At 38.0% G+C, this 72,089-nt stretch overlaps 1 pseudogene; it reads left to right on the top strand.

The window, feature by feature from the left end:
- The first annotated feature begins 14,467 nt into the window (after positions 1-14,467).
- LOC112411154 (general transcription factor IIH subunit 3-like) lies at positions 14,468-71,181 on the top strand (annotated as a pseudogene).
- Positions 71,182-72,089: the final 908 nt, after the last annotated feature.

The following is a 72,089-nucleotide window of genomic DNA, read 5'->3' as shown; positions in this document are numbered from 1 at the left end:
CTTCCACAACCTGATAAAGGACAAGTACAAAAACCCCAAAGCTAACATAATACTTAACGGTGAAAAACTGCATGCTTTCCCTCTAAGATCAGGAATAAGATAAGAGTGTCTGCTCTTGCTACTTCCATTCAACATCATATTAGAAGTTCTAAAGAAAGCAATTAGGGAAGAAAAAGAAATAAAACTTGTCCAGATTGGAAGAGAAGTAAAACCATCTCTATTCACAGATAACATAATCTTGTCTGTGGATAATCCTAAGGAATCCACCAAAAAACCATCAAAACTAATGAGTTCAGCAAGCTTGCAAGATATAAAATCAATATACAAAAATCAATTATATTTCTATACACCTGCAATGAACAATCTAAAAATGAAATTTTTAAAACTTCATTTATAATAGCATCAAAAAAGAATAAAATGCTTAGGAATAAATTTAGCAAAGTGTAAAACTTATGCTCTGAAAACTATAAACATTAACCAAAGAAATTAAAGAAGATGAAAATCACCCCATCTTCATGAATTAGAAGACAATATTATTAAGACAGCAATATTCTTCAACTTGACCTACAGATTCAATGCAATCTTTACTAGAATTTCAGCTGATTCTAATATTCATATAAAATTGTCAGGGAACCAGAATAGCCAAAACAAGCTTAAAAAATAATAAAGTAGGAAAACTCACACTCCTCAATTTGAAATCTTAGTACAAAGTTACAGTAATCAAAGCAGTGTGCTCTGGCATAAGGATAGACATATAGACCAATGGAATAGAAGTTAGAGTCCAGAAATAAATCCATATGTCTATAGTCAACTGATTTTCAACAAAGGTACCAAAATCATTCAATGGGAAAAAAAAGTCTTTTCAACAAATGGTTTTGGTACAACTGGATAGCCACATGCAACAGAATAAGGTTGGATCCTTACCTCATACCACTTCCAGAAATTAACTCAAGATGGATCAAAGACCTAAATTTAAGCACTAAAACTATTAGAAGAAAACATAGGGGTAAAGCTTCATCACCTTGGATTTGACAATGATTTCTTAGATATGACACCAAAAGCACAAGCAATAAAGAACAGATAAGCTGAATTTCATCAAAATTTTAAAAACTTTTGTGGATCAAAGGATACTACTAAGAAAGTGAAAAGACATCCATAGAATGGGAGGAAATTTTTTCAAAACATATATGGAATAAGGGTTTAGTAGCCAGAATACATAAAGAGCTCTTGTAACTCAACAAACAACCTGATTAAAACATGGGTAAGGCACTTAAATGACATTTTTCCAAAAATGATAAGCTAATGACCAACAAGCATATGAAAAGATGCTCAACATCATTAGTAATTAGGAAAATGTTAATCAAAACCACAATGAGATACCATTTCACACCCACTAGGATGGCTATATTTTTGTAACATGGAAAATAGTAAAGTATTTACAAGAATATGGAGAAACTGGAACACTTGTACATTGCTGGTGTGAATGTAAAATGATGCAGCCAGTATGGAAACCAGTTTGGCAATTCCTGAAAAGTTAAACATAGAATTACCATACAATCCAGCAATTCCACTCATAGACATATGCTATAAATAATTAAAAATAGGTACTCAAATATGTGTGCATGAATGTTCACTCTAGCACTATTCACAACAGCTAAAAGAAGCAACCCAAATGTCATCTGTCAACAGATGACTGGATAAACAAAAGTTGATATATCCATACAATAGAATATTATTTGGCTATAAAAAAAAGAATGAAGTACTGACACATGCAAGAACATGCATGAACCTTAAAAACATTATGCTAAGTGAAAGAAGTCAGTCACAAAAGCTTAAATATTATATGATTCTACTTATATAAAACGTCCAGGGACTTCCCTGGTGGTCCAGTGGTTAAGACTCTGTGCTTCCAATGCAGCAGGCACGGGTTCGATCCCTGGTCAGGGAAACAAGATCCCACATGCTGCACAGCAAGGCCAAAAGAGAAAAAAAAAAAAATGTCCGGAATAGGTAAATCTATAGAGACAGAAAGTGGATTAGTGGTTGCTTAGTGCCAGGGCACTAGGCTGTAAGGGAAGTAGGGGATGAAAGGGTGATAAATAGTTTCTTGTTACAGTGATAAAAATATTCTAAAATTAATTGTGGTGATGGTTGCAGATATCTGTGACTATATTTAAAATCATTGAACTGTATGATTTAAATTGAACTGTATGATTTAAATTGGTTAATTATATAGTATGTGAATTATATTTCAACAAACCTGTTTAAGAAAAATACAAACAGAGAGAGAGACAACTGGAGGAATATACACCAAAATGTTAATGATAGTGAGATTGCGAGCATGGCCAGTGGCTCACCTTAAGAGTTTAAGCAAACTTCACATTCTCAGGACAATTGTTGATATGAGTGAGTGCTTAATAAATATTGGTTGCTACTAAAATATATATATATATATATATATACAAACTTCAAAGAAAAAAAACAACGAAAAATCACTCCAGGCCAAAATGTAGTAAAAGGGACCAAATTCACCCTCCTGCTTGGAGTAGCAAAAAAAAAAAAAAAAGAAAAAGACAAGAAGAAAGAAAAGAAAACAAAAACGTGTTAAAAAAACAAAACATTTTTGAGGCACTGGATGTCAGATAACAAAGGACAGTGATCCCTAAGAGACAGGAAACAAACAAGGAGAACTCACAAATTGCACCAGTTTACTGTCTTGAGTTTCCAACAGTGCAGCAGGGAGGGGAAAATCAAGGGGTGCCAGCAGACTCCCTGAGTTGAGAGGATCAAAGAAGCTAGAAATCTCAGGATAGAGCACCAGAGAGGAGAAAACTGCATAGAAAGGGAACTCCAGAGAAATGTAGATAGTTCCTCCCAAGTGTTCAGCTGATACTGGTCAACGCATGTTCTTAAGGAAAGTACTCAAGGCCACAGAAAGAACTACTCCAAAAAATTAGAAGTAACAATGCCTGGTTTCCACACAGGTCTGGGACTAGGGCCTGTTCCCACCAACCAGACTGGGGAACCTTATGATTCACAGGGCATTTGGTAGAGAACATAGAAGGGTCTTACCTCAATATTGGGTGATAATTAGCCCTAGACTGAGCACTGCTGTGGTCACAACTAAAAAGTCTTAAAAGTAACAACATCCACAGTATGTAAAGAATCATGTATTCTCAAAACTCAATAAGAGACCAAACAATCCAATTAAAAATAGGAAAAAAAAATCTGAACAGACACTTCAAGAAAGAAGATATACAGAGGCCAAATAAGCACATGAAAAGATATTCAATATCACATATCAATAGGGAAATGCAAATTAAAACCACCATGTGATAACACCTCACATTCACTAGGACGGCTAAAATGTAAACAACTGACCATACCAGTTGTTGGTGAGGATGTGGAAGAACTGGAACTCTCATCACTACTGGTGGGGATGTAAAATGGTACAATCACTTTGGAAAAGGGTTTTGTGGTTTCTTAATAGACATCTGCCATATGAGCTACCCATTCCCGTCTCCCACCTAGGAGAAAGCATATGTCCATACAAAGACATGCAGGAATATGCATAGCAGCTTGTTACAGATAAAAACTGGAAACTGCAGGTATCTATCAACAAGGTGAATAAACTGTGACATTTTTACAATGTAATAATATTCAGCAATATAAATAATTAAACTACTGACACATGCAAAAATACAACTGAATCTGAAAATAATTATGCTGAGTAACAGAATTGCCAGACCAAAAAAAGGTGCACATACTATATGATCTCATTTATTATAAAATTCTAATTAAACTATAGCAATAGAAAGCAGATCAATGGTTGCCTGGATATGGGGCAGGAGAAGGACGAGGAGAGAAAGAGAGGGACTATACAAAAGGCATGAGGAAATGTATGGTGATGATTTCACAGATGCATACAAATGTCAGAACTTTTCCAACTATACACTTTATTTGAAAAACAAAAGTTCATGCCACAACAAAGTTTATGATTTCCTGTTATACAATGAAATTCATATTTTATACATTTTACCTACTTTTTTCCTAAATGAAAAATAACTTATAAAAAGAGAATCATGACAATTTATAACAAAGGAAACCTTAGAGATTATTTAATATATTTCCCTCTTTTTCAGAAGAGGAAATTGGCCTCCAGAGAGGTAGATCTGCCCAAGGTCATCACATCATTGGTAATGACTAGGAAAGAGCTGCTGGCAGTACTCTTTTTATACTACTTGGTTCTTTGAGTGTTTTAGACCTTAAGAATAAAATGTCTTCTGTGAACATACAGACTATATATGTTATTACAACTATTCCTGCAGCTCATTCTAAGTTTTCATTTGGTAGGTAAGAATATTTGTAAGTGTACAAATTTTATCTGAATTATTTGCATACCGTAACAGTATTTACTCAGAGACTTCAAGTTTTGAAATGAAATACATTTTTCATATGACTGAGTTTGACATATCTGTCTGGTAACAGGAAGCTTATAAAATAGGTCTTATAATATTTGAATTCCTTCTTACTACAGTTTATGTAAAAAACCGTAGACCATATCTTTGGACTGGGAATATACTTAAGTATTTATATAGAATGTATATTCAAAACAGAATCTAGGTTTATTGCGGACTGTGGCCAGTTGAACTAAAAATAATTTAGTGCCAGTAATATGAAAATGTATCAAGATTGCAAATAGTCTTCAAAAGCAAGGTAAGGTCTTTTGAAACAATGCTTCACTATAGAAATCCAATAACTAGGATTTTCTTTGGAACACTAAAGTGGCTGTTATTTATCATAGCAATGTAGGAGACACATTCAGAGATCTATTTTTATTTAATTTTTTTTGTTGTGCCACACGGCATGCGGGATCTTAGTTCCCCAACCAGGGATAGAACCCGTGCCCCCTGCATTGGAAGCGTGGAGCCACTGGACCACCAGGGAAGTCCTGGAGATCTATTTTTAAGTAATAGGCAAGAGGACTTATGTTTTCTGCTGTAATTGGTAAATATTACAAATCTACACACTACTGAATTTTTCACTCCCCATCTCCACCTCCTCTTGTTCTCTCATTTTTCCAAAAAAAACAAAACAAAGAAACAAACAAAAGCAAAACAGCATAAAATAGTCTCTCCATGTTTCCTCAACGCCCCCTTTGCTTGGTGACGTATATTCTAGCAGGACAGCGGAGAGAAGACTCTGACTTGAAAAACTGAAAGGCTCCATATTCATGAGCCAATCTATGGCTTACCCAAACTCAACGGTTTTATAATACATACAATAAATATGTATATTTTAGACATACTTGCAAATTCTAGGTACCTCAGAATTCATTCATAAAATATTCTGAAACATTTCCCAAATGTGCTGTGCTAAGCAAACATTAAGTAACAATAACCCTTTTGCTCACCCCTTGGGTGGAAATTTTCACACATTAAAAGAGAATTGAGGATAATGGCATTAGGCTGCTCAAGCCTTGACTCGATGGAGTGCGTCTGCAGCACTCAGTATTTACAATGTGCACAGGATAAATTCTCCCACCTAGCAAAAACCTCAGCCTCAGTACCTGCTAACATTTGACTCTATATAGTGTGATACAGGTTTTTAAATGCTGTCCTGACCCAGTTTTGAGGCCCTGGCTAGAGGCTGGTCATTTCTGCTTCTTGAGCAGTCAATCAAGCCCACACCCTGAACCACCTCCAATATCAGCTCTCACACTCTTGGCCCCTATACACCTGCTCTAAATTGCCCCAGGGCCAGGTACCAGACAACCGGGGACAGACCCTATGCCCCAGAGTCTACTGACACTGCTCACATTAGCCAATCCTAAACGTGCTTGCCCATTCTTTCCCTCAGAATCTGCAGTATAAAGGCACTTGCCCACAGTTCTCCTCTCTCCCTCTGCCCTGTGGCTGACCCTAGTTCTTCCCCGAGTGGCCCTGCACGGTGTGCTGTGTTCTCCCCAGGGAACTGTGAGGCCAACAAACTACAAAACCCTTTCTGGCTTCTCTCTATTGATCTGTTTTGGCCTCACCATACCTCACCCAAGGTAATATGGTGAAAAATAAGGGAGGGAGGGAAGGTGGGAGAGAGAGAGGAAGGGAGAAGGAAGAAAGGGAGGGAGGGAGGGAGGAAGGAAGGATTTTAATTGGCTCTTAAAAGCAACGTATTTAGTTTTGCTAAAATTTAACTCAAACCAATAATATCTGTACAGAGTGTAAGTTCCTTATGGAAGAAGTCTGAAATGCAGCCACAGTTTACAAAATCTGATAAGCTATGTCTATTTACATATTGAGAGCACCTAACATGTCAAGCCATGTGCTTATATCGCATTATCTCATGTAGTTCTGAAAAAGACCAGTGAGGCAGAGCTACTATTATATCTATATTAAATACATGAATCTGAGGCACAGAGAAAGATACAAAAATTGTCTAAAAGGACAGAGCTAGCAAATGGTGGAGCCGGGATTTGAACCCACATTTCTCTAAAACCAGAACCTAAGCTCTTAAGTCCTAAGTGATACTACCTTCAAATAGCTGCTCGTCCAACAAATATTTATTGAGCACCTATTTTATGACATTGTATTATATATTAGAGAAAAAGGCATCAAATTGATTCTCAGAATGCTTATTTTATAGTGACAGTGAGGTTATTTTACCTATAAGAACAAGATAGCTTGATAGGTATTGGATGGATTTTATCTAGGGTGCTACAGAAGTATAATCATTTACTTAACTAAGTAAATAGATTTGTACCACTACTATCCTTTGCCCCCTGACTCCATTTACACACACACACACACATACATTCCTTTAAATTGCTCTTTTGGCTATTCCACCTCTGCCAAAGGATGAAATCTCAGTAAAATCTCATAACTTTTTTCTGACTAGTCTCAAATATTAAAAAGTCCTCAGGTCAATTTTAGCCAAAAGAACTTTCTTTTTCAGTATCTGAAAAGTGTAATTTGGAGCAATAATCAAACCCTGCACATCCTTCAAAGTTAAACTGTCCCCAGCTCAAGCCTGCTGCAGCTCAGGAAGCCTACAGTGAGGGAGGCAAGCATGGTTGCTACCACCTGCTTCAACTCCTCGCCTGGCCTTCCACTCCTCTCTCTCACTCTGTGGCTTCAGAACCCCTGGGAGTGAGGGGAGGGCTGTTCTCCAGACTCGGTGGATGTTTACACTCACAAGGCGCTTCTGTGGATTTCTCAGAAATTCAGAATCCCCCACTGGAAGCCTCTCGTTGCATGTCCCAGGACAGATGTGGTACCTATAATTGCACTGCCTTTCCCCAACCTCTCTCAGCCCCAACATTCGGTGGCCCGCCCCACACAGACTCTTGGCGAAATGCTTTCAACAGCCAACCTCCACCACCACGATCTGCAGCCCCTTTGAAGACTTGTCCTTTTATTTGTCCACTTTTTTTTTTTTAGATTCTTTTCCCATTTGGCCATCACAGAGTATTGAGTAGAGTTCTCTGTGCAATACGGCAGGTTCTTATTAGTCTTCTATTTTATATACAGTAGTGTATATATGTCAATCCCAACCTCTCAATTTATTCCCCCCCATGCCCTGGTAACCATAAGTTTGTTTTCTACATGTGACTCTACTTCCATTTTTGTAAATACGTTCATATGTACCCTTTCTTTTAGATTCCACATATAAGCGATATCATACGATATTTGCCTTTCTGTGTCTGACACTTCACGTGGTATGACCATCTCTAGGCTCTAACTGACGTTTCCTTCCTCTGCATGGTCTTCAGAGGAAATGCCACCACCCTGCCATTGCGGAAGTGCAGTCTTCCCCCAACACAGCTCACCCTCAGAGCTCTGAAACCTGAGGAAGACATGTGTCCATTGGGCCCCCAGTTCTCCACTGTCAAGCTCTGCCTCCCACAAGCTTGAGGTGAGCAGGAAGCACCTGGCCATCCTCCTCCACGATGGGGGAAGGGAGCAGGGTACCTCAGACCCCAGCAATTGTGCTTCATCCACTCAGTGCTTTCATACCTACATGACCACATCCTTGGCATGTCTAACATAGGTGCCCCAACACCTCACTTTGAATGGGGATGTTTAGCAAATATTGTTTTGTTCTCAGTCTTTGAGGTTTCAGCCAAAACCTAGACAGAGTGTCATTTAATATTCTGTTTCAGAAACATAAAGAAGGATGCTCACCAGACTGAATAATGCATAGCACAGCAAAAACTGTCTGTCTCTATATGGTTGTTTTCTAATATCTTCTATTAAGGAAAATGGATTTGTCTTCTAATTCTCACTCTGCTCCTAGAAATGCTTTGTGAACCTGAGTAAATCATTAGTCCTCAGTGTTTTCACCTAAAATTATACGAAACTATAAAATTATTTAAAGTTTGTTGAAAAGTCTCTCCAAGAAAATATAGCTCTGTCATTTGAGGCTAATATACATCAATCTTCCTAGCTCAGAAAAGACAAAAAACTAAAAATTAGCCAGAGAGCAGCAGGAGAACTGCCTTTGAATAAACCCAAATTCCTGACATCGTGCTCTACATCTCCAGGAGGAATTAAAACTGTCACCTTCCCAATCTCAGAAGCAAGTTACTCATATCAAGCCTGACCTTATGCCCCAGTTCTGATCACTAAGCTTCTACATTGTTCTATTTGCCCCGTTCCTTACCTTGTTAACCTGACTAGTAGACAGGTTCACCCAGGACAATCCTCCTCCCAAAGACAAGGACCCACTCTGAATTTAAGCCAAGCACGAGGATGCCAGTGCCTGTTGGAAGACTTCTCAGAAGTAAGCACCCGTGATTCATAAATACCCCACACTCCTGGAACCACTGTCTTCCTAGGGACTCCACCTTCTCAGAATGAGCTCCCTGTTAGCTGCACCGTTACCCTAGGACAGGACACAGGTCCACTGCCTCTGCAATCACAGCACCTGCCCCACTCCAAGATCCTAAAGCATGCAAGGTATCGGCATAAATGCCAAATGGAGCTAACTGGGCTAAAAGCATGCATCTTTCCAAAAATGCATTGTTTACAGTATTTCCTCCTTTATCCTTTTACTTTTAAAGAATAAATCTTTCTCTAGTGTTTTCATGGCTGACATAGAGTAACTGCCTTATTTTGATTAAAATTAAAATTGAATCATTTTCTTCTCTGTCCTTAGAGCATAGGTTCCACAAACATAAAGTAGGTAATTGATCTTATTTAAGAAATTTGCAATGGAACAATAAAAACAATTAAGTGCAATGACTCTAGTACAGATGTTCTGAATCCAATATTTCTCAAAAGGCTTTGACAACATCCAAAGTTGTATGAAAATATTTGGCAGTGGTAACTCAAAATTTAAGTACTCTGTTCTTTTTTCAAGCATTAGCCAAGAATGGAAGAGTCTTCACGAACAATCTAATTGAGAGGTTCTGGAAAACAAATCTGTAGCACATGGTCATTTGTTCTCTGTTGATGGCTCAGCTGAGCCAGTGACATTTATGAGTCCATGGCTGAGGGCTCTATAGGTTCTGGATCAATACAATCTTTCCTAAAGTTATAGACTGAATGTTTGTGTCCCTCTGCCCCTAAATTCATATGTTGAAGCCCAAACCACTAGTGTAGCTGTATTTGGAGTAAAGTAATTAAGGTTAAATGAGGTCATAAGGGTGAGGCCTTGATCTGATAGGATTAGTGTCCTTCTAAGAAGAGACACTAAAAAGCATGGAAAATGAAAGGCGACATGAAGACATAACGAGAATGCGGCCATCTGCAAGTGAGAAAGAGAGATCACACCAGAAACTGAATTGCCAGAACCTTGATCTTGGACTTCTTGCATCCAGAACTGTGAGAAAATAAATTTCTGCTGTTTATGCCATTCAGTCTATAGTACTTTGTTATAGCATCCTCAACCAACTAATACACCCAGGAACTTATCAACAGAGGAGAGGACGAAAAGACATTTTCTTCCTCTTTCTCCAAGTGGGATCCCAGAAATTCCCCAGTGTATATTAAAATATTAATATCTTGCTTTCACACAGTTTATATGCATAGTCCTATTTATTCTTCACAATCTTGTAGTTAGGCAGAGCTAGCATTATTAATCCCGTTTTACAGATGAGATGGAATGTGGCTAAGCCAAGATTAGATGTAGAACTTTTGACTCCTAGCCCAAGCTTCTTATACTGCACCTCATGCCAGCTGACTGAGAGTAGCTTTAGAGATCTTTCCACTCCTGAGTCAGCTCACAGTTAGAACATCTCTGGGAATCATAGCACTGGTTCCAGGATAAGACACTAGACTTCAAAAGGGGTACCTCTTAACAGATAAGCAGAATTATCTGCCATTGGTCAGGAGAACCATGAGCTATTAATAAATAAAGTTGAAGAAAAAATTAAAATTAAAGCTGGAGTTGTGCTCAATTTCAATAATTTTAATTACTAATTTAGAGTGATAGTAATTTTGACCTTTTAACAAAACCTTCTTTATATACCATTTTTGAGTTTTGACTATCTGTGGACACAAAGGAATAAATCTTGGCCACTCTTTGTCCTGGAACACACCATCTACAGCTCCTCCTGGGAGAAAGAGCTCAGCTACAACTTAAAGTTCAGTACATTCACTCTTCTGATTAATTTGGAGCAGTGGAGCAATTAAAGAACAGATGCTATGGATTAATGTTCCACATCACATTGAGAAGCCCTTCTATAGGCCCTGGTGCTATTTTTAAAATATCTGAGCTCTGAAGGTCACTCCATTAATAAATATTTCAGCAGCTTAGTCATTAACACCAACAAGACCTTATCATTAGAACAACATATACTTTCAGGCTCATTTTTCTGTTGTGCAAATCAGTGATGGAAAACTTCAGAAACTGAACCAATGTTAGATTGTTTAGTATAACTCATTTGGGGCTTATATTCAAAACATTTATTTTATCCATACATAATATCTTAAAATATGTCTCTTTCCTAATAGGCAGCCCCAAACCCCTATTACTGACATTTGGTTTCAACTCGCCCTAATACAGAATGTCTCTCTTTGCTCCCTTTTCAACTGTTCCTGAGGATGACTGCCAAACCCTAAGGAAAAGGGAAAACTTGGTTGCCTTTAGCATGTAAGCCTCTCAGTGTCAGCAGTTACACCATTCTCTCCTTTAGGCTGAGTTTGCACTGTATTGGAAAATAGAGGCCTCTGAGTATTCATGCCTCTTCAGGTTGGCTGTCAAAAGCCCTTCACGTGCAATCTTCTTATTTGGCCCCAAAGAAGACAGTCTCTTCTAAATAGTGCTCAAATGGTTATCTCATTCAGAAAGAATGGAATATTTGTTTGATACAGAACATAAATTTATTCTAGTTAAAATAATATTTTGTTTGTAGAAATTTTTATGTGCATCCAGAGAAAAGGGAGATTTTAAAATCAGAAATCTCAAAAATTAACGGGAAGCATTTTTAAAATAATTTTAAGGAATTATAAACAACCTAAATATCCAGTAATAGGGATTTGGTATGGGGGTATCTATGTAGATGTAGATATAGATATAGATATAGATATGGAGAATGAGATTTCCATTCAATAAAGCACTCTGTATCTAACATAAATAATCCTGATGCTTCCAGTTCTACGTAATAGACTATTTACATAGATACTTACCTTCTCTTCCTCAAAAATGCCTGTAAAAATTACAATCAAGATATACAGAAGCTAGCAAGCACAGAGCAGCACTAAAAAGGGGAAAGAGAGCCATCAGCAGACCAGAGATTTATTAAAATCTTTAGAAAATGGCAAGTAGACGAATCATACTGTCAGATGAAACAAAAGCAAAGAAGTAAATGTTCCAGCACTGAAGAGACCTGGCTTCACTCTGAAAAAAGTGAATGCTGAGCAGAATGAAGAGAAAGATCAAAACCTAGAAATATCACCATGAAATTTCATAACACACCGAAGATAAAGAGGATATGCCAGAAACTTCCAGGAAAGAACTATGGAAGTTCCCTATTGTTTGATGTATTCATTATCTGAGTTCTTACAGCCATGAGATTGCATAGGGAAGCAGTCATGGCTCAAAAATATTCATTAATTGACTGGCCACTTGTAAAATTAGTCCTGATTCAAATACTCATCCCATATCACACTGACATCTGTCCTCACCAATCACATCAGAGTCTATTTTGGTCAATTTCATTGAATTTTTAATAAATATATGATTAAAATATGTAAGCCATAAATATTTAATAAATGTATAATAATAAATATATAGCATAAATTGACTTTAAAGTAAAATTGCAAACCTTGAAAAGATATTAGGTTTCATAGGGTTGATAAAAGTGTTGGTGACTTGAGTCACCAACAAAGCTACTGCTAAATGAGAATTTTAGCAGAGTTAGATCAGTTTAGGATGGATGAGGAGAAAACCAACCAGGAGAATGGTAAATAAGAAAGGGTTATCAAGGGAGATTCATTTAAAAATCAAAGAATTTAAGACAGGCCCTTGTAGGGAAGTCTTGAAATATTTTTGCTGAAATTACTATCTTTATGATTGTGCAGGAAAGTGAAATATGAACTTGGAAGATATCATATCATTCTACCATCTATTTTTAGCAGAAAATGGTACCCCCCAAAACAATCCAATTTAAATAGATTTATATTAAGAGGACTTTTCTAGTGCTACTTTCCCAAGAAACAGGAGACTTCCTATAGATAGAAAGGAAGCAGAAACAGGATGGCATTGTATTAGTCTCATTAGCAAGAATAAGTGCTGAAAATAGTGAAATAAAGCCTGTAAAATTCTAAAAAAAATGACTTTATATCAACAATTCTATACATAATCAAACTACTAATCAAATATGAAAGCAAAACAATGACATGCAAGAATTCTGAAGGTTTACCTGCCATGTACTCTTTTGAATAAAGTACTCCAGCCATATTTTAAAAGAGGAAGGAAGGAGGAAGAGAGGGAGGGAGAGTGGGAGAGAGGGAGGGAGGAAGAAAGAAAGGGAAAGGGAAACCAAGAATATGGAATGAAAGGTATGAGGTGATTTCTGCTTTAGGTAATGAAAGACTGAGTAGTTTAACCAAATATAACCACACTCTGGGAAAAAAAAAACCACAAAAGCTTGATTAAATATATTATTTTAAAATCTTCTTAAAAGCATCAAAGATATATCAAGACAATAAGGAATTACAGGACAAAAGTCCAACACTTGGGAAAAGGTTTGCCCTGTGATCACTGGCTGACCTGAAAGAGGTAGCTGATATGTGCTTTGATAGCCTCTTAGAGCTAAGGGGAAAAGTCAGAGTTCAGGGCTCACCCAATACTGGGAATTGGGGCCCCCAAAGGGCTACACCCTGAGAATAGTAATAAAACAAAAACAACTCAACCTTGTGCAGACGGTAGACTCACTTCTTTTTAAAATATCAATAGCCCATGAAATCTCAGGCTGTGAGACTGCCTGAGAACACTCTAGGTTGTCGGTACCCCTCTTGCGAGGAAGAGAATATCATCCTAAGTCTCAAATTATTTCAACAAATACTTTTTCAAACACAATGCCCAAAGCATACACCAAAGCATGAAGAGAAAAGATACAATGAGCAAGAACCAACAGTGATAAAAATAACCAAAATAGTCAGGCATTATCATATACAGTAAAACTATGTTTAACGTTTTCAAGAAGAAAAATAAGCTGTGAAAATTTCAGCGGGGAAGGAACTAACAACTATAAAAAGTGACTTCGCAGTTTTAAAAAAGAAACAAATTGAAATTCTACAATGGAAAAATCCATTTAAAAAATTAAGAATTCAGGGCTTCCCTGGTGGTGCAGTTGTTGAGAGCCCGCCTGCCAATGCAGGGGACACGGGTTCGTGCCCTGGTCCAGGAAGATCCCACATGCCGCGGAGCGGCTGGGCCCGTGAGCCATGGCCGCGGAGCCTGTGCTCCGCAATGGGAGAGGCCACAACAGTGAGAGGCCTGCGTACCGCAAAAAAATATATAAATAAATAAATAAAAATTAAGAATTCAATGGAATTTAACAATATATTGGACAGTGGAAGAGAGAGTTAGTGAACTGAAAACAGGTCAGAAGACACTCCCCAGCATACAGCATACAAGAAAAAGATGGAAAACATGGAAGAGAATGTAAAAGACTTAGAATTCCATGAGAAATCCTTAAGTTCTGGCATCCAGAAGAATAAGAATGGACACTGGTCATTTTTGTGGAGATTTTAGCCTAGAAATTTCCAAAACTCATGAAAAATATGTCTTCCAACTTAGGAATCCAAATAAATCCCAAACAAAATAAATAAAAGGAAAGCCATACCTAAACAGATCATAGTGAAACTGGATAAAAGCAAAAAGATCTTCAGTGCAGCCAGAGCAACTCGCCTTCATGAGAATAACAGTAGACTGACAGGTGACTTTTGAACAGCATCAATGCAAGTCAGAAAGAAACTGCTAACCTAGGATTTGTAACTAGCAAAAATAAAATCATTTTCAGATGAATAAAGAATTGAAAGAGTTCACCATTAGGAAACCTGCATCCAAAGGAATCTGCAAAGTATGTTTTCAGTTCACTAATTGTCTCTTTGTCCAATATGTTGTTAAATTCTTACTGACTTCTTCCAGAGAAAAGGGAAATGATGGCTGGAAATCAAGGGCTCAAAAATACAAAAAGAATAAAAAGAAAAGAAAGTTGTAAATGTGAGTAAATCTCAATAAACACTGATCCAGTAAAAAATAATAATATGTACATAAGGAACTATGTAAATGAAGTTAAGTGTTCTAAGCAGCTTGTATTACCCAGGAAGAGAGTAAAATTATCCATTAATATTAGACATTGATAAGTCAATGATACATTTTGTAATTTCTAGGATGAACACTAAAAGTATAGGGAAAGAGCATAATACAACTAAAAGAGAGCAAAAAAATCAATGATTAAAAAAAAATCAATTGGAAGTTAAGAAGGCCAGATTCCATAGGACTTGAGGATATCTGCTGGGCCTCAGATTTTCTATTAAGGATCTGGGGCCACCACGGTCTCCAGCTATTAGAGTAGATATCAAATCAATTTGTTGGGGAAAGCAAGCATTCAGAAATTCCTGTTTACTTTTTTCTATACATAGGTGCTATGATGACATGGGGAGTGTCCCAGTTATTCAGAATCATTTCAACAAACTTGCTATGATAAGCATATCACATTCAAGACAGTCACTTCTTATATCCTGGGAAAGAATGGCAGATATGGAGACTTTTTTAGGGAGACCCTGGCAATTCTCCTCCTGATTTTCATTCCTCAAGAGGTAAAGATGGCAAATACGAGCTAGTAGCAGCAGCAAATTAGCTTATTCCTGGAGATTAAAGATTTAATGACAAAGAGTGATGTAAACAGGCAACATGCAGAAAATCTGGTGGCAGGACTGTTCACCTAAGTGCTTTGTTACATTCATAGAGGACTCGAGGAAGTTAAAGGTAACCAGAGAATGAAATCAAGGATTCAGACTCTGATTTGAGCATCTTCCAACATTACAGAGGAATAGAGTCCTGTAAAGTGCCTCAGATATTTTCTATTCTGTCACATTTATTCTAGGTTTTCCTTTGTGATCATGATCAAAGATCTCAACCTTTCACCGCCAATTTATGTTGACTACAGGACTACTTGCTTCTGTCATCAAAAGCTCCTTGAAATTTGTTATGTCTGTTTCTGTGTACATCAATATTCTGCAATTTTGCTCTTTGCCACTACATGTGAGATGGCTTTAAAATTTCACTGCCTCTTTTTTTTGAAAGCAAAGTAGAAGAAACTAAAAGTGACTGAGTAATGATAAAATACTTATTCTTTCCAGGTCCCAGGTTATCAGTTGAAATTGTAATACAGGAATCGCATCAGAAAGTCTTTGACAAGAAATGATATAATAATATACACCATTATTTTTAATGTAGCTTGATTCTTAGAGGAAAAATTTCCAAAGCCCCACTTTTTGTGCACTTCTTAGAGAGTGATTTTTTTTAAAGAAAGTCATTCTATGTATTATATATATTTTTTCTGTTTCCTGACTAATTTTTTACCAGAAATGGAGAAGAAATAGCAAATGTGTCATTATTTTAATAGGATGATTGTCAAAGTGAGGTTTGGGGTTTAATTATAGTTTTAATGCATGTAGTTTAACTTCAAACTGAAGTCCCTTTTGTGAAAAGACAGGTATGTGAAATTTGAATACAATTTTAGAAAAACAATGAATACATTGCCAATTATTAACTTTAACAAGTTAAATAAATAAAACCATAATTCACTTATCTGAAACTATTTAGATACAAACAAATATTTATTCCTTTGTCTGGCATCTTTATATGTTTAGACAATGTGACCAAATTAAAATGGTTCATTGCTGAGTGACTACAAAACTGAACTTTGAATGAGCAAGGAAAGTGAGTAACAGTGGTCTAGCAGGGGAAATTTTTCTTCAGAACAGTGGTTTTAAGACCTTCTTTGTAAAAGCTAAAGCCTAAGTTCTTTTGGGAATTTCTCAGAGACTTAATTTTAGCAGTTAATAGTAATTCCCAGATACAATTATTTATAATTATTTACATTTCAATGAAAACAAATGTATAAATATTAGAGACTCTTCTCTAGAAGCTCTGGAATTTCTATAAATTCTATAAATTTCTATAAATTCATAAAAGAAAATTCTTTGTAATTTTAACATTAAAAGAAGTTTTGTGGATGATTGGTTCAAGATGGCGGAGTAGAAGGACGTGTGCTCACTCCCTCTTGAAAGAGCACAGGAATCACAACTAACTGCTGAGCAATCATCAGCAGGAAGACACTGGAACTCACCAAAAAAGACACTCCACTTCCAAAGACAAAGGAGAAGCCAAAATGAGATGGTAGGAGGGTCGCAATCACAATAAAATCAAATCCCACAACTGCTGGGTGGGTGACACACAAAACTGGAGAACAATTATACCACAGAAGTCCACCCACAGCAGTGAAGGTTCTGAGGCCCACGTCAGGCTTCCCAACTTGGGGGTCTGGCAACGGGGGGAGGAATTCCCAGAGAATTAGACTTTGAAGGCTGGTGGGATTTGATTGCAGGACTTCAACAGGACTGGGGGAAACAAAGACTCCACTATTGGAGGGCACACAAAAAGTAGTGTGCATATCAGGACAGGACACTGGGGAAGGAACAGTGACCCCACAGGAGACTGAACCGGACCTACCAGCTAGTGTTAGAGGGTCTCCTGAAGAGGCGGGGGATGGCTGTGGCTCACCACAGGAACAAGGACACTGGCATCAGAAGTTCTGGGAAGTACTGCTTGGCATAAGCCCTCCTGGAATCCGCCATTAGCCACACCAAAGAGCCTGTAGGGTCCAGTGCTGGGTCACGGTAGGCCAAACAACCAACAGGGAGGGAATTCAGCCCCACCCATCAGCAGACAAGGAGATTAAACTTTTAATGAGCTCTTCCCGCAAGAGCAACACCCAGCTCTACCCACCACCAGTCCCTCCCACCAGGAAGCTTACTCAAGCCTCTTAGATAGCCTCATCCACCAGAGGGCAGGCAGCAGAAGCAAGAACTACAGTCCTGTAGCTAATGGAATGAAAACCACATTCACAGAAAGATGGACAAAATGAAAAGGCAGAGGAATACGTACCAGATGAAGGAACAAGATAAAACCTCAGAAAAACAACTAAATGAACTGGAGATAGGCAACCTTCCATAAAAAGAATCAAGAATAAAGATACTGAAGATGATCCAGGACCTCAGAAAAAGAATGGAGGCAAAGATCAAGAAAATGCAAGAAATGTTTAAAAAAAACCTAGACAAATTAAAGAACAAACACCTAGAAGAATTAAAGAACAAACAGAGATGAACAACACAATAACTGAAATGAAAAACAAACTACAAGGAATCAATGGCAGAATAACTGAGGTAGAAGAACGGATAAGTGACCTGTAAGACAGAATGCTGGAATTCACTGCTGAAGAAGGGAATAAAGAAAAGAGAAAGAAAAGAAATGAAGACAGCCTAAGAGACCTCTGGTACAACATTAAATGTACCAACATTCACATCATAGGAGTCCCAGAAGGAGAAGAGAGAGAGAGAGGACCTGAGAAAATATTTGAAGAGATTATAGTTGAAAACTTCCCTAACATGGGAAAGGAAATAGCCACCCAAGTCCAGGAAGTGCAGAGAGTCACAGGCAGGATAAGCTCAAGGAGAAAAGACCAAGACACATAGTAATCAAATTGACAAAAATTAAAGACAAACCAAAACTATTAAAAGCAACAAGGGAAAAATGACAAATAACTTACTAGGGAACTTCCGTAAGGTTAACAGCTGATTTCTCACCAGAAACTCTACAAGCCAGAAGGGAGTGGCACAATATATTTAAAGTGATGAAAGGGAAGAACCGACAACTTAGATTACTCTACCCGGAAAAGATCTCCTTCAGATTTGATGGAGAAATCAAAAGTTTTAAAGACACGCAAAAGCTAAGACAATTCAGCACCATCAAACCAGCTTTACAACAAATGCTGAAGGAACTTCTCTAAGTGGGAAACACAAGAGAAGAAAAACACCTACAAAAACAAACTTGAAACAATTAAGAATATGGTAACAGGAACATACATATCAATAATGACCTTAAATATGAATGGATTAAATGCTCCAACTAAAAGACACAGGCTTGCTGAATGGATACCAAAAAAAGACCCATATATATGCTGTCCAAAAGAGACCCACTTCAGACCTAGGGACATGTACAGACTGAAAGCAAAGGGATGGAAAAAGATATTCCATGTAAACAGGAATCAAAAGAAAGCTGGAGTAGCAATACTCATATCAGATAAAATGGATTTTAAAGTAAAGAATATTACAAGAGACAAGGAAGGACACTACAAAATGATCATGGGATCAATCCAAGAAGAAGATATAACAATTATAAATATATATGCACCCAAGGGAACCAGGGGACGATGGCGGAAGAATAAGCTATGGAGATCACCTATCTCCCCACAGATACACCAGAAATACATCTACACGTGGAACAACTCCTACAAAACACCTACTGAACGCTGGCAGAAGACCTCAGACCTCCCAAAAGGCAAGAAACCCCCCACGTACCTGGGTAGGGCAAAAGAATAAACAGAGACAAAAGGATCGGGACGGGACCTGCACCAGTGGGAGAAGGCTGTGAAGGAGGAAAGGTTTCCACACACTATGAAGCCCCTTCTTAGTCGGAGACTGCGGGTGGTGGAGGAGGAAAGCTTCAGAGCTGCAGAGGAGAGCACAGCAACCGGGGTGCGGAGGGCAAAGCAGAAAGATTCCCACACAGAGGATCAGTGCTGACTGGCACTCACCAGCCTGAGAGGCTTGTCTGCTCACACGCTGGGGTGGGCGGGGCTGGGAGCTGAGGCTTGGTCTTCAGTCGCAGCACAGGGAGAGGACTGGGGTTGGCAGTGTGAACACAGTCTGCAGGGGGTTAGTGCACCACGGCTAGCCGGGCAGGAGTCCGGGAAAAAGTCTGGACATGCCAAAGAGGCAAGAGACTTTTCCTTCCCTCTTTGTTTCCTGGTGCGCAAGGAGAGGGGATTAAGAGCGCTGCTTAAAGGAGCTCCAGAGATGGGCATGAGCCGCGACTAACAGTGTGAACCCCAGAGACGGGCATAAGACGCTAAGGCTGCTGCTGCCGCCACTAAGAAGCCTGTGTGTGAGCACAGGTCACTGTCCACACCCCTCTTCAGGGGAGCCTGTGCAGCCCACCACTGCGAGGGTCCCGGGATCCAGGGACAACTTCCCCAGGACGCACGGCCGCCTCAGGCTGGTGCAACATCACTCTGGCCTCGGCCGCCACAGGCTCGCCCCGCACTCCGTACCCCTCCCTCGCCCCGGCCTGAGTGAGCCAGAGTCCCGGAAGAGGCTGCTCCTTTAACCCCGTCATGTCTGAGCAAAGAACAGACGCCCTCCGGTGACCTACATGCAGAGGCGGGGCCAAATCCAAAACTGAGCCCTGGGAGCTGAGAGAACAAAGAAGAGAAAGGGAAATCTCTCCCAGCAGCCTTAGAAGCAGCAGATTAAAGCTGCACAATCAACTTGATGTACCCTGCATCTGTGGAATACATGAATAGACAATGAATCATCCCAAATTGAGGAGGTTGACTTTGAGAGCAAGATTTAAGATTTTTTCCCCTTTTCCTCTTTTTGTGAGTGTGTATGTATATGCTTCTGTGTGAGATTTTGTCTGTATAGCTTTGCTTCTACCATTTGTCCTAGGGTTCTATCCGTTTTTCTTTTTTTCTTTAAAAAATTTTTTTTTCTTAAAATATATTTTTTATTTTAATAACTTGATTTTATCTTACTTTATCTTCTTCCTTCCTTTCTTTCTTTCCTTTCTTCCCTCCTTCCCTCCTCCTTCCCTCCCTCCATCCTTTCTTCCTGTCTCTCTCCCTCTCTCTCCTTTTTCTCCCTTTTATTCTGAGCCGTGTGGATGAAAGGCTCTTGGTACTGCAGCTGGGAGTCAGTGCTGTGCCTCTGAGGTGGGTGAGCCAACTTCAGGAGGCTGGTCCACAAGAGACCTCCCAGCTCCACATAATATCAAGCGGCAAAAATCTCCCAGAGATCTCCATCTCAACACCAGCACCCAGCTTCACTCAATGACCAGCAAGCTACAGTGCTGGACACCCTATGCCAAACAACTAGCAAGACAGGAACACAACCCCACCCATTAGCAGAGAGGCTGCCTAAAATCATAATAAGTCCACAGACACCCCAAAACACACCACCAGGTGTGGACCTGCCCACCAGAAAGACAAGATCCAGCCTCATCCACCAGAACACAGGCACTAGTCCCCTCCACCAGGAAGCCTACCCAATCTACTGAAACAACCTTAGCCACTGGAGACAGACATCAAAAACAACGGGAACTACAAACCTGCAACCTGCAAAAAGGAGACCCCAAACACAGTAAGATAAGCAAAATGAGAAGACAGAAAAACACACAGCAGATGAAGGAGCAAGATAAAAACCCACCAGGCCTAACAAATGAAGAGGAAATAGGCAGACTGCCTGAAAAAAGAATTCAAAATAATGATAGTAAAGATGATTCAAAATCTTGGAAACAGAATAGACAAAATGCAAGAAACATTTAACAAGGACCTAGAAGAACTAAAGAGGAAACAAACAACAATAAACAACACAATAAATGAAATTAAAAGTACTCTAGATGGGATCAATAGCAGAATAACTGAGGCAGAAGAACGGATAAGTGACCTGGAAGATAAAATAGTGGAAATAACTACTGCAGAGCAGAATAAAGAAAAAAGAATGAAAAGAACTGAGGACAGTCTCAGAGACCTCTGGGACAACATTAAACCCAGAAAACATTCAAATTATAGGGGTTCCAAAAGAAGAAGAGAAAAACAAAGGGACTGAGAAAATATTTGAAGAGATTATAGTTGAAAACTTCCCTAATATGGGAAAGGAAATAGTTAATCAAGTCCAGGAAGCACAGAGAGTCCCATACAGGATAAATCCAAGGAGAAATACGCCAAGACACATATTAATCAAACTATCAAAAATTAAATACAAAGAAAACATATTAAAAGCAGCAAGGGAAAAACAACAAATAACACACAAGGGAATACCCATAAGGTTAACAGCTGATCTTTCAGCAGAAACTCTGCAAGCCAAAAGGGACTCGCAGGACATATTTAAATTGATGAAGGAGAAAAACCTGCAACCAAGATTACTCTACCCAGCAAGGATCTCATTAAGATTTCATGGAGAAATTAAAGCCTTTACAGACAACCAAAACTGAGAGAGTTCAGCACCACCAAACCAGCTTTACAACAAATGCTAAAGGAATTTCTATAGGAAAGAAACACAAGAGAAGAAAAAGACCTACAGTAATGAAGGCAAAACAATTAAGAAAATGGGAATAGGAACATACATATCAATAATAACCATAAATGTAAAAGGACTAAATGCTCCCACCAAAAGACACAGATGGGCTGAATGGATACAAAAACAAGACCCATACTTTAAAATAAAGACTAGTACAAGAGACAAAGAAGGACACTACATAATAAACAAGTGATTGATCCAAGAAAAAGATATAAGAATTGTAAATATTTATGCACCCACCATAGGAGCACATCAATACATAAGGCAAATACTAACAGACATAAAAGGGGAAATCGACAGTAACACATTCACAGCAGGGGACGTTATTTGGAAAAGAAGAAATAAAGCTGTCACTGTTTGCAGATAACGTGATACTGTAGATAGATAATCCTAAACATGCTACCAGAAAACTACTAGAGCTACTTAATGAATCTGGTAAAGTAGCAGGATACAAAATTAATGCACAGAAACCTCTGGCATTCCTATACACTAATGCTGAAAAATCTGAAAGTGAAATCAAGAAAACACTCCCATTTACCATACCACAAAAGAATAAAATATCTAGTAATAAACCTCCCTAAGGAGACAAAAGACCTGTATGCAGAAAATTATAAGACACTGATGAAATAAATTAAAGATGATACAAATAGATGGAGACATATACAATGTTCTTGGATTGGAAGAATCAACGTTGTGAAAATGACTCTACTACCCAAAGCAATCTACAGATTCAATGCAATCCCTATCAAACTACGACTGACATTTTTCACAGAATTAGAACAAAAAATTTCACAATTTGTATGGAAATACCAAAGACCTCGAATAGCCAAACCAATCTTGAGAACGAAAAACGGAGCTGGAGGAATTAGGCTCCCTGACTTCAGACTATACTACAAAGCTACAGTAATCAAGACAGTATGGGACTGGCAAAAGAAACGCAGAAAGATACATTAATGGAACAGGATAGAGAGCCTACAGATAAACCCATGCACATATGGTCACCCTATCTTTGATAAAGGTTTTTTGTATGAGATTAGATCACTCCCTAACATCATACACAAAAATAAGCTCCAAATGGATTAAAGACCTAAATATAAGGACAGAAACTATAAAACTCTTGGAGGAAAACATAGAACACTCTATCACGTAAATCACAACAACATCCTTTTTGACCCACCTCCTAGAGAAATGGAAATAAAACCAAAAATATACAAATGGGATCTAATGTAACTTCAAAGCTTTGGCACGGCAAAGGAAACCAAAAACAAGACCAAAATACAACCCTTAGAATGGGAGAAAATATTTGCAAATGAAACAACAGACAAAGGATTAATTCTAACAGCTATAAAAGAGGAAATCAAAAGTAACACAATAATAATGTGGGGCTTTAATACCTCACTTTCACCAATGCACAGATCATCCAGATAAAAAATTAGTAAAGAAACACAAGGTTTAAATGACACAATAGACCAGATAGATTTTATTGGTATTTATAGGACATCTGATCCCAAAACAACAGAATTTACTTTCTTCTCAAGTGCACATGCAACATTCTCCAGGATAGATTATATCTTGGGTCACAAATCAAGCCTCGGTAAATTTAAGAAAACTGAAATCATACAAGCATCTTTTCTGACTACAACGCTTTGAGATGCGAAATCAATTACAGGGGAATAAATGTAAAGAACACAAACACATGAAGGCTACACAATACGCTACTAAATAACCAAGAGATCACTGAAGAAAACAAAAAGGAAATTAAAAAATACCTACAGACAAATGACAATAAAAACACGACAAACCAAAATCTATGTGATGCAGCAAAAGCGGTTCTAAAGGGGAAGCTTATAGCAACAAAATTGTACCTCAAGAAACAAGAAAAATCTCAAATAAACAATCTAATGTTTCACCTAAAGGAACTAGAGAAAGAAGAACAAACAAAACCCAAATTTAGTAGAAGGAAAGAAATCATAAAGATCACAGCAGAAATAAATGAAGTAGAAACAAAGAAAACAATAGCAAAGTTCAATAAAACTAAAAGCGGGTTCTTTGAGAAGATAAACAAAACTGATAAAACTTTAGCCAGACTCATCAAGAAAAAGAGGGAGAGGACTCAAATTAATAAAATTAGAAATGAAAAAGGAGAAGTTACAACGGACACCACAGAAATACAAAGCATCATGAGAGACTACTACAAGCAACTCTATGCCAATAAATGGACAACGTGGAAGAAATGGACAAATTCTTAAAAAGGTATAACCTTCCAAGACTGAACCAGGAAGACATAGAAAATATGAACAGACCAATCACAAGTAATGAAATTGAAACTGTGATAAAAAAAATCTTGCAACATACAAAGCCCAGGACCAGATGGCTCCACAGACAAATTCTATCAAACATTTAGAAAAGAGCTAACACCCACCCTTTTCAAACTCTTCCAAAAATTTGCAGAGGAAGGAACACTCCCAAACTCATTCTATGAAGCCACCATCAACTTGAAACCAAAACCAGACAAAGATACTACAAAAAAAGAAAATTACAGACCAATAGCGCTGATGAATATAGATGAAAAAAACCTCAAAAAAATGCTAGCAAAGAGAACCCAACAACACATTAAAAGGATCATACACCATGATCAAGTGGGATTTATCCCATGTATGCAAGAATTCTTCAATCTATGCAAATCAATGTGAATCACCATAGTAACAAATTAGAAGAAAAAAACCGTATGATCATCTCAATAGATGCAGAAAAAGATTTTGACAAAATTCAACATGCATTTATGATAAAATCTCTCTAGAAAGTGGGCTCAGAGGGAACCTACCTCAACATAATAAAGGCCATATATGACAAACCCACAGCAAACATCATTCTCAGTGGTGAAAAACTGAAAGCATTTCCTCTAAGATCAGGAACAAGACAAGGATGTCCACCTTTACCACAGTTATTCAACATAGTTTTCGAAGTCCTAGCCACAGCAATCAGAGAACAAAAAGAAATAAAAGGAATCAAAACTGGAAAAGAAGAAGTAACACTGTCACTGTTTGCAGATTACATGATACTATACATAGAAAATCCTAAAGATGCCACCAGAAAACTACTAGAGCTAACCAATGAATTTCGTAAAGTTGCAGGATACAAAATTAAGGCACAGAAATCACCTGCATTCCTATACACTAACAATGAAAGATCAGAAAGAGAAATTAAGAAACAACCCTTGGGGTCCCCTAGTGGCGCAGAGGTTGAGTCTGCCTGCCGATGCAGGGGATGAGGGTTCATGCCCCGGTCTGGGAAGATCCCACGTGCCATGGAGCGGCTGGGCCCGTGAGCCATGGCTGCTGAGCCTGTGCGTCCAGAGCTGGTGCTCTGCAGCGGAAGAGGCCACAACAGTAAAAGGCCCGCGTACCGCAAAAAAAATACACTAAAAGAATCAATGGTAGGGCTTCCCTGGTGGCACACTAAAAGAATCAGTGGTAGGGCTTCCCTGGTGGTGCAGTGGTTGAGAGTCCGCCTGCCGATGCAGGGGACACGGGTTCATGCCCTGTTCTGGGAATATCCCACATGCCGCGGAGCGGCTGGGCCTCTGAGCCATGGTCACTGAGCCTGCGCGTCAGGAGCCTGTGCTCCGCAACGGGAGAGGCCACGGCAGTAAGAGGCCCGTGTACCGCAAAAAAAAAGGAAAAAAGTAACAATCCCATTCACAATTGCAACAAAAAGAATCAAATATCTAGTAATAAACCTACCTAAGGAGGTAAATACCTGTACTCAGAAAACTATAAGACACTGATGAAAGAAATCAAAGATGACACAAACTGACGGAGAGATATACCATGTCCTTGGATTGGAAGAATCAATATTGTGAAAATGACTATACTACCCAAAGCCATCTACTGATTCAATGCCATCCCTATCAAATTACCAGTGGCATTTTATACAGAACTAGAACAAAAGAAACTTAAAATTTTTAGGGAGACACAAAAGACCCCAAATAGCCAAAGCAATCTTGAGGGAAAAAATGGAGCTGGAGGAATCAGACTCCCTGACTTCAGACTATACTACAAAGCTACAGTAATCAAGACAATATGGTACTGGCACAAAAACAGAAACATAGATCAATGGAACAGGATAGAAAGCCCAGAGATAAACCCACGCACCTATGGTCAAGTTATCTATGACAAAGGAGGCAATGATATACAATGGAGAAGACAGTCTCTTCAATAAATGGTGCTGGGTAAACCTGACAGTTACATGTAAAAGAGTAAATTAGAGTACTCCCTAACACCATACACATAAATAAACTCAAAATGGATTAAAGACCTAAATGTAAGACCGGACACTATAAAACTCTTAGAGGAAAACATAGGAAGAGCACTCTTTGACATAAATCACAGCAAGATCTTTTTTGACCCACCTCCTAGAGTAACGAAAATAAAAACAAAAATAAATAAATGGGTCCTAATGAAATTTAAAAGCTTAATAGCACAGCAAAGGAAACTATAAACAAGACGAAAAGGCAACCCCAGAATGGGAGAAAATATTTTCAAATGAATCAATGGACAAAGGATTAATCTCCAAAATATATAAGCAGCTCATGCAGCTCAATATTAAAAAAACAAACAACCTAACCAAAAAATGGGCAGAAGACCTAAATAGACATTTCTCCAAAGACATACATGGGGCCAAGAGGCACATTAAAAGCTGCTCAACATCACTAATTATTAGAGAAATGCAGATCAAAACTACAATGAGGTATCACCTCACATCAGTTAGAATAGGCATTATCAGAAAATCTACAAACAACAAATGCTGGAGAGTGTGTGGAGAAAAGGGAACCCTCTTGCACTGTTGGTGGGAATGTAAATTGATGCAGGCACTATGGAGAACAGTATGGAGGTTCCTTTAAAAACTAAAAATAGAATTACCATATGACCCAGCAATCCCACTACTGGGCATATACCCAGAGAAAACCATAATTCAAAAAGATACATGCACCCCAATGTTCGTTGCAGCACTACTTACAAGAGCCAGGTCATGGAAGCAACCTAAATGCCCATTGACAGATAAATGGATAAGGAAGTTGTGGTACATATATACAATGGAATATTACTCAACCATAAAAACGAACAAAATTGGGTCATTTGTAGAGACACGGATGGACCTAGAGACTGTCATACAGAGTGAAGTAAGTCAGAAAGAGATAAACAAATATTGTATATTAATGCATATATGTGGAATCTAGAAAAATGTTAGAGATGAACCAGTTTGCAAGGCAGAAATAGAGACACATGTAGAGAACAAATGTATGGACACCAAGGGGGGAAAGCGAGGGAGGGGTGTTGGTGGTTGTGGGGTGAACTGGGAGATTGGGACTGACATATATATACTAATATGTATAAAATAGGTAACTCATAAGAACATGCTGTACAAAAAGTAAATAAATAAAATTCAGGAAAAAGAAAAGGAGTTTTGGTGGGTTTTTTTGTCCTTGATTGTGTTAAGAAGTCCTTTTAAGTTCTAACATTGACTAAGAAGAATCTGAGGAACTGCAGCTTCTTTATATTTAAAAGTAATTGACAAAACTCATTTGTTCACAAAAACTTCTTTATATTTCAAATTCTATTTATGCTTTATATACCGTCTTAGAAGCTGAGTTTTACTTAAGATACATGGTGTTTGGCTAGTTATTTCCATACAGAATTCATATTCTAGATTTTTAGAGTTTTTGAACATGGAAAAGAGTTCAATAATCAGTTGTGATTATTTGTAAATTCTTAAGTTTTAGAATCTGTTTGCATTTGTGATTTTTCAAATAATATTTAATCATTCATGGCCTAATTAAGTTTAATGGAGAGCATTATTTTAATCCTAAGAGAAAAATGACAATTCAAGCAACATACATCTAAAATATGAATAATTTTATATAAGGTGAAAAGTTTTTCTGCTTTACTTTTTCATTTAGAAATATTAATATCTTGTTTGGCTCTATTTAAATTTACATTGATTGATATACTTTGCATTTGTATTCATTTCTATTTTATGTAAAATTTTAAAAAATAATTAGTACATTAAAAATAAAAGTCCAAAAAAGAGGGAAAAGAAGAAATAGAGAACAAGCAGAACAAACAGAAATTACATGAGACACTAGATTTAACATGAATATGTCTGTAATTACATTTAATATAAATGGCCTAAATGCTCCAATTAAAAGGAAAAAATTACCAGATCAGATATATATTTATGTAAAATATGTAAAATATATAAAATAGTTATTTAAAACATACAGTGCAAGGTTGCAGGTAATATATTAAAAAAAGATACATTATGAAAACAGATATATTGATACCAGAAAAAAATAGGCTTTAAGGCAAAAAGCATTACTAAACATAAAGATGGTCACCCACTTCAAAAGGTTCAATACACCAGGAAGATAGAGCATTATTAAATTTAACATAATGGAATAATGTAACTGTAATAACTAATAACATAAACTGTAAGTATAAAAAGCAAAATGTTAAAGGATGATAAGGAAAAATAGACAAATTCATAATCATTCTGTGAATTATAACACACCTTTTCAATAACTGATAAAGCAAAGAGACAAAAACCATAAAGGCCCTAAAACAAGCATCAACAATTTCAAGAGACTGAAGTTATACTGAGTGTATTCTCTAATCAGCATAATTTATCAGAAACTGTATATTTGTAAAAAAAAAAAAAAAAAAATACAGATTTTGCTAGTAACCAAGATGGAATAACACACACTATATTTACCTTCCTACTATAAACAACTAGAAAATCAGGTAAAATATATGAAATGACAATTTTCAGACACTGGACAAAAAGCAAGACAAGACTGTGATCCACGAAAGAAGAGAAACAAGCAAGATGAGCCCTACTATTGACCAAGCTTGTGCCCTGGGAGACAGTTACCAGGCTGCAGTGAGGAGCTGAGTGGGAGAGGGCCAACACAGAGCTGGGCAATTTCCTAAGGACACAGAGCTGGGAAGAGCTTGTGTTCCCATCAGAAAGAGTGGAAAGATCTTATAGTAGATGAGAAATCAAGTAAAATCTTCAAAAGTATATTGCCTAAATGGTGGGACTACAATAGCTATGGATTAATGGCCTAAGAAAATTAAAAGCAAACCTCAAAACATTCCAACTGATACAAAGTAAATTCATTGCACACAAAAATAAAATTCAATAGTATTAAAAGGAAAACAAAATCTAGCACCAGAAATGTACAATTTACATCTATCATCTAATAAAAAATTGCCATGCAACAAGCAGGAAACTATAACTTATAACAGGAAATATCAACCAATAGAAACAGACACAGAAACAGAGATGATAGAACTAGTGGACAAGGATGTTAAAAATGCTTCATATTTCAAGAAGGGAGAGAAAACATGAGCATGCTGAGAATAAAAATGCAAGGTAAAAACAAAGAACCAAACCGAACTTTAAGAGATGAAAAATGAATTTGAAATTTAGAATACACTAGATGGAATTAACATCTTACTAGATACTGCAAAAGAAAAGATCAGTGAATTTGAAGACAGAGCCATAGAAACCATCCAAAATGAACATAAAGGGAAAAAAAACTTAAAAAAATTAGAAAGCCCAGAATATCAGCATTCTAACATACATGTAATTGGTAGAGAAGAGGGACATGAACAGAAATTTTGGGAATAAACAGTGACTTCTTTGAAATTTAATGAAAAACTATATAAAACCACAGATTCAAGCTCAATAAATGCCAATCAGAAGAACTACAAAGAAAAAAAAAATGCCAAGGCATATCAGAATCAAATTGTTAAACATCCATTGATAAAATCTTAAAAACGGCCAGAAAGAGAAAAGACACATTATGTATAAAGGAACAAGGATTTAAATGACAGCATACTTATCAAAAAATATTCAAGCCAGAATATAATAAAGAGACATTAAAACACTGAAAGAAAGAAGTTTGTCACATAGAATTCTTCAGTCAGCCAGAAAAATATCTTACAAAAATAAAGAGAAATGAAGATTTTTTCAGAAAAATAAAAGTTAAGAGAATTTATCCCTAGCTCCTGCCCTGCTAGAAATGTTAAAGGAAATTCTTTAAGCAGAAGGAAAATGATACCAGAGGAAAATCTGACTCTACACAAAGGAATAAAGACTCCTAAATGGTAAACATGTGAGTAGACACAAATATATTTCATCTTATTTTTAAATCTCTATAAAAGATTATTGGCACTTTAAAGCAAAAATAATAACACTGGATTGTGTGGTTTACAGCCAGTGAAAAGTACAATGGCTAACAATAACAGTACAAAGAATGGGAGGGAATAAATGGATGTATATTTTTGTAAAGGTTTTACAGTAAAGGGAAAGTGTTATGACAGTATTTGAAAGTAGACTGTGGTAAATTAAAGATGTATAGTTATCCCTAGAGCAACCACTAAAATATAAAAATAAAACAGATAGAGTTAAAAACTGTTATTTAAAATAAAATGGAATTTTTAAAAACTCAACTAAACCAAAGGAAAACATAAAAAGAAGAAAAAGGAACAAAGAACAGAAGAGACAAATAGAAAACAAGTAGCAAGCTGGTAGTTCTAAATCCTGCCATATCACTAATTACATTAAACATAAATAGTCTAAATACTCAGTTGAAATGCAAAAACTGTCAAGAATGTGAAGACCCAACTATATAATATGCATAAGAAACCCACTTTAAATATAAAAAGACTAATAGGTTAAAATTTAAATGATGGGGAAAATATAACATGCAAAAATTAATCATAAGGAAAGTGGCATGACTATACTAATATCAGAAAAATTAGGTTTTCGAAAAAAAAAAATATTACCAGGGATAAAGAGGTTCCTTTCATCATGATAAAGAACTCAATTCATTAAGAGGATAGACCAGTGCTAAATGCTTATGCAGAGCTTCAAAACTCATGAAGCAAAAATGGATAGTGCTACAAGGAGAAAGAAATAAATCCAAATTTATAGTTGGAGACGTCAGTATTCGTTTCTCAACTGTAGTAGGATAACTAGACAGCAAATGGGTAAGGATACAGAAGACTTGAATGCAGCTATAAACCAATTTGACTTAATTGACATTTATAGAAAACTATGCCCCCAAACAACAGATTAACATTCTGTTTAAGTGCACACAAGTCATTCACAAAGATAAACAATATTCTTTACCATAAAGTCTTAATAAACAGATTAAAACCATACAAATTATTTATCAGACTACAATGGAATTAAACTAGAAATTATAATAAGAAATATTTCCAGAAATCTCCAAGTATTTGGATATTAAACAATGTATTTATAAATTAGCCATGGGTCAAAGAAGCACCACAAAGAAAACTAGAATATATTTTGAACTGAATGAAAAATTTAAAACTACAACATATCAAAATTCGTGGGATGCATTCTAACAAATTGCTTAGAGGGAAAAATAAGTGCTTACATTAGGAAAGATCTAGAATTCATGATATAAGTGTTCACATCAATAAATTATAAGGAGAAAAAATTAATAAAAAATTTTTAAATGGTTTTAGAAAGCAGGCTCTTCAGGATGTGATTATGGAATCGGATCACTCACTGGTCAGGCAACATCCAGTCCTCAGGATGATGAAAAGTGTGTGGTGGTAACCCCTCAGGTGTGCTGTCACATCACAATTATTATGACCGTCACCTGGGCTGAACTGGGACAGGGCACAAGTGGAAAAGGAAGCATATACGATTATTCAGTTATTCTGGTGGTTGGGCCTTTTTCTCTCATTTGTATTTTCTTATTTTATTTTATTTTTTTTGCGGTACTTGGGCCTCTCACTGTTGTGGCCTCTCCCGTTGCGGAGCACAGGCTCCGGACGCACAGGCTCAGCGGCCATGGCTCACAGGCCTAGCCGCTCCACAGCATGTGGGATCTTCCCAGACCGGGGAACGAACCTGTGTCCCCTGCATCAGCAGGCGGACTCTCAACCACTGCGCCACCAGGGAAGCCCTATTTTCTTAATCTTTTATGACTAGCATAAACTACTTTTCTAATTAAAAAGACATTTAAAAAAAAATTCGTGTCCAAGATTTGGCAACATCTGAGATTGACACTATGAAGAAACCTCTAAGGCCAAAAAGGTTTACCCTATTATATATAAGTATCAAAATCATTACATTTTAGAACCCCAATGTACTTCAGGGATAAACCAGATCAAGCAGTTCATTTTACTGACTAGGAATCCAAGAATTATAGAACTGAAGAGGATTGTCTAGGGTCACGCTCAAGTTAGCAGAAAATCTAAAACTAAAATAGTGACCAAAATTTCTGAAATATAAATGAGAACATACAATCTGACTAGGTTTTGTCATCACTTTTAGAAGAAAGATCATCTGAAAAATAGAATTTGGAGGTTAAAAAAAAAGTGGCACCATCAGAATATTTAGATACTCTATGGAGTTAATGGGACACAATATTATAAACTGGCACTATTCAAAGTACATTGTTACAATGCACATAAAACTTCCTTTGCTGTAAACCCCCCTCCTTTTTTTGCCTTTTCAGAAAAACATACTGAGCCTGAATAATTTTTCACACATGATTCTCTCATCTTTTCTCCTCCAGTTAGATTATAAATTAATAGAAGGTAGGGATTTTTTCTTAGCTTGATCATTTTCCTACAAGAATCCTCCATAGGATTTACTTAATATTTGTTGATTTTGTTTCTATATACAGGTGCAGACAGTTGAAAGAAGCAAGAATCAAAGAAAAAGTTGAACCATGAGGATTTCTTTTCACTATGATTCCAACTTTCCTACTAAATGTCTTGACAATTATTCTAGATTATGCAATTGAACGGTAAGTAAAACTTTGGGGGAAAAGCTACGAGTAACACCTCAAGCCTGGATATCTCTGTGTGCCCTCTGGAAATAGTGCATTAAACACATCCATAGACCCAAGATCATGTTGGGATTGGCCATTACAGGGCGCATTGTCCCTTTTTTACACTCTGTCAATAATCCTCCCCACCAAGGATAATTGAGGGGAAGGGTGGGCCCAAATTTGTCAGACAGCTACCAAGCATACAGCCTTCCTCAGTAGCATGCCCATCCACATGCAGCCTGCAATCAAAACTGTCCAGAAAGCATGCACCCTCATTTTGTTCTTGTTAACAGCCAAGAGAACCACAATGATTATGATTTATTCAAACTCAGCCCAAATCTTTCATGAAAAAAAAAATGGGCCTGGTTAAAAGGGAAGAAGAAAGGATAGAGTTAGAGTTCCCATGAGAATCCTTCCAGTTTAAATTCTGACTGGATCTTTATGGACCTCAAGTGAAAACATTAAAAGAACTAGAAAGAGCAGGGGAAAAGGCAGCCTTAGAGCATAGCAAACTGGAAAAGAAACCTGCAACATGGATTCCCCAAAGACAATTAGCTTAATTATTTCCATGAGCATCCACTGCATTCAGTGTATATTGATTGACTTTATTGCTAATAAGACTAAACGACCTTGAACATTTCTATACAGTTACATTCCACAGAGCATTTATTTTCAGTGGTATTTTGATAGCAGTTCAGCTCTTACACTCTAGAAGAGATTTTCTTTTGATATTTAAAGTTGGTACACAAGGGGAATACTATATTTAAACATCTGTGGGGGAAGGGGGTAAACGAAGAAAATCAAATATAAATCATTATATAATTTCTTCCAATTCTGAAGTTCTATAATCCTATATTCTACTTCTATATATTCTTTATAGCTACATGCGGACTTTAAATTCACCTTTGATAAACATGAAGGGGATCAAAGTTTTGCTGTTTCAGAAAAAAAATCATTTGAATAAATAAAGTTACAAGGAAACTAATAATTAACTGATAAATAAGAGAATCTAAGATATGGTCAATATTTCTAGTAAATAGATCTGGGCCTCTGGAATGCACTGAAATGAAATGGACTAATGAGCAGCCCATCACTGGAACCCCTCAGCTAAAAGGGAGGTACTCAAGGAAGCTGGAAAGGGGATTCCTGCGCTGGAGAGGAGGTTGGGCTAGGTGATTCCACAGGTTCCTTCCAGACATGATACGGGTACCACGAACTGGCATTTCTAGTCAAGGTGACATGAAAATCAAGATGTAATGTGGCCCAAATGTTGCAGGGATGTGGCCCTCAGGCAAGGAAGAACTCCAGCTCAGACTTCCTTTGCATGGAGTAATGGGTGGTGGTAGGATCTGCTCTGTCATTGGATAAATTTATAGAGCCTGAGACATAGGCCCCTATCTGCTACCACAAAAGGGCTGTTAAATGCAAAGATCGCTGTGCAGCGATCTGCATGAATTCCCCTTCTTTCTGCTCAACAGCTGACCTACAGACTCCATGGATGGAAAACCTACCAACAGCAGCTCCCTCTCCAAGAGGCCTCCATATAAAAACCTAAACAGATTTATCACTGCTACTTGTGGAAAGACTTCAAGTGTCCTAGCTAGTTCTCTATGACTGAATTCTTGAGGTTAATTTGGAGAGTGGAGATGCCAGGAATGATGCAACCAGTACAAGCACAGCCTTAATATGGAACATTGTGAGAAAACAGCCCTGGGGTGAAGAGGCTGAGGAAGCAGCCAGGGCTGCCATGCAAGGTTGTTCATTTATGCACTTTCCAGGGGCTCCATATTCAAGAGGCATCACTCATACCATAGACAACTTTGTCACACTTTTATTTAACTTTATTGACTCAAAATATGGGTTTATTAACTGACAATTTTCTAGCAGATAGCAGCACTGCCTGCTGTTCTAACAGAATCAGAATATTGCAAACATTGCCTGACAACAAACAAACATAACTGATAATCAAAAGGCCTTGCTGGTCAAACATCTAAAATAACCTGTGTTTTTACACAAGAAATTACACTTCTGACTAGTGTACTGATAGGTAAGTATCTGAAAATGTGAGCCCAAAAGTTCTCTATTGGTATTAGTGCACAGGTTAAATGGGATGCTGTACAGTGCAGTTCATATCAGCTGCTATTTGCTTACTGAATCAGAATAATATTTCTGAGTTCTTCACTTAAATCTAGAAATACTTTCATGATGACATAAATTATTACCTAACAACAAATATTCATTTCCCATCAATAATACACAAAGTAAATATTACTTAGGTATAAATTGGATATTACTATGTTGTCACCGACTTAATATGGCAATTGATTATTTTTTGTTATGGAAATTCTGGCAGTACAAAATTTAACTGCCATTAAAATATTTTAGCCTCTTGCAACATCAATATTATTTAATGCTATATGCAAAATGGGCAGGAACCAAAATTTAATCAGTGATACCCTTCAAAGGATCAAAGGGGATAAGAAATTCTTCGAAGAAACATGAAGCGATGCTGTTTACTAAAATTATATCATTGATGTTGAACCAGTTGCAGACCTTCTTGACTCTGACACCAGCTTCTCTAACACTGAATTACCAGGAAAAGGAGAAGATTTAATTCACCTATAAATCTCACCATCAGCCTAGCTATGATCCAAAACTGTTTCAAAAGCAATTTTTTCTTATACTGGATATGACAATATTGTCTTTAAAAGAAAGGCTTATGAAAATGAAGAATATCATGGCCTCTTCATAGTTCTAGATATTTGCTAATATAGTTCATGGACCAGCAACATCACTTTTAACTGGAAGATTCTTAGAATTACAGAATATCAGGCCCCACCAGACCTACTGAATTAGAATCTACATTTTAACATGATCTCCAGGTGAGCTGAATGCACACTACAGTTTGAGAAGTACTGTTCAAATGACATATATAATTTGAAAATTATGATAAGTGTGAATTACTGCAACTTTGTAAAATTTTACAATTTATATTAACTAATGACTATAATATTGTTGCGAAATCAGTAACTAAGTTGTTTTTGAAAAATCACTTAAAGCATTCATTAAAATATGACATTTCTCTGGCGATTGATTAGTAATGCTGTATATCTTTTCATGTCAACATCAGTAGTCATCAGGGAAAATCAAAAACCACAATGAGATACCACTTCATATCTGTCGAGATGGCTATTATCAAAACAACAAAAGATAAGTGTTGGCAAGGATGTAGAGAAATTGGAAACCTTGTACATTTCTTGTTGGTAGGAATGCAAAATGGTTTAGCTGCTATGAAAAAGAGTTTGAAGATTTCTCAAGAAATTAAAAATAGAACTACCACATATCCAGCAATCCCACTTTTGAGTATTTATCCCAAAAAAGCAATCCCACTTTTGAGTATTTATCCCACTTTTGAGTATTTATCCCAAAAAAGGAATTGAAATCTTGATCTAGAGGAAATACTTGTTCATTGTAGCTTTACTTACAATAGCCAAGATGTGGAAACACCTAAATGTCTATCAATGGATGAATGAATTTTAAAAATGTGGTATGCATACAATAGAATATCATTCGGCCTTAAAAAAGAAGGATATCCTGCCACTTGAGACAATATGGATAAACCCTGAGGACATTGTTATGAGAATAAGCCAGTCACAGAAGGACAAATGCTGATGATCCCACATATATGAGGTATCCAAAGTAGTCAGATACCTAGAAGCAGAAAGTAGAGTGGTGGTTGCCAGGGACTAACGGAAGGGGAAATAGGTTTAAAGTTTTAGTTATACAAGGTGATTAAGTTCTAGAGATCTGCTGTACCACATTGTGCCTATCCTGAACAGTACACTTAAAATTTTGTTAAGAGGGTAGATTTCATTTACCATAATTTTTTAAAAATTCTATAACAGCATGTATAGTATGGGCACATTTTTCTTCAAAGGCTATTATGTACAGAAGAATAAATATCTTGAAAATATATATATATATACATATATATATATATGACAATATACTTTCAGCAATAATTTACCAGACATATATATCCAAATACTTTTATAGCTCTCAGGACACATTTAACTTTTCCAGTGTTAGTCACCAGTGGAAAAATAAAATTAAAATGTATAAACTCCTTAAGGCCTAATATGTCACAAGAGATGTCACACAAGTCTAGGAACCATTTCTATTGAAAAAGAGACATTGGAGAAACTAAGCATTCAATCTGTCATAAGTAATTTAATTTCCATTAAAGCAAGATATATATTTTGAAACAAATTTTTATATCCCAGTGGCTATTTTTCCAAAGTTTGATTAAAAATTCAAAACATTGGGCTTCCCTGGTGGCGCAGTGGTTAAGAATCCACCTGCCAGTGCAGGGGACATGGGTTCGAGCCCTGGTCCAGGAAGATCCCACATGCTGCGGAGCAAATAAGCCCGTACGCCACAACTTCTGAAGCCCACGTGCCATAACTTCTGAAGCCCACACGCCACAACCATTGAAGCCCTTGTGCCTAGACCCCATGCTCCACAACAAGAGAAGCCGCACACCACACCAAACAGTAGCTCCTGCTCGCCACAACTAGAGAAAGCAATGAAGACACAATGCAGCCAAAAATAAATAAAATTTTTTTAAAATTCAAAACATCACTTTATATTTAATCATTCAATTTACATAATTTCTAAGAATGGCTTTATGTTTATAATATTTCTTATAACTGGGGAAGACACACTTCTTTCTAATTTGCACAAAAGGACCAAAAAGGCCAGTGACAGCCTTGGAGGTAGCATAGCTCATAGGAGACAGCACTGAAAATGGGTAAAGAGCCAGCACAGAGGCTAAGTTCAATATCTGACTCCACACCTACCAGCTGACTGGTCCATGCCCTCTTCTCTGTACTTTAGTTTCCTTGTCTGCAATATGAGACTGATACAGCTTAAGTAGTTATTATATATAAACCACTTAGTGCCTGGCACACAGCAAGTGCTCAGTACTATTAGCTACTGCTAGTAGTATTATCTTTAGTGTAATTTAAAGTGTATATCACAGTTCTTAAACTCTAATAAGCATGAACCATATGATATCTGTTACTATTATTAGAATCATCCCATTTCAGGAAACTGAAAGGAAATGAGAGGAGGAAAACAACCTTTGATGTGAACATGTCGTGCCACTGATCCCAGTTTTGAAAGGATGGGTTTTTTCACTTGCCTCAGAGTCAGGAATACATTATGAATACTGTAACTTTTCTCTTGATACCTAATCTTGCCTCTGTTTTCAGAAAAATGTAGCTCATTCACGATTATTCCATTCATTAAAATGCTAAATGCTTAAGATACACTGGTGAATAACACATGATTCCTAACCTAAAGAATTTCCCATTAACAGAGGTAATTATAAGTGTAGATAATAGCACAGTAACTAAATCATCAGTAGCTTTTCCTAACCGCAACTGCAGGCTTTTAATTCCAGAAACCGAGTAATCAAGTAGAAAAAGACTAGCTCCAGGAAGAATTCCAAGGGTAGGATTCACTAACTTAATTCTTTGATCCTTGTCCTGTGGTTGGCCTTTCTCTGGTATGGTAGCTTGCACCAATGACATTAAGAAAGAAAACTAAAATCTTGCTGGACAAATCACATTAGAAATAATATTCTGGTGTCCTATTAGGTCTAGAGGAACTATTAGGACTGACAAAGATTTCCAGAAGTTTTATCTAGTGGAAACATCGCTGCACTAACTATATTATCATGTTAAAATATTGTGTACTATGTTCTCACTGACAGAGGCTGCACGTCCCTGCAGCCACACTCAGAATCCCAATGTCCATGTCATCACTACAGAGCCAGGGTAAAAAATCTTAGCTAATGAGCTGTCTTCATACCCTAGACAGAGTAACCTCAGGGGTTTAAGAAGATGCTCCTCAGGCTGCATTTGCCTGAACTATTGAAACAAAGCAACTGCTGGGGTATCATGGCTACCATAACTAGTGAACAACCACACAGACATGGACTTGGGATCCTTCAGTGTCAGATGATCCCAGGGAAGAGGGGAAAGCACCTCCTAGCACCCAGACCTCACACATATCTGATATATTGCCAGAGAAGTGCCATGGGTACCCCTGACCATCCATCCCTGGGGCTGGTATCTGCCTTGGTGGCATCTGACAGGCTGCTCCCGAAGTCCCTTGGCAAGCATCTCAATACCACTTCAGTACACTGATTGTCATTCTTTGTCTGACTAAGCCTCATATGCTCTTGGATTTTACTTTAAATTTTTTTCATTGGTTAATAACATCTGGCCTCTTCATTGGTTCTACTCCCAGCCATCATCTAACTTAACATTGTTCCAACACTGTACTTTCATTTCATTCTCCTCATTCACCAATTATTTTCTTTTTTTCTCTTAGCTCATTTTATGGATCAGCATGAATGTCAAGGCAACAGAAGCTGACTTGAAGTCGGGAGAGTGGCAATAGATATATAAAAAATGAGCTCTGCCTGAGGATTTGTGCCCCAGCCCCCCCCCAGAATTTACACGCTGATGCCCCCAATGGGATAATACTCAGAAATGAGGCCTTTAGGAGGTAATTAGGATGGAAGAGGCCATGAAGGTGGAGCCTTCTTGATGCAATTAGTGCTCTTATAAGACACCAAAGAGCGGTGAAAGCTCTGTGTGTGTGTGTGTGTGTGTGTGCATTCACTGAGAAAAGGCCATGTAAGAACACAGAGAGGAGGCAGCCACCTGAAAGGCGGGAAGAGAGCCCTCACCAGGAACTGAATTGGCCAGCACCTTGATCTTGGACTTCCCAGCTTCCAGAACTGTGAGAAATAAATTTCTGTTGTTTAAACCAGCAGTCTCCAATCTTCTTGGCACAAGGGACCAGTTTCCCGGAAGACAATTTTTCTACACACAGGTGTGTGTGTGTGGGGGGGGGTGGTTCAGGCAGTAATGCTAGCGATGGGGAGCAATGGGGAGTGGCAGATGAAGCTTCACTTGCTTGCCCACCAGTCACATCCTGCTGTGTGGTCCAGTTCCTAAAAGGCTGTGGACTGGTAGCAGTCTGCGGCCCGGGGGGTTGGGGACCCCTGGTTTAAACCACCCAGTCTATAGTATTTTGTTATAGCAGCCTGAGCTGACTAATACAGTGTGGGATAGACCCAATGCTACTGATCTGAATATGATGGTAAATTTTTAATATTCTGGGTCTTCCACTAGCACTGGAGTAGGTCAGGAATTATTTTATTTGCTCATTCATTTACATATAAAGGCTTACAGAATTATGAAATCTGAACTATACTTAGAAATGCCTGTAATTGATACTTTTATTAAAAGGCTACATCAAAACAGAATTCTCTTTAGAAATTTTAAGCTGTGCAGACATCATAAATTTAAGCATAAGCATGTTTCATGATGCATTGAGATTAACCATAAGAATCCAATGCAGCAAAAGTTCAAATGTAGTATCAACTAAAACAAATTATTTTCAATAATTCAATGAATTTAATGAAATTGCTTCTAGACAGGCATGGTGCTAGGTGGTGTGTGTGTGCAAGAGTGTGGCAGGGGGGAGTACAAAATCAGGTGATGAGTAAGGCATGGGCCCTACGCTTAATGGGCCTAATCCTTGCCATCCAAAAACCCATAAAATACCCACCTGAATAAGCTTCTACTTAATTAATTTGCCTGTGTCTATTATAGACATTTATTATTTTTAGACATATTTATTGTTGACTTTATTTTTCAAATTCCCACTCCTACGCTGTTTATTGTGACTTCAAATCCACAATGTGAAATCTATATCGTCATTCTCAAAGTGAGCAATTTTCTAAGTATAGAGATAGGAATCAATTTGATCTTCAGAGTTAATACAGCCTAGGAATGTGTCTATGCAAGAAAAAAAAAAAAGGGAAAAAAGACTAAGCTCGAAAGTTTTTCACTTAGACAAAACAGACTATTCAAAGGCTTACAGGCTACACTCAAGGCTCTCCGGTGGAGATAACGAGACACCATCTGCTTGTCACTCATTTATGGAGTTTTATATAGCTGGAGAAGAGTGGTCAAATATCCATTCCCCAGTTAGCTGTACCACCTATCTTTTACAATGCATAACACATATGCATACATTTCTTTTAGAAACTAAATGGGATTTTTTAATTAAAAGAAATATGCTTTTTGAATTTATTTAATCTCTTAATAACATCTTCTGGCAGGCAAAAATGTATTTCCTCCTTCAAAGAAAATTTGAGTTGCGAGCTTATCCACGTCTGTTTCACATTTGTTAAAAAAAAAAAAAGTAAACTTCAGTGTCGCCCTCACCTGTGCCTAGAGAGAATAAAATGAACATGGCAGAGCAGCAGAAAAATGGGTTAGGATGGAGAGAAACTCCTCCCCCACCAGGAAAGGAGTGAACTAGTGTTTATGGGATCAAAAGTGTATTTGGGAGACAATATTAAGTCACAGCTAATCTCTCATTGTGAAATATATTTCTTCTTTAGATTTTTCATGCCCTAAAAGTATACAGGAGAAAATTAAATTTTTAAAAAAGGCTGTTCAGCTAGCAACTGACTTCAGAACAATTCAAAACTAAAATGCGTGACATAAACTTCTATTACCTATAAGAGGCAGGAAGTAAGGTTATAAATGGCTTTATTTTCTAGAACTATTTCCTCATATGTATAATGGTGTACAAAAGTTGTAGCAGTTCTAGGATACTATCCTGCTAAATAGGGATAACATAAAAAAAAAACATGTAATGGGAGGTATGAAGTTCACACACTGCTAATAAGAAGGAAAAACTGAGAATCACAGCTGTTTATAAACAAACGGGACACATAGTATTATTTTAATATTATCTATAAGAAATATTATTTAAACAGTGTTATTCTTTAGAGGCAGAACCTTGCATATGGAAGAGCATAAGTCATCAATAGTTCCTTGGGAAGATGAGAGGAACAAACTAAAGAACACTGGGAACAAGAATGGCTTTAGATAGAAGGAGGGGTCCTTCACCAGTAGGAATAAGAGAAAGAAGCAGAATGGACAGGCTCTCTCTCTTTTCCACAACTACAACCTTCAGTCAGCTTCCATGGCTCAACTCATCACCTCCATCTAGAAACCTACCTGTCCCCAGGTAGGTAAGGTGTCCCCAATCTTATTCATGTACTCCTCCCGCCATCATCTCATTTAATAATGAGGGCTTCAGGAGAGCTTCCCTTCTCTCTCTCAATTTCCCTAATATATTTGGATATAGATAGGTGATACATAACCATTTATCATCACCACATCTACTGCCACCGTCTTGCCAACACACCACCACCACTTACTGGATTACTGCAATGGCTTTAATTAGAGTCTCCCAAATTCCTCCTTCAGTCTGTTCTTAACACACAGACAAAGTGATACTTTTTAAATATAAATTCAAATCATGTCACTACTCTTTTTAAAATACTCCTGTGGCTTCGCGTCTGAGTTAAAAACAAGGTTTTTTAATGGCCTACAGTGCTCTACGCCATCTGGCTTCTATTACTCCTCTAACTTCATATGCTGCTATTCTTCCCCTTGCTCATTCCACTCCAGCCTTCCCAGACGACTTGCTATTCTTTGAAAGTACCAGACACACACCTACCTCAGCATCCTTTGCACTTGCTGTTCCTTCTGCCTGGAATGCTCTTCCCCCACACAGCGACAGGGCTTACTGACTCACTTCCTGTAGGTCTTTGCTCAAATACTGCCTCAGTGAGCCTTCCTTGTCCACTCTGCTGGAGATAGCATCCTCTTCTCCCCACCTTCCTAGCACTCCTCATCATCCTCTTCTGCTTCGTTTTCTCCATAGTACTTACCACCATCTGTCATGTATTGGATTGGAATAGAGTTGCCAGATAAAACACAGGACATCCAGTTAAATTTGAATTTCAGCTCACTTACAGGCTGTAGGCCCTCACCTGCAGTGCAGGATGGCTTTTACCTTCCAGTTTGACATTAAATTAACAAATTTAATCCCAGTGGGCTGTTTGGGGTTTCAGTTCTACGTAGGCTCAGCAGGAAGAACAAGCGAGAAATACCTGGTGACTTCTTATTCAACCTGGCTCTAAATCTGGGTATCAAACCACTTCTGCTCAAGTTAAACATCTTGGCTTTGTAAAGAGCGGGTCTCAATATAAAGTATTCCCAAAGTTTTATAAATAAGAGTCTTTTTAGAATTCCTATGCTGTTACCCCAAAATGGTTAATTCTATCCTCGTGACGTCCCTGGCTAGACAGTGAGCTCTTGAGAATGATTACTCTTTAAATATCCCTAGTTCTAAAACAGTACCCAGGCACATAGCAAATACTGAATAAATGTTTATTTATTGGGAGACTTATTTATTTAATGAGACTAATTAGTGTCACATTTTATATGGCTATTTTAATCAATTTTGTCTTTTAATTTTGTCTTTTAAATGCATCATAGGAGATTTCTACAGAAAGAAATATTTACATTCATGGAGGGCTGCCAGCTTCTCATGAATATACCTTGGACTTATGTGGTGTCTCGCTTTTCCAAATGGTTTGAAGTGCTTTCCCATATATTACCTTATTTGTCCTGATTTTTTATTTCTTAAATGCAACAACATAGCATACAAATAAATAAGAATTCTAAACAAAATTTAACATTATATACAGAGTTCCAAACAGCATATTTCTGTTTCAAATACATTCTTTCAAATTACTTAAAGAAGATTTGAATGTCAACAAAAATACTAACTAGTAGGTACAAATCAATAGCTTAAAAATATACAAAGGGCATCATTCTCCTCTCTTTGGAGGTAGGAGCAAGGAATGCTGGCAGATGTATGGGTATCTGCCCTGAGAGACTGAGGCAGGGAGGGCAGAGAGGAGTGAAGGGCAATAATTTGCGTTCCTAAGAGACTAAAGAAATGCTGGAGGTTGAATTTGGTCTTTTAGATTCCACATATAAGTGAGATCATACAGTATTTGTCTTTCTCTGTCTGACTTATTTCACTTAGCATAATGCCCTCTAGGTCTACCCATATTGTCACAAATGGCAAGATTTCATTCTTCATTATGGCTGAGTAATATTCCATTGTGCTTGTGTGTGTGTGTGTGTGTGTGTGTGTGTGTGTGTGTATATATATATGTGTGTATATATATATACACACATATATATATATATATATATACACACACACACACACACACCACATCTTCTTTATCCATTCATTCCTAGACAGACACTTAGGTTGTTTCTATATCTTGGCTATTGTGAATAATGCTGCAATCACTAGCCCTATTGTGGTAATCATTTCACAAATATATGCATGTATCAAATTACTAAGCTGTACATCTTAAAGTTATACAATGTTATATGTCATTTATATATCTCAATAAAACTGGAAAAAAAAAAAAGTTCTAGAGGCTAAGAGACTTCAGGACAAAGAACTTCCCCTACCCTGATCTGGGTGTTCTGAAAAGTTGAGATAGATGCTCTCATAGGGGAAGGACACCTATGGCATAAATACATATGGGCAGAGGGATCAATGGTGTGATTAATTCAAGCTCACAATGAACTTAGGGCTGGATCTGATTGAGATGTCATCACAGGAAAATAATGCTGTAGAAAACATTTATAGGATGTCCAAAGGTATGTGAAGTAAGTTTTATACATTGAAAAATATAAATCACCATAGAATTTGTTCTAGATTGTCCAAAGCAAAATCTCTATCAAAATAGAAAAAGGAAAAGCAAAGAAAACCTACTGCTACAAATTCACGTATTCTGTGTCCCTCTCCCACTAAATTTTTACTCTTGCAGGTGTTGCTACCCAAGAATCTTCTATCTCATAAGTCCTTTAAAAAAAACTAAGTGGTACAGTCAGGGAGAGAAAGTGGCCATGTTTCCCCACCCCATGGGGGCACTTATGTGTATAAAGCCAAACCTGATCTCCCAGCTGTGCTCCTGGGAATGGGTAAGGCCTACGTTCTCCCCTTTGTCCCAGGCCAATATGTTAAGTCTACCCACGTGAGGTAAGACTTCTTCACTAAAGACCTCAGATACTCTTGGGCTTGACTAAGTTTCATTTAGAAATGGAGCAAAGAGAAACCACTTCAGGGCCCTGGGCAGCCACCGTCTGTGAAGAATGGCCCAGACTCTGGACACCATTCAGTCCCTCTAATGTGGTGCTCCTTCTCCTGGCTGCAAAATGACTTCCCTGCGACTGTATTTGTTTAAAATCAGCCCTCAAGTTCTAGGACATTGAGGGGAAATATTGGACACTAACCTACAATAAATTTTCAGAAAACATCACTGGATTGTGAGAAAGGAAATAAAGTTTTAAGAGAAAGAGGCATAGACTATGTGTCAAATCTAAAAGCATTTGTTTAGCATTCTGAGAATTTTTAGAAATAAATTGCAGCACTATTTACAATAGCCAGGACATGGAAACAATCCAAATGTTCAACAACAGATGAATGGATAAAGAGAATGTGGTACATATATACAATGGAATATTAGTCATAGAAAGGGACGAAATTGGGTCATTTGTAGAGATGTGGATGGACCTAGAGTCTGTCATACAGAGTGAAGTAAGCCAGAAAGAGAAAAACAAATATCATATATTAATGGATATATGTGGAATATAGAAAAGTGGTACTGATGAACCTGTTTGTAGGGCAGGAATAGAGATGTAGACACAGAGAACGGACATGTGGACACAAGGGGGTAAGGGGGTGGGACGAATTGGGAGATTAGATTTGACATAAATACACTACCATGTGTAAACCAGATAGCTAGTGGGAACCTGCTGTATAGAACAGGGAGCTCAGCTCGGTGCTCTGTGATGACCTAGATGGGTAGGATTGGGGTGGGGTGAGAAGGAGGTCAAAGAGGGAGAGAATATAGGTGTACATATAGCTGATTCACTTCACTGCACAGCAGAAACAAACACAACATTGTAAAGCAATTTTATACTCCAATAAAAAGAAAACATTTTTGGTGGGCTTAACACTGGGCAGAGATATTTGAGTGATATTTCACTCTAGCCATAGAGAAGCTTGATGAACAATGCATCATCTCAGTCAAAATCAGGGACCATATGGGTCATGTTTGTGGCTGAACTCCCATATAAGAGGTGCTTGATGTAAATATTTATTGAATGAATAAATATGATTAAACACCTGTCAAAAAATAAAGTATGCATTTCCTATTAAAGGTAGCCATTTCCCCCTCCAAAAAATTTAAAAAATAAAAAATATAAAATATCCCTTAAAAATAAATAAGCATGTCCATGTCTACTGCTTAAAAAAAAAATTCATTCTAGTACATTGGAAATTCCAATACTTTGACCTCAGCAGAATTCTTTTAGTTCAAAGAAAACAAAATACACTATGCAAGTATAATTATGATGCATGAAGCAATGGACTCAAATATTGTCTTACTGGCTTTGCTTTAAAATGACATTTTTGACTGCCATACTTGAACTTTGGTTTATCACTAGCAATTGCTTAGTCAATATGATGACATTTTTTATTTTCAAATCACCAACTCCAGATAGACAAATTTCTTTTAAATTGGATTGATAATCTTAAATTTTTCCCTATAAAAACTGAATTTTTACTCAACCACAAATATTTCTCGAGTATTTATTATGCACATATCACCAATACACTGTATGGGATACACAGATGTAATTCTTTTTCTCAAAGACTTTATAATCTAGCTGTGGAGATAAATAATATACAAGAATAACAGGTGCAAATTTATAGTGTCCATGGAGAGGTCCAGATAGATAGGAAGTAAGAAGAATGTCCCTGTTTAGAAGTACGAAGGGAAGTCTCGTGGAGGAAATGGACTTAGCACTGTATGAGAGGGAACCGTAACAGGTCTTACGAAAGGAGCAGCACATGCTTTCTGGGATGTAAAGGTGATGCTAGAGGAGGGGAAAGACTGATGACCCTTCTCTTCACCAAAGGCTAGCTTTTAAATTACTCGTGGTCGTACATAATTCCAGAATGCCCTGACTTTAAATAATCAGATTTTAAGTTCATTTCTCATGTAAAGACTTTCCATCCTGATACCACCTTTTAGATATTCTACATGGCTTCTGTCTTTGCCAATATCCATATTTCTGTAATTCCTATGACTAGAACTAATCATCCTCAAGAGTTCTCTAACTCTGTAGGATCCTATAATCATATGCTCTTCTTAAAGAGTTCCCTGGGTGATGTTTTGGTCTCCCTCTTTTTGATCTTTTACAGCCTGTTTTACTCTCAGATCCGTACTGAGCAAGCCCCATTGTGTCTCTGTTAAATATACAAAAATGGCAGAAAACTGGAGCTATCAACAAAATATCCAAAGGAAGAGAGTTTGCAGATTTTTCTTGCAAATATAGATGAAGATTCAAGTTAAGATATAAAAATCCTAAACCCCAAGGCTATCACTGTGGAAACCAGAAATGATCTTTTGTATCTAAATTTTCACAAAATTGTAGCCTACTATTTTCAACCATTTTGCTGAACAGAATTCTGAAGTAGGGGACACTTGCCCTTCGTGACGCCTGTTTTCCTTTTAGTCTTCCTACTCACCTCCACTTTCCCTTTGTCCTTTAAGGATACAATCCTTTTCCCTTTATAGATTTAATTCACTCTCACCTCTCAATTCACTCATATTCATTCTCTCTCTCTCTCTCTCTCTCTCTCTCTCTCTCTCTCTCTCTCGTCATACAGATAAGAGATTCTAAATATTATTTCATAATCATATCTTAGGAACTTAATATGCTGCTCTCAGTGAATATTTCCATTTTGAAAGAAGACCACAGTAAGAGGGCAATATTTTGCCTAAGAGAATGAGGTTGCCATAAACTGAATTAGTCACGTGAAAGCAAAGTTTTTTTTCAGGGGGAAAGTTGTTCGGGGAGTTTTCTGTGGTGAAAGCAGGAACAATCTTTTCAGCACTCTGCTTGCTTTCCATTTAAGCAATGAGCTGGTCTATTTCTTCTGATGAATGAGTGATAGTAGTAGTAATAATAAAAATAATCATAGCCAATGTTTTGATGTTTATTAATACTGGGCTAACATTCATGGCACACTGATCTAAGCATTTTGCATGTATTGTCACGTAATCCCCATTATTATCCCCAATTTAAAGATGAAGACATTGAAGCACAATGAGGTTAAGAATGCACCAAAATTGCTGGGACTCAAATCTAGAAAGTACACACAACTAGACCATGACTGCTAAGAATTAGTGACCACAAACCCACAAGGAAGAGTAAGCAGCCATGTGCACGTGTGGTGCACAGCACCAGGCCTCTGCATGATTGTAACTTGGCCAAAACCATCATGAGGTATCCTGCTCTTCTCTTCAACCTCTCCTCCCACCCTGCTGGCATCTGTCTTCACACTTCTTAGTGCTCTGACTGCCCCATCCTCAACACCACTACATTTTACCCCTTCTTCCCCCTAGCTTCCTTTTCCCTCCCCTGCATCAGCTCTGCTCCTCAAAAAGGAAACAAACTAAAGTACCAGTGTTTCCATCCTGTGAGATTCCAGGTGAGAGTTGGTTAATCTAATTAACACAGTGCTCTTATCACAACCACTTTAAACTTTCATACTAAAACATAACTGTGTTCCATTTCATAAATGTTCAAAATGTGAGTGCCTATGAAAATTGTAAACAGAGTTTTCAAAAAGCAATTAGTTTTGGAATCCAAGTTCATAGAATTTTAAAGCTAGGAAAGATCTTGGTGGTCACCTGGGACAGCCTCCCCACCACAAGCCCAGGTGACTCTAGTGACCTGGCTGAGGTTACACAGATAACCCAGACTTTCTAACTTCCCATCTGACTTATTCAGCAAAAAATTTAATAGGTACATTTTTATCTGTCAGGTACTGAGGACTCAGAAGGAACATAAAATCTCATGCTCTTTCTATTTGTTTCTTACTTAGAGTCAAGTTGTAAATGTTTTTATAGTAAGGGCTTCCTTAGCTGCTAAAAGAAACAGTGATGTCTCCAGAGTCACAGCAAGAAAGCTACTGAGAAGAGCAATGTTTCCCTTTCCTTTAAAATAGAGTTAGATTGTAATATGAGCTGTTGGAGTCAGCAAGGACTTTATGAAACATTTATTCATACATTCATAATATAATCCAAACCCCCTTATTTTACCAGTGGAATCAATAGGAATCAGTGAGGCCACCTGATTCTATGCTCTTTCCACCACACCTACACCTTCTAACTTCTGGTTGGAAGCAAACCAACATTTTCAAAAAGAAAGAGTTGAGATTCCAAAATGCCATGTTTTCCAACCACTGAGACTTTTTTTGCAACTCCCATCTAGGGAAGAAAGATCATTCAGAAGAGAGATAGGCATGAGGACACTACATATCTTCCTCTTTCAACAACAAGTTTTTAAATGCTGGCTGAGAAAAGAAATGAAGACAGAACCGGTATTAACAAACTACTGCCTGAGCAAATGGCAGGCATGACACACTTTAGATGGTTTTTTTCTGTCAACCATAAGATGTTCCATGAGTTTTCAACCTGGAACTGGATGTTGTTGCTGAGCTGTGGAAAGCCTAACACAACCCTGACTCCAAAATAAAGATTCAAGATGCAGACAAGCTTTGCCAGCAGCCCTGTTCAATGCCAACACCCAAGGATAATAATGCCACAAGGACTATTCTCTTAGTGAATAAAAACATGCAACATGCCCAGTCCTCTTTCTGCCTTCTTTTCTAAACATGCAGCTAGTCATAGATTTTGACACTGTTTTCTATAAATCATTATCACTGATTCTTGCCTACTCCTCGAAAACTACTATTCTTTACTATTAAGTGGTATTTGGGGACTGAATCTCAATCAATGTGGAATGTATGGCACTGACATAGATGTGACAGGCCCCTGTCTAGCAGTGATGCTACATAGCAGAAACAAAGCTGTTGCTGAGGGTTTAAAGCCATTCTACACTCACTGCTCAGGCTTTGTGTTATGCAGGAGAGCCTAAACGAAAACATGAATAATGTTTTTTAATATACGAAAGGCTGACTGCCATAAGTTGTTTTTCTTCCTGCGCAAACCAAAGCACAATAGGGGTAAAGTGTTCTATGCAATTCAAAATTCATTTCAAGACAAGTACCAACACTAAATTGTGAATACTTTAAATAATAAAAACATGCATATAAGATATTACATTTTTACGTCCACATAAGTAGTAAATACAGGATCCAGGAAAAACAAAAAAACAAGGCCCCCTCTACACTATGAATATTCTGGAAAATTATTCAGTAGTCAGGATGGAGACAGTTACTTGGCATGGAAGTAGCTGTTAAAGTGAGAATATCAAGGACTGAGCCTACTTTTAGACAGTGAAAATGATTGCCTCCTGTGATTATTTTAGCCAAACACATCTATTGAACACTGTGTGCCAGTTGCTTTCATACGAGGAGACTAGATCTACTATTTATTGAGCACACACTATGTATCAGGCATCCTGTATACTGGCTTCACTAAATCCCCAGAACAATTCTTTGAGGTAGATGTGGGTTTGAATCATGTGAAATTTCTGTTTCTGTGGGTCACAAAGTGAAATATTGGAAAACTCACAGAATCTGACCTGAATATTAATGTTTTCATTTTATAGGTGGCTCAGAGAAGTTAAACAACTTGAAGTTTATACAGCAAATACATGTAGAGTTGGGACTGCAACCCATACTCTGTTACCATTCCAGCACACTTCACTTTATCTTAAGTAATTATATTAAATTGGAAGGATCCCATAGCCCTCCAAACTCTAAATCTACTGCCCTCTCTCCACCCAAGCCAAAATACCTGAATGGTTTGAGTGTCTTGTCTTGAGCTTAAGGATTTGATTCTATTAAAATCCTTATTTCTCTACATACCTATTTCCCTTCTTTCATTAGCTTCATTATGACCATAATCATTGTATTTTCTGAACCAAAATGGGGAACATGTAATCAGAGAGAAACAGTTATTTATGAGGAAAAGGATATAAAACAATTATTATGATCCCATCCTAAGAAATTTTGGAAGAATGCTCTATGATGAGCATAAACACATCACCTGGACACTGTAGTGTATTTGCTTTTGTATGGTTGCCATAATCCACTTGTGGCTCCCTGAGGGCAGGTTCTATGTTTTACTACTACTTGTGGAACACCTGTAATTTTGTATGACATAAAACACCAAAGTACTTCTACTGATGGGCACAGGCAATCAGAAGTACCATGGCTGGAAAGGTGCTAGAAAGTAAGATTAAGACATTCTCCTTTCCTTCAAAATCTCTATGAGAGTTTTGAACATCCACAGGGCAACTATTTATCAAATACTTCTTATGCATTAGGTATTTTCTTAGGTGCTATATATGTGGGACGCTTCTAAGAAAAGGAAAAAAATTAATCAGGCAGAGAGAATAGTAGAGATCCATGGTTCTCAAACTCTAGCGTGGATCAAAATCACCTGGAGGGCTTGTTAAAACACAGACCGCTGGGTCCACCCAGAGTTTTGCATTCAGTAGATAAGAGGTGAGGTCCAAGAAGCTGCAATGTTTAACAATTCCCAAATTAAGCTCGTGCTGCTGACCTAGCAACCATGCTTTGGGAACCACTAGTATGGATCTCTGAAGATTAGGAATGGCCTGTCTGGAATATAAATATAGTTATTAAGCTACTCTGACTTTCTCCTCTGAAGGCGATCTACCTCAGTGCAACCTGGGGCATTCTCCTTGCTTTGATCCACCTGCCACCAAGTACAGCCTCAGCATCTGGAAGAATGAGAGACATCTGCCCATCCACCTAAGGTAGAAGCCTTAAGCAAATATCCAATAGGAGTCACTCCCTTACCTCCAATATTCCTACAACTTGTTTCTATAGAGTTGCTTATTAAGGTCAACTGAATCTACAGATCTCTCCGCAAAAAGAAATTTTCTTTAAGGTACTCAAGTGTCTCATTGCTTTATAAGACCTTTCAAGAATTCTTACATTTATAATGCAGCTATAAAAGAGAGCACAACTTTCTTTCACAACTATTTAAAATGTTGTTTCCAAAGATCTATAGAAATCAAATTTTCTAATTCTCCCCCAGCTAGTGCCAGTCTTTAGTCTACTATGTCACTCCCTGGTTCTCTGATGATTCTGACTTCAAATGACACAAGACATCTGTCTCACAATCTCTCACCAACACCAGACCTTCTCTGCATATCTAAGCCTTATCTTGTATTGTTGATTGTTAAAAGTGAGAAGTCAGAGGCTTAATCAATATTTTCCAGATTGATTAATGGATCTTGACCAACATGATACAGCACAGCTCATAGTTTATAAGGCACATTCAATGAGGTAGTACTGCATTTTATCATCTTTGTCTTACCAAGTAAATAAATTTAATCAATAAAGTGAACAGAGTAGCTAATGAGCAACCCTTACCATAGAGACTATATTACTTAATTAAGTGAAAGAAAGGCCTTAAACTATCAAAAAAGAGACTCTACCCCATGTATCTTTATCTATCTCTCCAACCCTATCTATCATCTACTTATTACCTACTTCATGAACAATAATCTTAATTCATAGAATTTAGTTTTAAATTCAGCGGTGGTAACAGCAGGACCAAACTAAAAATATTGTCATGTGTCAAAAAAACAAGTGGAATACCAAGGACAATAAAATAAAAGAATAAAAGCAAGAAGAAAGATGACAAAAATTACCTTACGATAGAGAGCAAAGAATTGCCATAATATATTTTAAAGGTAATAATAATAATAAAGCCATTAGAAACTCATTTGGACTTTTCACCTCGCAAAGACGTATTAAAAGTTCTGTATAAACAGAGGAAAGGGCTTCAGAATTTCCTCTTCTACAGTTGAAAGGAGCTACTGCCCATATGAAACCAAAGCACCATGTGTACTTCAGGGACAGCCCCTAACTGTTTATAGCTGTTCACAGTACACCACAGTGAGACAGAAAGAAGTCTGTAGTGTTCCAGGGACGCTCTGATCATTTTTATTTATTAGGATTATGTCTGCTTTTTAAAAGAATGTAATCACTGATTATATGGAACACATCTAAAATAGAAAAATTCGACATTTCTTAAAATGAGCATTCTAATTAGTAACTAGAGCTATACATTTCCCATAAAGATAGAGAAGGATTAAAAAATTTCAGGTTAGCAAAAATGACTCTTTAGGCTAGGCACACATCAGTGTATCTAAGCATATCATTATTTGTCCCAAGATATTTTCTCTTAATTTATTCTATTTATATGAGCTACAATAAAGTTGAGTGCAAACATAAAAGCAAATATGTGATTTGCATTTGTGTACAATACAGTGTTGATAATTTAGAATGAACTAAACTAGACTCATAAATTGGGCAGGTTGGGACTAACGTTTGTACCATCTCCACAAAATAATTTACTAAGCAAATCAATAGTGCAAACATGATTATAAGACACTTTTTAAGGCCTTCATTCATTCTTTGTGTGCAAGTGATACTCCCATTGGCAAACAGGCCTTATTTACTTTTACAATTAAGCAGGGAATAACCATCACCACAAATGGCTAGTTGTTATGTCTGTGTTTCTTTAAATTCCTCTACATTTCAAGTGATTTCTGACTCACAAATGAACCCCACACATTGTGCCTATGCCCCCTTCTGTCATAATGCACTCACTGCCAACACCAGCAACACAAGAGCTCCAGCTCCTGCTCCCATGGAGAAGAAAAGAAGAAACCAGAAGAAGTAAGGAGTCAGACCCCAAAGCAGCCTGCCCTTCAGGGATGGTCAGCCTCCAATGACACTATCCCTCCCAAAGCCTCTCTTACTAAACTCTGTGTTCATTTCCTAGGGCCACTATAACAAATGACCATAAACCAGGTGGCTTTAACAGAAATTTATTCTCTCACAGTTCTGGATGCCAGAAGCTTCAAATCAAGGCTTTCCAGAGCCACACTCTAAAGAAGAAAGCTCTATGGGAGAATCTCCCCCTTGCCTCTTCTAGCTGCTGGTGGTCCCTAGTATTCCTTGGCTTGTGGCAGCATCAATGCAGTCTCTGCCCTTGTCTCCACATGGTCTTCTTCTCTGTGCATTAGCAGAGTTCCTTTCAGGTGTCAATGCAGTTCCACGTATGACCATCATCCCATTTGATGGTCAAACTCTGTAACTGAGGTGCTAATATTTTCACTTTACAAAAGAAAAAACTGAGCTCAGAGTGGCCCAAAGTTACTTAGCTAGGTAGAAGGAGATCAGAGTCTTAAACTCAGGACTTCTAGTTCAAATCCTATTATACTTTCACCATACCAAGCTATTCCTCTCTTCTCTCACATACACACAGACTGAAATATAGTCAAAGCATTTTTCCATTATAAGTGAATTACCACTAATTAGAGAGGTGTAAAATACCAAGGCTCTTCTTTTATTTCAAAAAAAAAAATCAATATACTCTTGGGTGGCTTTCAGACAGGCTTCCTCACCTAACCTCGACAATGTGTCTCAACCCCAAATGCATATCAGAATTTTCTAGACATGAGTCCCAGGTATGTGTGTGTTTAACAAGCTACCTGATGACGAGACCCAGGTACAGCCAGAATCAACAACTCTTGGACTGTGGGATTTTAGACCTCAGTCTTACTATTTGATGTATTACACACACACACAGGATGACTTTTCATTGCTATGGCTTTCTAAAAGCAAAAATAAGAATCCTGGAGGGTCCAGAAGATGACAGAGGAGTAAGATGTGGAGATCACCTTCCTCCCCACAAATATATCAAAAATACATCTACATGTGGAACAACTCCTACAGAACATCTACTGAACGCTGGCAGAAGACCTCAGACTTCCCAAAAGGCAAGAAACTCCCCACATACCTGGGTAGGGCAAAAGAAAAAAGAAAAAACAGAGACAAAAGGATAGGGACAGGCCCTGCACCTCTGGGAGGGAGTCGTGAAGGCGGAAAAGTTTCCACACACTAGGAAGCCCCTTTGCAGGTGGAGACAGGGGGTGGGCAGGGGGGAAGCTTCGGAGACACAGAGGACAGCGCAGCAACAGGGGTGCAGAGGCAAAGTAGAGAGATTCCTGCACAGAGGATCAGTGCCGACCAGCACTCACCAGCCCGGGAGGCCTGTCTGCTCACACGCTGGGGCAGGGAGGTGAGGCTCCGGCTTCGGAGGTCAGATCCCAGGGAGAGGACTGGGTTTGGCTGCATGAACACAGCCTGAAGGGGGCTATTACGCCACAGCTAGCTGGGGGAACTCTGGGAAAAAGTCTGGACCTGCCTAAGAGGCAAGAGACCATTGTTTTAGGGAGCACAAGGAGAGGGGATTCAGAGCATCCCTTAAATGAGCTCCAAAGACAGAGTGAGCCGCGGCTATCAGCATGGACAGCAGAGACAGGCATAAGACACTAAGACTGCTGCTTCAGCCACCAGAAGTCCTGTGTGCGATCGAGCACAAGTCACTATCCACACCTCTCCTCCCGGGAGCCTGTGCAGCCCGCCACTGCCAGGGTCCTGTGATCCAGGTACAACTTCCCCGGGAGAACACACAGTGCGCCTCAAGCAGTTGCAAAGTCACCCTGGCCTCTGCCAGAACAGGCTCACATCGAATTTCAACTATAATTACCATACCCTTCCCTCCCCCTCGCCTGAATGAGCAGGAGCCCTTTAATCAACCGCTGCTTTAACCCCCTCTTGTCTGGGTGGGGAACAGATGCCTGAGGGTGACCTACGTGCAGAAGTGGGGCCAAAACCACAGCAGAAACCAAAGGGCTGTGCAAACAAGAGAAAGGGAACTTTCTCCAAAAAGCCTCAGGAGCAGTGGATTAAATCCCCACAACCAACTTGAGGTACCCTGCATCTGTGAAATAACTGAATAGACAATGAATCAACCCAAAATTGAGGTGGTGGACTTTGGGAACTATTGTAGACTTGGGGTGTGCTGTCTGCGACTGACTTGTTTCCGATTTTTATATTTATCTTAGTATAGTTCTTAGCGCTTATTATCATTGATGGATTTGTTTATTGGTTTGGCTGCTCTTTTTTGTTGTATTTATTACTTTTTAATTCTTTTATTTTAATAATTTCAAAAAGTTTTTAATTTTAACTGTTTTATTTTTTATTGTTTTCTTTTCTCTCCCTTTTCTTCTGAGCTGTGTGGATGACAAGGGTCTTGATGCTCTGACCTGGTGTAAGGCCTGAGCCTCTGACATGGGAGAGCCGAGTTCAGGACATTGCACCACCAGAGACTTCCAGGCCCCACATAATATCAGTCGGCGAGAACTCTCCTAGAGATCTCCGTCTCAACGCTAAGAACAGCTCCACCCAATGGCAAGCAAGCTCCAATGCTGGACGCCCCATGCCAAACAACTAGCAAGACAGGAAAACAACCCCACCCACTAGCAGAAAGGTTGCCTAAAATCATAAAAAGGTCACAGACACCCCAAAACACACCACCAGACGTGGACCTGCACACCAATAAGCCAAGATCCAACCTCATCCACCAGAACACAGGCACTAGTCTCCTCCACCAGGAAGCCTACACAACCCACTGAACCAACCATAGCCATTGGGGGCAGACACCAAAACCAATGGGAACTACGAACCTGCAGCCTTCAAAAAGGAGACCCCATGCACAACAAGCTAAGGAAAATGAGAAGACAGAGAAACACATAGCAGATGAAGGAGCAAGGTAAAAACCCACCAGATCAAACAAATGAAGAGGAAATAGGCAGAATACCTGAAAAAGGATTCAGTGTAATGATAGTAAAGATGATCCAAAATCTTGGAAATAGAGCGGAGAAAATACAAGAAACGTTTAACAAGGACCTAGAAAATCTAAAATGCAAACAATGATGAAAAACACAATAAATGAAATTTAAAATTCTCCAGAAGGAATCAAAGGCAGAAAACTGAGGCAATGACTGAAAATAACAGAGGCACTTCCAGGATAAGTGACCTGGAAGATAAAATAGTGGGAAAAACTACTTCACAGCAGAATAAAGAAAAAAGATTGAAAACAATTGAGGACAGTCTTAGAGACCTCTGGGACAACATTAAACACACCAACATTCGAATTATAGGAGTCCCAGAAGAAGAGAAAAAGAAAGGTACTGAGAAAACATTTGAAGAGATTATAGTTGAAAACTTTCCTAACATGAGAAAGGAAATAATGAATAAAGTCCAGGAAGCACAGAGAGTACCATACAGTATAAATCCAAGGGGAATATGCCAAGACACATGTTAATCAAACTATCAAAAATTAAATACAAAGAAAAAATTTTAAAAGCAGCAAGGGAAAACAACAAATGACATACAAGGGAATGCCCATAAGGTTAACAGCTGAAGTTTCAGCAGAAACTCTGCAAGCCAGATGGGAGTGGCAGGACATATTTAAAGTGATGAAAGGGAAAAAACTACAACCAAGATTACTCTACCCAGAAAGGCTTTCATTCAGATTTGATGGAGAAATTAAAACTTTTACAGACAAGCAAAAGTTAAGAGAGTTCAGCACCACCAAACCAGCTTTACAGCAAATGTTAAACAAACTTCTGTAGCCAGGAAATACAAGAGAAGGAAAAGACCTACAAAAACATTTAAGAAAATGGTAATAAGAACAAACATATCGACAATTACCTTACATGTAAATGGATTAAAAGCTCCAACCAAAAGACATAGAATGGCTGAATTGATACAAAAACAAGACCCATATATATGCTGTCTAAAAGACACCCACTTAGATCTAGGGACACATACAGACTGAAAGTGAGGGGATGGAAAAAGATATTCCATGCAAATGGAAATCAAAAGAAGGCTGGAGGAGCAATTCTCATATCAGACAAAACAGACTTTAAAATAAAGACTATCACAAGAGACAAAGAAGGATACTACATAATGATCAAGGGTCAATCCAAGAAGAAGATATAACAATTGGAAATCTCTGCGCCACCAGGGAAGCCCCAGGAAACACAAGATTTAAATGACACATTAAACAAGATGGACTTAACTGATATTTATAGGACATTCCATCCAAAAACAACAGAATATACTTATTCTCAAGTGCTAATGGAATATTCTGCAGGATAGATCACATCTTGGGTAACAAGTCAAGCCTTGGTAAATTTAAGAAAATTGAAATTGTACCAAGTATCTTTATCGACCACAATGCTATGAGACTCGATATCAATTACAAGAAAGAAAACTGTAAAAACACATGGAGGCTAAACAATACACTACTAAATAACCAAGAGATCACTGCAGAAATCAAAGAGGAAATCAAAAAATACCTGGAAACACATAACAATAAAAACACGATGACCCCAAACCTATGGGATGCCAAAAAGGCAGTTCTAAGAAGGAAGTTTATAGCAATATAATCCTACCTAAAGAAACAAGAAAAATCTCAATCAACAACCTAACCTTATACCTAAAGCAATTAGAGAAAGAAGAGCAAAAATCACAAAGTTAGCAAAAGGAAAGAAATTATGTGATCAGATCAAAAATAAACGAAAAATAAATGAAGGAAACAGCAGAAAAGATCAATAAAGCTAAGAGTTGGTTCTTTGAGAACATAAACAAAATTGACAAACCATTAGCCAGACTCATCAAGAAAGAAAGGGAGAAGACTCAAATCAATAGAATTAGAAATGAAAACGGAGAAGTAACAACTGACACTGCAGAAATACAAAGGAACATGAGAGATTACTACAAGCAACTACATGCCAATAACATGGACAACCCAGAATGGACAAATTCTTAGAAAATCACAACCTTCCAAGACTCAACCAGGAAGAAACAGAAAATATAAACAGACCAATCACAAGCACTGAAATTGAAACTGTGATTAAAAATCTTCCAACACACAAAAGCTCAGGACCAGATGGCTTCACAGGCGAATTCTATCAAGAATTTAGAGAAGAGTTAACACCTATCTTTCTCAAACTCTTCGAAAATATAGCAGAGGGAGGAACACTCCCAAACTCATTCTACGAGGCGACCATCATCCTGACACCAAAACCAGACAAAGATGTCACAAAGAAAGAAAACTACAGGCCAATATCACTGATGAACATAGGTGCAAAAATCCTCAACAAAATACTGGCAAACAGAATCCAACAGCACATTAAAAGGATCATACACCATGATCAAGTGGGGATATCCCAGGAATGCAAGGATTCTTCAATATATGCAAATCAATCAATGTGATACACCATATTGACAAACTAAATGAGAAAAACCATACGATCACCTCAATAGATGCAGAAAAAGCTTGCGACAAAATTCAAAACCCATTTATGATAAAAACTCTCCAGACAATAGGCATAGAGGGAACTTACCTAAACAACATAAAAGTCCATATATGACACACCACAGCCAACATCATTCTCAATGGTAACAAACCGAAACCATTTCCTCTAACATCAGGAACAAGACAAGAATGCCCACTCACCACTATTATTCAACATAGTTTTGGAACTTTTAGTCACAGCAAGCAGACAAAAAAAGAAATAAAAGAAATCCAAATCGGAAAAGAAGAAGTAAAGCTGTCACTGTTTGCAAATGACATGATACTATACATAGACAATCCTAAAGATGCTACCAGAAAACTACAAAAGCTAATCAATGAATTTGGTAAAGCAGATGTATACAAAATTAATGCACAGAAACCTCTTGCATTCCTATACACTAATGATGAAAAATCAGAAACAGAAATTAAGGACACACTCCCATTTATCATTACAACAAAAAGAACAAAATACCTAGGAATAAACCTCGCTAAGGAGACAAAAGATCTGTATGCAGAAAACTATAACACACTGAGGAAAGAAATTAAAGATGCTACAAACAGATGGAGAGATATACCATGTGCTTGAGTTGGAAGAATCAACATTGTAAAAATGACTATACTACCCAAAGCAATCTACAGATTCAATGCAATCCCTATCAAACTACAAATGGCATTTTTCACAGACCTAGATCAAACACTTTCACAGTTTCTATGGAAACGCAAACGACCCCGAACAGCCAAAGCAATCTTGAGAAAGAAAAACGGAGTTGGAGGAATCAGGTTCCCGGACTTCAGACTATACTACAAACCTACTGTAAACAAGACAGTATGGTAGTGGCACAAAAACAGAAATACAGATCAGTGGAATAGGATAGAAAGCCCAGAGATAAATCCATGCACCTATGGTCACCTTATTTTTGACAAAGGGGGCAAGAATATACAATGGAGAAAAGACAGCCTCTTCAGTAAGTGGTGCTGGGAAAACTGGACAGCTACATGTAAAAGAATGAAATTAGAACACTCCCTAACACCATAAACAAAAATGAACTCAAAATGGATTACAGACCTAAATGTAAGGCCAGACACTATAAAACTCTTAGAGGAAAACATAGGCAAAACACTCTATTACTGACATATATCTCAGAAAGATCCTTTATGACCCACCTCCTAGAGAAACGGAAATAAAAACAAAAATAAACAAATGAGACCTAATGAAACTTAAAAGTCTTTGCACAGCAAAGGAAATCATAAACAAGACGAAAAGTCAACCCTCAGAATAGGAGAAAATATTTACTTTCTCTGAAGCAACTGACTAAGGATTAATCTCCAAAACTGAGATTTAAGCAACTGACAAAGGATTAATCTCCAAAATTTACAAGCAGCTAATGCAGCTCAATATCAAAAACACAATGTAATCCAAAAACGGGCAGAAGACCTAGACAGACATTTCTCTAAAGAAGATATACAGATTGCCAACAAACATATGAAAGGATGCTCAACATCACTAATCATGAGAGGAATGCAAATCAAAACTACGATGAGGTATCACCTCACACCAGTCAGAATGGCCATCCTCAAAAAATCTACAAACAAGAAGTGCTGGAGAGGGTGTGAAGAAAAGGGAACCCTCTTGTACTGTTGGTGGGAATGTAAACTGATACAGCCACTATGGAGAACAGTATGGAGGTTGCTTAAAAACCTAAAAATAGAACTCCCATATGACCCAGCAATCCTACTACTGGTCATATACCCTCAGAAAACCATAATTCAAAAAAAGACATGTACCACAATGTTCACTGCAGCTCTATTTACAATAGCCAGGACATGGAAGTAACCTAAGTGTCCATCAACAGATGAATAGATAAAAAAGATGTGGCACATATATACAATGGAATATTACTCAGCCATAAAAAGAAACAAAACTGTGTTACTTGTAGTGAGGCAGGTGGACCTAGAGTCTGTCATACAGAGTGAAGTAAGTCAGAAAGAGAAAAATAAATACTGTAGGCTAACATATATATATGGAATCCAGAAAAAAAAAAAAGGTCATGAATAACCTAGGGGCAGGATGGGGATAAAGATGCAGACCTACTAGAGAATGGACTTGAGGACACAGGGAGGGGGAAGGGTAAGCTGGGACGAAGTGAGAGAGTGGCATGTACACACATAACGTACCAAATGTAAAACCGATAGCTAGTGGGAAGCAGCCGCATAGCAAAGGGAATGAGCTCGGTGCTTTGTGACCACTTAGAGGGGTGGGATAGGGAGGGTGGGAGAGAGGGAGACGCAAGACAGAAGAGATTTGGGGATATGTGTAGCTGGTTCACTTTGTTATACAGCAGAAACTAATGCACAATTGTAAAGCAATTATACTCAATAAAGTTGTTAAAAAAAAAAAAAAAGGCCAGACCCTATAAAACTCGAGCGGAAAATATAGGAAAAACACTTTTTGACATAAACCACAGCAAACCTTTTTTGACCCACCTCCTAGAGTAACGGAAATAAAAACAAAAATAAACAAGTGGAACTTAATTAAACTTAAAAGCTTTTACACAGCAAAGGAAACCATAAACAAGACAGAAAGACAACCCTCAGAATGAGAGAAAATATTTGCAATGAAACAATGGACAAAGGATTAATCCTCAAAATATACAAACAGCTCATGGAGCTCAATATCAAAAAAACAAACAATCCAGTTAAAAATGGGAGGAAGACCTAAATACACATTTCACCAAGGAAGACATACAGATGACCAAGAGGCACATGAAAAGATGCTCAACATCACTAATTATTAAAGAAATGCAAATCAAAACTACAATGAGGTATTACCTCACACCAGTCAGAATGGCCATTATCAAAAAATCTAGATAGAATAAATGGTGGAAAGGATGTGGTGAAAAGGGAACCCTCCTGCACTGTTGGTGGGAATGTATGTTGATACAACCAGTATGGAAAACAGTATGGAGCTTCCTTAAAAAACTAAAAATTGAACTACCATATGACCCAGCAATCTCACTACTGGGCATATACCCTGAGAAAACCATAATTCAAAAAGAGACATGTACCACAATGTTCACTGCAGCACTATTTGCAATAGCCAGGACATGGAACCAAGCTAAATGTTCAGAGACAGATGAATGGATAAAGAAGATGTGGCACATATATACAATAGAATATTACTCAGCCATAAAATGAAACGAAATTGAGTTATTTGTAGTGAGGTGGATGGACCTAGAGTCTTCTATATAGAGTGAAGTAAGTCAGAAAGAGAAAAACAAATATTGTATGCTTATGCATATATATAGAATCCAAAAAAAAAATGGCACTGATGAACCTCGTTGCAGGGGAGGAATAAAAAGGCAGACATAGAGAACGGACTTGAGGACACAGGGTGGGAGAGCGAAGCTGGGGTGAAGTGAGAGTAGCATCGACATATATACACTACTGAATGCAAAACAGTTGGCTGGTGGGAAGCAGCAGCATAGCACAGGAAGATCGGCTCAGTGCTTTGCAATGACCTGGAGAGGTGGGATAGGGAGGATGGGAGGGAGGCTCAAGACGGTAGGGATATTGGGACATGTGTATGCATATGGCTGATTTGCTTTGTTGTGCAACAGAAACTAACAGAGTATTGTGAAGCAATTATACTCCAGTAAACATCTATTAAAAAAAAAAGAAAGAAAAGCTCTCAAAAAGAAAAGGAATGTAAAATTGATACATGTAATTACATGGATCAATCTCAAAGTAACCATGCTGAGTGAAGAAAATATCCAGACAAAAGAACGGTACATACTATATGAGTCCACTTATGTAAAAATTCTAGAAAATGTATACTTATCTGTAGTGACGGAAAGCAGATCAGTGGGTGCCTGGGGAAGCAATGGGGAGTGATTAGGAGAAACCATAGGGAACCTTCTGAGAGTGATGAATACGTTTGTTCATTTTCTTGATAGCTGTGATGGTTTCACCTGTGCCCAAACTTTTCATATTGTATACTTTAAATATGTGCAGTTTGTTGTATATCAATTATACCTCAATACAGTTGATAAAAATTTATTTTTAACCAAAAAAAAAAAAAAAACCCTACTTGACAGCAGGCTGAAATTGTCTAAGGAATGAATAAAAACAAAGGCCACAGAATGAAGAAGCTATGGAAAGAAAAAAAAAATACTGATAGTAAGAATCAAATGCATTTAAATATAGAACCATCACTAAGCAACTGTGGAATTTATGGTTACAGGGCAGAATAGACATAGTAATACAAGATAAATGTTTAGAACTAAAATTACTGTGACAAGGGATTTTGATAGATATTGCATAATTGTCAAGCAAGGAAATGTTTTCATAACTAAAACCGTACTCTTGTATTTCATCTTGGTAAGTGAAAATATGTTCTTCATTTATATTCTATTTCATAAATTAGAGAGGTTGAAAAGCTTTTCATGCATATTAAATTTGCATGCTTCTTCTTTTTCTTTACTTGGATGGGGTCTTGCTATATTAAGAAACTATTTCTTCATCTACCACATAATACAGATAGCTTTTATTTAGCGCGTGTAAAAAAAAAAAAAAAAGTCATGTACAACAATGTTCATTGCAGCTCTATTTACAATAACCAGGACATGGAAGCACCCTAAGTGTCCAGCAACAGATGAATGGACAAAGATGTGGCACATATATACAATGGAATATTACCCACCATAAAAAAAATGAAATTGAGTTATTTATAGTGAGGTTATGGACCTAGAGACTGTCACACACAGTGAGGTAAGTCAGAAAGAGAAAAACAAATAGTGTATGCTAACAAATATATATGGCATCTAAAAAATAAAATGGTTCTGAAAAACCTAGGGGCAGGACAGGAATAAAGACAGAGATGTAGAGAATGGACCTGAGGACATGGGGACAGGGAACGGTAAGCTGGGACAAAGTGAGAGAGTGGCATGGACATATATACGCTAGCAAATGTAAAACAGATAGCTAGTGAGAAGCAGCCACATAAAACAAGGAGATCAGCTCGGTTCTTTGTGTCCACCTAGAGGGTTGGGAAAGGTAGGGTGGGAGGGAGATTGCAGAGGGAGGAAATAGGGGATATATGTTTATGTATAGCTGATTCACTTTGTTATATAGCAGAAACTAACAACCATTGTACAGCAATTATACTCCAATAAAGGTGTTTAGAAAAAAATTACAGACAAGCAAAAGTTAAGAGAATTCAGCACCACCAAAACATCTTTACAACAAATGCTAAAGGAACTTCTCTAGGCAGGAAACACAAGAGAAAGAAAAGACCTACAAAAACAAACCCAAAACAATTAAGAAAATGGCAATAGGGACATATATACCAATAATTACCTTAATTATAAATGGATTAAATGTTCCAACCAAAAGACACAGACTGGCTGAATGGATACAAAAACAAAACCCATACATATGCTGTTTACAAGAGACCCACTTCAGACCTAGGGCCACATACATATTGAAAATGCGGGGATGGAAATAGTTTTCCAGGCAAATGGAAATCAAAAGAAAGCTGGAGGAGCAATTCTCATATCAGACAAAACAGAATTTAAAATAGAGACTATTATAAGAGACAAAGAAGGACACTACGTAACAATCAAGGGTCAATCCAAGAAGATTTAACAATTGTAAATCTTTATAAACCCAACACAGAAGCACCTCAATACATAAGGCAAATACTAAGAGCCATAAAAGGGGAAAATGACAGTAACACAATCATAGTAGGGAACTTTAACACCCCACTTTCACCAATGGACAGATCATCCAAAATGAAAATAAATAAGGAAACACAAGCTTTAAACGGTACATTAAACAAGATGGACTTAATTGATAGTTATAGGACACTCCATCCAAAAACAACAGAATAAACTTTCTTCTCAACTACTCATGGAACATTCTCCAGGATAGATCATATCTTGGGTCACAAATCAAGCCTTGGTAAATTTAAGAAAATTGAAATCGTATCATGTATTGTTTCCAACCACAACGCTGTGAAACTAGATACCAATTACATGAAAAAATCTGTAAAAAATACAAACACATGGAGGCTAAACAATACACTACTTAATAACCAAGAGATCACTGAATAAATCAAAGAGGAAACCAAAAAAGTACCTAGAAACAAATGAAATGAAAACACAATGACCCAAAACCTACAGAATGCAGCAAAAGCTGTTCTAAGAGGGAAGTTTATAGAAATACAATCCTACCTCAAGAAACAAGAAACATCTCAAATAAACAACCTAACCTTACACCTAAAGCAAGTAGAGAAATAAGAACAAAAAATCCCAAAGTTAAAAGGAAAAAAATCATAAAGATCAGATCAGAAATAAATGAAAACAAAATGAACGAAAAAATAGCAAGGATCAATAAAACTAAAAGCTGGTTCTTGGAGAAGATAAGCAAAACTGATAAAACATTAGCCAGACTCATCAAGAAAAAAATGAAGGGGCTTCCCTGGTGGCACAGTGGTTGGGAGTCCACCTGCCAATACAGGGGACATGGGTCTGTGCCCCGGTCTGGGAGGACCCCGCATGCAGCAGAGTGGCTGGGCCCGTGAGCCATGGACGCTGGGCCTGCACGTCTGGAGCCTGTGCTCCACAACAGGAGAGGCCACAGCAGTGAGAGGCCCGCGTACCTTAAAAAAAAAAAAAAAAAAGAAAAGAAAAAAAGGAAGACTCAAATCAATAGAGTTAGAAATGAAAAAGAAGTAACAACTGACAGTGCAAAAATACAAAGGATCATGAGAGATTACTAGAAGCAACTATATGCCAATAAAATGGACAACCTGGAAGAAATGGACACATTCTTAGAAAAGCACAACCTTCTGAGACTGAACCAGGAAGAAACAGAAAATATAAACAGACCAATCACAAGCACTGAAATTGACACTGTGATTAAAAATCTTCCAACACACAAAAGCCCAGTACCAACTGGCTTCACAGGCGACTTCTATCAAACATTTAGATGAAAGCTAACACCTATCCTTCTCAAAATTTTCCAAAGTATAGCAGAGGAAGGAACAGTGCCAAACTCATTCTACGAGGCCACCATCCCCCTGTTACCAAAACCAGACAAAAATGTCACAAAGAAAGATGATAAACCCACGTACATATGGTCACCTTATCTTTGATAAAGGAGACAAGAATATACAGTGGAGAAAAAACAGCCTCTTCAATAAGTGGTGCTGGGAAAACTGGACAGCTACATGTAAAAGAATGAAATTAGAACACTCCCTAACACCATACACAAAAATAAACTCAAAATGGATTAAAGACCTAAACGTAAGGCGAGACATTATCAAACTCTTAGAGGAAAACATAGGCAGAACACTCTATGACATAAATCACAGCAAGATCCTTTTTGACCCACCTCCTAGAGAAAGGGAAATAAAAACAAAAGTAAACAAATGCGACCTAATGAAACTTAAAAGCTTTTGCACAGCTAAGGGAACCATAAACAAGACGAAAGGACAACCCTCAGAATGGGAGAAAATGTTTGCAAATGAAGCAACTTACAAAGCATTGATATCCAAAATTTACAAGCAGCTCATGCAGCTCAATATCAAAAAAACAAACAACCCAATCCAAAAATGTGCAGAAGACCTAAATAGACATTTCTCCAAAGAAGATATACAGATTGCCAAGAAACACATGAAACAATGCTCAACATCATTAATCATTAGAGAAGTGCAAATCAAAACTACAATGAGGTATCTCCTCACACCGGTCAGAATGGCCATCCTCAAAAAATCTAGAAACAATAAATGCTGGAGAGGGTGTGGAGAAAAGGGAACACTCTTGCACTGTTGGTGGGAATGTAAATTGATATAGCCACTATGGAGAACAGTATGGAGGTTCCTTAAAAAACTACAACTAGAACTGCCATACGACCCAGCAACCCCACTACTGGGCATATACCCTGAGAAAACCATAATTCAAAAAGAGTCATGTACCACAATGTTCATTGCAGCTCTATTTACAATAGCCAGGACATGGAAGCAACCTAAATGTCCATCGACAGATGAAGGGATAAAGAAGATGTGGCACCTGTATACAATGGAATATTACTCAGCCATAAAAAGAAACAAAGTTGAGTTATTTGTATTGAGGTGAATCGACCTAGGGTGTTTCATATAGAGTGAAGTAAGTCAGTAAGAGAAAAACAAATATCGTATGCTAACACATATAAATGGAATTTAAAAAAAAATACAGGTCATGAATAACCCAGGGGCAAGATGGGAATAAAGACTCAGACCTACTAGACAATGGACTTGAGGATACGGGGAGGGGGAAGCATAAGCTGTGACAAAGGGAGAGAGTGGCATGGACATATATACACTACCAAATGTAAAACAGGTAGCTAGTGGGAAGCAGCCGCATAGCACAGGGAGATCAGCTCAGTGCTTTGTGACCACCTAGAGGGGTGGGATAGGGAGGGTTGGAGGGAGATGCAAGAGGGAAGAGATATGGGGACATATGTATATGTATAACTGATTCACTTTGTTATAAAGCAGAAACTAACACATCACTGTAAAGCAATTATTAAAAAATCAAAACAGAAAAAAATGAGAAAATAAAATTGCCTCTATGAAAAATAAGAATTTAAGATTAACTGAGGCAAACAAATGATTAAAGCAAGATGAATGTCTACCTCAGGCTCTTCTTCCTTGGCTTCTTTGTCTCAGGCTGTGTGGTGGTGCCATCTTTTCTCCCTCCCTTGGCTTGGCTCCTTGTGGCCAAACTCCACTTTTGGTGCCATCTTCCTCCTTCCCTACTATACCACCTGTCTCCACTATACCTTCAAATCTTTCATACTAATTCTCTCACCAAACTTCCCCTTTTCTCTGAAACTCTTCCCACTCCCTTTTCCTCTGAACCTATCAGAATCTGTTGCTTTAAAAATTAAGCCTTCCAAGGATCCAGAGGTTAAACCTTTAATTTTTCTACCCCCTGGACTAAAGTCGAACTGCAAGCCATAGTCAAAGATTTTCCCAAAGTACCAAAGCCTCAGAGATTTGCTGAGGAATTTAATATAGTCATTCGAACTTATCAGACTGGTTTCTCTGACTTATATCAGCTAATTCATATGCTTCTTGGGGAAGGCCAGGCCCAGCATTATATGAAAACCACTAACTGGGAAAGTCTAGAAAGGTCTCTAGAATTACAACTGGGAGACCAGCCCCCTACCATATTATATATTCAGGCTCAGGCAATTGCTAGGCAACTTCATCAAGCAATTCCTAGGGCTTCTCCAAAATCTGTTAATTGGAACAAAATTCAGGCTTGTACACAAAAATCTGATGATCAACTTCTCATCATTATTACAAAAACATCAGAATGTTTTTTAATGAAAATTCAGACGATGATTCCACCCAAGGAGTTTTTATTTTATTTATTTATTTTTAAATTTTATTTATTTTTCGCTGCATTGGGTCTTCATTGTTGTGCACGGGCTTTCTCTAGTTGCAGCAAGTGGAGGCTATTCTTTGTTGCAGTGTACGGGCTTCTCATTGTGGTGGCTTCTCTTGTTGCAGAGCATAGGCTCTAGGCGCATGAGCTTCAGTAGTTGTGGCACGTGGGATCAGTAGTTGTGGAGCATGGGCTTAGTTGCTCCACAGCATGTGAGATCTTCCCAGACCAGGGCTCAAACCTATATTCCCTGCATTGGCAGGTGGATTCTTAACCACTGCACCACTGGGGAAGACCTCCACCCGAGGAGTTTTTAACTCTGTGTTTATTAATGTGCTGAACTGGGACCTTTCACTTCTAATAAAAGGGGCCATGGTGGGAAATTATGTCCACTCCAGTCAACCTGCCAAACCAGCTATCTCATACTCTAGATGAGCCACCTCCAAGGAAGCCCGTCAAATTTCTCAGTCTTCAACTCCAGAAAATGAAGGCTCCTAAATGAAATCAAAACCATTCTTTTTATTATTGTAAAAAGCTGGGGCACTGGAAAATGGATTGTTACAAATTTAAGCATTTTAGGTGCCTTCAGCCTCTAACCAGACTCTCCAACATTCTCCCAATTCTCAATGTGACTCTGAGGAACTACAGGGGCTCTTCCCAATCCTCTCCCTTGATTGGCTCACAGAAAGATTTCTCCAGATTGGGGGTGAACCTCTTCCCAACCTAATTGACACAGGAGCCACACACTCGGTGTTCAAAGCCACTACTATAAAACGTCCCTGCCTCAGAGTACCAAAACAGTCCAAATAGCAGGAATGTCTAATGAACTTCAAGAAGTCCCTGTCTCCGAACCTATTCCCTTTGTTTAGACCCTTTGAGAGATACACACTCTTTTCTCCTTAGTCCATCCACTCCTATCCATTTATTAGGCCAAGACTTCAAAGAGAAGGATCATGCTAGAATTTTTTTCTCCCAAAAGAGGGAAATAATTCTAGAAATTGATAGTAGTCATCAAAGTATTCCACCAGGTGAATTAAATGACCCTTTGACATCTTTTATTTTTTCCATCTCTGAACAAATAAATCTCTACTAGAGCAGATTCTGGAAACACTGATCATTTGTCCCTATTGAATCAGCTACCACTTTCCTTATGGGCAAAATCTCCAACTGATGCTGGCAAAATTCACAGCACACCTCCCATCAAAATTCAAGTAGACCGGGCTTCCCTGGTGGCGCAGTGGTTGAGAGTCCGCCTGCCGATGCGGAGAATGCGGCTTCGTGCCCCGGTCCGGGAGGATCCCGCATGCCACGGAGCGGCTGGGCCCATGAGCCATGGCCACTGAGCCTGCGCGTCCGGAGCCTGTGCTCCGCAACGGGAGAGGCCACAGCAGTGAGAGGCCCGCATACCGCAAAAAAAAAAAAAAAAAAAAAAATTCAAGTAGACCCCTTAAAACCTCTTCAACGAATTAATAAATGACCTATAAGAAGTCCTTCAAGGCCTAAAGCCCATGATAGAAGATTATAAGACTCAAGGCCTCATGTGAAAACCTAAGAGGCAAGGGTGGCAGTTTGTCCAGGACCTCCAAGCAATAAACAACATTGTTATCCTTTGAAGCCTTGCTGTTCCTAACCCTCATACATTGTTAACATCCATTCCCACTGAAAGTAAATTCTTTACTGTAGTTGATTTATGCCTTAATGGGACAAAAGGTCACCAAAGAAAAACTACAGTTTGCCCAAACCCAGGTTTGATATTTAGGGCATCTGATATAAGAGCAAGGGCCACACCTAGATCAGATAGACTTCCTAGTGTCCTATGTTTCCTAAAACCCAAAACTAAGAACCAACTGCAAGGGTTCCTCAAGCTAATTGGTTATTGCAAAAATTGGATTCCAAATTTCTCTCTTATGGCCAAACCTCTATAAGTTTTACTCAGCAATAAAAACCCTGACCCAATTTTATGGGAAGAACTGGAGGAAAGCTTCCAAGGCCTTAAAGTAGAGTTTGATGAACCCACCTGTCCTTGGGCATCCCAATTATCAGATTCCCTTTTGTATATGAAAGGGAAACAAATGTCCTTCGGGTACTCACCCCAACACGCGGATCACTATCGACCCATAGGGTACTGTAGTCAGCAACTGTTCTGTGGCACAGGGACACCCCCTTTCCTTAGAGCCATTATAGCCACTAACCTTTTGGTTAGGGTGACTAAGAAAATCATTGTGGGATCCCCTTTAACCATTTTTGTACCTCATGCAGTAGAAGCCCTCCTGAATTCTCATCTCACTCAACACTTCTCAGTCAGCTGCCTCGCCCTTTGTTAAAGGATCCTCACATAACTCATTTATGTTGTAATAACCTTAACCTGGCTACTCTTCTCCCCCTCTGTCACCAACAAAATACCTCAGGACTGCTTAATGCTGATGGACCACCTCCTCATAATGATCTACAGGAAATTCCACTGTGTAACACTGACTGCTCATTGTTCACTGATGGTTCTTATTTAAAGATGACAATGGCAAATACTGTGCTGGGTATGCTATTGCAACTCCTTTTGATGTTGTCAAGTCAGCACCTTTACCTACGGCTACTCTGGCCCAACAAGCTGAATTATACACCCTTACAAAGCCTTGTACTTTGGCCAAGGACAAAATTGTCAATATTAATACTGATAGTAGATATGCTTTTGGAGTTGCTCATGATTCTGAAATGCTGTGGAAATGATGTGGCTTCCTTACTTCCAGTGGAAACACAATTTAAAATGGTCCCTGTGTTCAGAAATTATTGAATGGCATCCTTTTACCTGTCACTTTAGCTATTATTAAGATTCCAGGGCATTCTAATCTTGACTCCCTGGAAGCTAAGGGAAATCACCTTGCTGACATTTCTGTAAGAAATGCTGACCTTAAAGGAACCAATGGAAGCCAAACTTCTGTCATGGTCCAAAGGAATATTTCCCAAAATGATAATTTAGAAAAAAACTAGCCCAATAATTGGCCTCAGAAAAGGAAAAACAAGACGGGAAAACAAAAGATAAAACAATTCAACAATTGTTTTTTTGATAAAAAGGGAAAGCTCTGTTTCGGACTAAATAAGAACCCAGTCCTTGGACCCAGAAATTAAGTCCAAGAGACTTAATTTCCCACTCCTCACCACTATACATGCATGAAATCATTGATCTACTGACAAAATTATAGCCTTCATGAATCAATATTGGTGAGGAAACATTAAAAAGGCCACAGAAAGTGCCTACCTCACTTGTCCCACTTGTCCAGGGAAGCCTGTTCTTACTGCTCACAGACATCTTAAACTGCCTAATAGATAATTCAAGGTCTGGAAAATGGATTTCACACAACTCTACATCTAATGGATATAAATACGTTTTTATCATGGTCTGTGTGTTTTCACACTGGACTGAAGTCTTCCTTTGCAGACAGGCTACTGCCTCCTCAGTGGCTAAAGTCCTTTTGGAAAAGATTATCCCTACTTGGGGAACTTCTCTCAAACTTCATAGTCATCTAGGAACCCATTTTACTGGCCAAGTGTTTCAAAAGCCTGTGCTTTTTCCCGGTTCTACGACACTTTCACTGTGCTTACCATCTCCAATCCTCTGGTTTAACTGAACACATTAA

This window comes from Neophocaena asiaeorientalis, unplaced genomic scaffold, assembly GCF_003031525.2.
Source record: "Neophocaena asiaeorientalis asiaeorientalis breed wild unplaced genomic scaffold, Neophocaena_asiaeorientalis_V1.1 scaffold190, whole genome shotgun sequence".
Classification (NCBI taxonomy): domain Eukaryota; kingdom Metazoa; phylum Chordata; class Mammalia; order Artiodactyla; family Phocoenidae; genus Neophocaena; species Neophocaena asiaeorientalis.
The sequence above is the reverse complement of the archived record's forward strand: the minus strand, read 5'-3'. Positions and strand labels throughout refer to the sequence as shown.